Source organism: Cetorhinus maximus, chromosome 22 (genome assembly GCF_964194155.1).
Source record: "Cetorhinus maximus chromosome 22, sCetMax3.hap1.1, whole genome shotgun sequence".
NCBI lineage: Eukaryota > Metazoa > Chordata > Chondrichthyes > Lamniformes > Cetorhinidae > Cetorhinus > Cetorhinus maximus.
In genome coordinates, this window is record NC_135900.1 from 69958879 (window position 1) to 70030764 (window position 71886).

The 71886-nt window shown below is 45.5% G+C and overlaps 1 protein-coding gene across 1 annotated transcript; it reads right to left on the minus strand.

Annotated features, from left to right (window-relative positions):
- Positions 1-26275: 26275 nt before the first annotated feature.
- LOC144696776 (uncharacterized) lies at positions 26276-43321 on the minus strand. Its single transcript, XM_078568495.1, has 2 exons — positions 37873-43321; positions 26276-26866 (listed from the first exon to the last, which is right to left on the minus strand). The coding sequence occupies exon 1, from the start codon at positions 43274-43276 to the stop codon at positions 37910-37912; it is 5367 nt and encodes a 1788-aa protein (XP_078424621.1). The 5' UTR covers positions 43277-43321; the 3' UTR covers positions 26276-26866; positions 37873-37909.
- Positions 43322-71886: the final 28565 nt, after the last annotated feature.

Here is a 71886-nt window from a genome sequence, read left to right on the forward strand (position 1 = left end):
CTGGAGTTTAGATTTATTTTTGGTCTGTACTCGGCTTTGGAGCACCTGGCGTTTAGATTTAATTTTTGTGTGTACTCGTGGTTGGAGTCCCTGGAGTTTATAATTAGTTTTAGTGTGTACTCGGGGTTGGAGCCCCTGGAGTTTAGATTTAGTTTTAGTGTGTACTCGGGGTTCAAGCCCCTGGAGTTTAGATTTAGTTTTAGTGTATACCTGGTGTTGGAGCCCCTGAAGTTAGATTTATTTGTAGTGTATACTCGGGGTTGGAGCCCCTGGAGTTTAGATTTAGTTTTAGTGTACACCTGGTGTTGGAGCCCCTGAAGTTAGATTTAGTTTTAGTGTATACTCGGGCTTGGAGCCCCTGGAGTTTATATTTAGTTTTAGTGTGTACTCGGGGTTGGAGCCCCTGGAGTTTACATTTAGTTTTAGTGTATACTCAGGGTTGGAACCCCCGGAGTTTTAGATTTAGTTTTTGTGTGTACTCGGTGGTGGAGCCCCTGGAGTTTAGATTTAGTTTTAGTCTGTACTCGGGGGTGGAGCCCCTGGAGTTTAGATTTAGTTTCAGTGTGTACTCGGGGTTGGAGCCCCTGGAGTTTAGAATTAGTTTTAGTGTGTACTCGGGGTTGGAGCCCCTGGAGTTTCGATTTTGTATTCGTGTGTACTCGGGGTTGGAGCCCCCGGAGTTTATATTTAGTTGTAGTGTGTACTCGGGGTTGGAGCCCCTGGATGTTTAGGGTTTTTATTTTAGTGTGTACTCGGGGTTGGAGCCCCTGGATGTTTAGGGTTTTTATTTTAGTGTGTACTCGGCGTTGGAGCCCCTGGAGTTTAGAATTGGTTTGAGTGTGTACTCGGGATTGGAGCCCCTGGAGTTTAGATTTAGTTTTAGTGTATACTCGGGGTTGGAGCCCCTGGAGTTTAGATTTAGTTTTATTTTGCGCTCGGGGTTGGAGTCCCTGGAGTTTAGGTTTAGTTTTAGTGTCTACTCGGGGTTGGAGCCCCTGGAGTTTATATTTTGTTTTAGTGTATACTCGGGTTTGGAGCCCCTGGAGTTTAGATTTAGTTTTAGTGTGTACTCGGGGGTGGAGCCCCTGGAGTTCAGAATTAGTTTTAGTGTATACTCGGGGTTGGAGCCCGTGGAGTTTAGATTTAGTTTTAGTGTGTGCTCGGGGTTGGAGCCCCCGGAGTTTAGATTTAGTTTTAGTGTGTACTCGGGGTTGGAGCACCTGGAGTTTAGTTTTAGTTTTAGTGTGTAATCAGGTTTGGAGCCCCTGGTGTTTAGATTTAGTTTTAGTGTGTGCTCGTGGTTGGAGCCCTTGTTTTTAGATTTAGTTTTAGTGTATACTCGCGGTTGAAGCCCCTGGAGTTTAGATTTAGTTTTAGTGTGTACTCGGGGTTGGAGCCCTAGAGTTTAGATTTTCTTTTAGTGTGTATACTGGGTTGGAGCCCCTGGAGCTTGGATTTAGTTTTAGTGTGTACTCGGGGGTTGGAGCCCTGGTTTTTAGATTTAGTTTTAGTGTGTAATCGGGGTTGGAGCCCCTGTAGTTTAGATTTAGTTTTCGTGTGTAATCGGGGTTGGAGCCCCTGGAGTTTAGATTTAGTTTTAGTGTGTACTCGGGGTTGGAGCCCCTGGAGTTTAGATTTAGTTTTATTGTTTACTCGTGTTTGGAGCCCCAGGAGTTTAGATTTAGTTTTATTGTGTACTCGTGTTTGGAGCCCCTGGAGTTTAGATTTAGTTTTATTGTGTACTCGTGTTTGGAGCCCCTGGAGTTTAGATTTAGTTTTCGTGTGTACTCGGGGTTGGAGCCCGTGGAGTTTAGATTTAGTTTTAGTGTGTGCTCGGGGTTGGAGCCCCCGGAGTTTAGATTTAGTTTTAGTGTGTACTCGGGGTTGGAGCACCTGGAGTTTAGTTTTAGTTTTGGTGTGTACTCGGTTTTGAGGACCCTGGAGTTTAGATTTATTTTTGGTGTGTACTCGGCGTTGGAGCACCTGGAGTTTAGATTTAATTTTTGTGTGTACTCGTGGTTGGAGTCCCTGGAGTTTATAATTAGTTTTAGTGTGTTCTCGGGGTTGGAGCCCCTGGAGTTTAGATTTAGTTTTAGTGTGTACTCGGGGTTCAAGCCCCTGGAGTTTAGATTTAGTTTTAGTGTATACCTGGTGTTGGAGCCCCTGAAGTTAGATTTATTTGTAGTGTATACTCGGGGTTGGAGCCCCTGGAGTTTAGATTTAGTTTTAGTGTACACCTGGTGTTGGAGCCCCTGAAGTTAGATTTAGTTTTAGTGTATACTCGGGCTTGGAGCCCCTGGAGTTTATATTTAGTTTTAGTGTGTACTCGGGGTTGGAGCCCCTGGAGTTTACATTTAGTTTTAGTGTATACTCAGGGTTGGAACCCCCGGAGTTTTAGATTTAGTTTTTGTGTGTACTCGGTGGTGGAGCCCCTGGAGTTTAGATTTAGTTTTAGTCTGTACTCGGGGGTGGAGCCCCTGGAGTTTAGATTTAGTTTCAGTGTGTACTCGGGGTTGGAGCCCCTGGAGTTTAGAATTAGTTTTAGTGTGTACTCGGGGTTGGAGCCCCTGGAGTTTAGATTTGGTTTTGGTGTGTACTCGGGGTTGGAGCCCCTGGAGTTTCGATTTTGTATTCGTGTGTACTCGGGGTTGGAGCCCCCGGAGTTTATATTTAGTTGTAGTGTGTACTCGGGGTTGGAGCCCCTGGATGTTTAGGGTTTTTATTTTAGTGTGTACTCGGGGTTGGAGCCCCTGGATGTTTAGGGTTTTTATTTTAGTGTGTACTCGGCGTTGGAGCCCCTGGAGTTTAGAATTGGTTTGAGTGTGTACTCGGGATTGGAGCCCCTGGAGTTTAGATTTAGTTTTAGTGTATACTCGGGGTTGGAGCCCCTGGAGTTTAGATTTAGTTTTATTTTGCGCTCGGGGTTGGAGTCCCTGTAGTTTAGGTTTAGTTTTAGTGTCTACTCGGGGTTGGAGCCCCTGGAGTTTATATTTTGTTTTAGTGTATACTCGGGTTTGGAGCCCCTGGAGTTTAGATTTAGTTTTAGTGAGTACTCGGGGGTGGAGCCCCTGGAGTTCAGAATTAGTTTTAGTGTATACTCGGGGTTGGAGCCCGTGGAGTTTAGATTTAGTTTTAGTGTGTGCTCGGGGTTGGAGCCCCCGGAGTTTAGATTTAGTTTTAGTGTGCACTCGGGGTTGGAGCACCTGGAGTTTAGTTTTAGTTTTGGTGTGTACTCGGTTTTGAGGACCCTGGAGTTTCGATTTATTTTTGGTGTGTACTCGGCGTTGGAGCACCTGGAGTTTAGATTTAATTTTTGTGTGTACTCGTGGTTGGAGTCCCTGGAGTTTATATTTAGTTTTAGTGTGTACTCGGGGTTGGAGCCCCTGGAGTTTAGATTTAGTTTTAGTGTGTACTCGGGGTTCGAGCCCCTGGAGTTTAGATTTAGTTTTAGTGTATACCTGGTGTTGGAGCCCCTGAAGTTAGATTTATTTGTAGTGTATACTCGGGGTTGGAGCCCCTGGAGTTTAGATTTAGTTTTAGTGTACACCTGGTGTTGGAGCCCCTGAAGTTAGATTTAGTTTTAGTGTATACTCGGGCTTGGAGCCCCTGGAGTTTATATTTAGTTTTAGTGTATACTCGGGGGTGGAGCCCCTGGAGTTTAGATTTAGTTTTACAGTATACTCGGGTTTGGAGCCCTGGAGTTTAGATTTAGTTTCAGTGTATACTCGGGGTTGGAGCCGCTGGAGTTAAAATTTAGTTTTAGTGTATACTCTGGGTTGGAGCCCCTGGAGTTTAGATTTAGTTTTAGTGTGTACTCGGGGTTGGAGCCCCTGGATTTTAGATTTAGTTTTAGTGTGTAATCAGGTTTGGAGCCCCTGGTGTTTAGATTTAGTTTTAGTGTATACTCTGGGTTGATGCCCCTGGAGTTTAGATTTAGTTTAAGTGTGTGCTCGTGGTTGGAGCCCTTGTTTTTAGATTTAGTTTTAGTGTATACTCGCGGTTGAAGCCCCTGGAGTTTAGATTTAGTTTTAGTGCGTACTCGAGCTTGGAGCCCTAGAGTTTAGATTTACTTTTAGTGTGTATACTGGGTTGGAGCCCCTGGAGCTTGGATTTAGTTTTAGTGTGTACTCGGGGGTTTGAGCCCTGCTTTTTAGATTTAGTTTTAGTGTGTAATCGGGGTTGGAACTCCTGGAGTTTAGATTTAGTTTTAGTGTGTACTCGGTGTTGGAGCCCCTGGAGTTTAGATTTAGTTTTAGTGTGTACTCGGGGTAGGAGCCGCTCGAGTTTAGATTTAGTTTTCGTGTGTACTCGGTGTTGCAGCCCCCGGAGTTTATATTTAGTTGTAGTGTGTACTCGGGGTTGGAGCCCCTGGATGTTTAGTTTTTATTTTAGTGTGTACTTGGGGTTGGAGTCCCTGTATGTTTAGTTTTTGTTTTAGTGTGTACTCGGGGTTGGAGCCCCTGGATTTTAGATTTATTTTTAGAGTATACTCGGGGTTGGAGCCCCTGGATTTTAGATTTAGTTTTAGTGTGCAATCGCGGTTGGAGCCCCTGGAGTTTAGATTTAGTTTTAATGTGTATGCGGGGTCGGAGCCCCTGGAGTTTAGATTTTGTTTTAGTGTGTACTCGGGGTTGGAGCCTGTGTAGGTTCGACTTAGTTTTAGATTATACTCGGGGTTGGAGCCCCTGGAGTTTAGATTTAGTTTTAGTGTGTACTCGGGATTGGAACGCCCGGAGTTTTAGATTTAGTTTTAGTGTATACTCGGGGGTGGAGCCCCTGGAGTTTAGATTTAGTTTTACAGTATACTCGGGTTTGGAGCCCCTGGAGTTTAGATTTAGTTTTAGTGTATACTCGGGGATGGAGCCGCTGGAGTTATAATTTAGTTTTAGTGTATACTCAGGGTTGGAGCCCCTGGAGTTTAGCTTTTGTTTTAGTGTGTACTCGGGGTTGGAGCCCCTGGATTTTAGATTTAGTTTTAGTGTGTACTCGGGATTGATGCCCCTGGAGTTTAGATTTAGTTTAAGTGTGTGCTCGGGGTTGGAGCCCTTGTTTTTAGATTTAGTTTTAGTGTATACTCGCGGTTGAAGCCCCTGGAGTTTAGATTTAGTTTTAGTGTGTACTCGGGGTTGGAGCCCTAGAGTTTTGATTTACTTTTAGTGTGTATACGGGGTTGGAGCCCCGGGAGCTTGGCTTTAGTTTTAGTGTGTAATCGGGGTTGGAGCTCACGGAGTTTAGATGTAGTTTTAGTGTGTACTCGGTGTTGGAGCCCCTGGAGTTTAGATTTAGTTTTAGTGTGTACTCGGTGTAGGAGCCGCTCGAGTTTAGAAGCAGTTTTAGTGTGTACTCGGCGGTTGGAGCCCTGGAGTTTACATTTGGTTTTGGTGTGTACTTGGGGTTGGAGCCCCTGGAGTTTAGATTTAGTTTTCGTGTGTACTCGGGGTTGGAGCCCCTGGAGTTTTTATTTAGTTGTAGTGTATACTCGGGGTAGGCGATCCTGGAGTTTAGATTTAGTTTTAGTGCATACTCGGGGTTGGAGCCCCTGGAGTTTAGATTTAGTTTTAGAGTATACTCGGGGTTGGAGCCCCTGGAGTTTAGATTTAGTTTTAGTGTGTACTCGCGTTTCGAGCCCCTGGAGTTTAGATTTAGTTTTCGTGTGTACTCGGGGTTGGAGCCCCTGGAGTTTAGATTTAGTTTTAGTTTGCGCTTCGGGTTCGAACCCCTGGAGTTTAGATTTAGTTTTAGTTTGCGCTTCGGGTTCGAACCCCTGGAGTTTAGATTTAGTTTTAGTGCATACTCGGGGTTGGAGCCCCTGGAGTTTAGATTTAGTTTTAGTGTGTATACGGGGTTGGAGCCCCTGGAGTTTAGAATTGGTTTGAGTGTGTACTCGGGGTTGGAGCCCCTGTAGTTTAGATTTAGTTTTAGTGTGTATACGGGGTAGGAGCCCCTTGAGTTTAGAATTGGTTTGAGTGTGTACTCGGGGTTGGAGCCCCTGGAGTTTTGATTTAGTTTTAGTCTGTAGTCGGGGTTGGAGCCCCTCGAGTTTAGATTTAGTTTTAGTTGGTGCTCGGGGTTCGAGCTCCTGGAGTTTTGATTTAGTTTTAGTGTATACTCATGGTTGGAACGCCCGGAGTTTTAGATTTAGTTTTAGTGTGTACTCGGGGTTGGAGCACCTGCAGTTTAGATTTAGTTTTAATGTATACCTGGTGTTGGAGCCCCTGAAGTTAGATTTTGTTTTAGTGTATACTCGGGCTTGGAGCCCCTGGAGTTTAAATTTTGTTTTAGTGTATACTCGGGGGTGGAGCCCCTGGAGTTTAGATTTAGTTTTACAGTATACTCGGGTTTGTAGCCCCTGGAGTTTTAGATTTAGTTTTAGTGTATACTCGGGGGTGGAGCCCCAGGAGTTTAGATTTAGTTTTATTTTGCGCTCGGGGTTCGAGCCCCTGGAGTTTAGATTTAGTTTTACTGTCTACTCGGGGTTGGAGCCTCTGTAGGTTAGACTTAGTTTTAGATTATACTCGGGGTTGGAGCCCCTGGAGTTTAGATTTAGTTTTCATGTGTACTCGGGGTTGGAGCCCCTGGAGTTTAGATTTAGTTTTCGTGTGTACTCGGGGTTGGAGCCCCTGGAGTTTAGATTTAGTTTTCGTGTATACTCAGGGGTTGGAGCACCTGGAGTTTAGATTTAGTTTTAGTGTGTTCTCGGGGTTGGAGCACCTGGAGTTTAGATTTAGTTTTAGTGTATACCTGGTGTTGGAGCCCCTGAAGTTAGAATTAGTTTTAGTGTATACTCGGGCTTGGATCCCCTGGAGTTTAAGTTTAGTTTTAGTGTATACTCAGGGTTGGAACCCCCGTAATTTTAGATTTAGTTTTAGTGTGTACTCGGGGGTGGAGCCCCTGGAGTTTAGATTTACTTTCAGTGTGTACTCGGGGTTGGAGACCCTGGAGTTTAGAATTAGTTTTAGTGTATACTCGGGGTTGGAGCCCCTGGAGTTTAGATTTAGTTTTAGTGTGTACTCGGGGTTGGATCCCCCGGAGTTTAGATTTAGTTTAGTGTATACTCGGGTTTGGAGCCCCGGGAGTTTAGATTTAGTTTTAGAGTATACTCGGGTTTGGAGCCCCTGGAGTTTAGATTTAGTTTTAGTGTATACTCGGGTTTGGAGGCGCTGGAGTTATAATTTAGTTTTAGTGTATACTCAGGGTTGGACCCCCTGGAGTTTTGATTTAGTTTTAGTGTGTACTCGGGGTTGGACTCCCTGGAGTTTAGATTTAGTTTTAGTCTGTACTCCGGGTTGGAGCCCCTGGAGCTTAGATTTGGTTTTAGTGTGTACTCGGGGTTGGATCCCCTGGAGTTTAGATTTAGTTTTAGTGTATACTCGGGGTTGGAGACCATGGAGTTTAGATTTAGTGTGTATTCGGGGATAGGGCCCCTGGAGTTTAGATTTAGTTTTAGTGTGTACTCGGGGTTGGAGCACCTGGAGTTTAGATTTAGTTATGGTGTGTACTCGGCGTTGGAGCACCTGGAGTTTAGATTTAATTTTTGTGTGTACTCGGCGTTGGAGCACCTGGAGTTTAGATTTAATTTTTGTGTGTACTTGTGGTTGGAGCCCCTGGTGTTTATATTTAGTTTTAGTGTGTACTCGGGGTTGGAGCCCCTGGAGTTTAGATTTAGTTTTAGTGTGTACTCGAGGTTGGAGCCCCTGGAGTTTAGATTTAGTTTTAGTGTGTACTCGGGGTTGGAGCCCCTGGAGTTTATATTTAGTTTTAGTGTGTACTCGGGGTTCGAGTCCCTGGAGTTTAGATTTAATTGTAGCGTATACTCGGGGTTGGAGCCCCTGGAGTTTAGATTTAGTTTTAATGTATACCTGGTGTTGGAGCCCCTGAAGTTAGATTTAGTTTTAGTGTATACTCGGGCTTGGAGCCCCTGGAGTTTAAATTATGTTTTAGTGTATACTCGGGGGTGGAGCCCCTGGAGTTTAGATTTAGTTTTACAGTATACTCGGGTTTGGAGCCCCTGGAGTTTAGATTTAGTTTTAGTGTGTACTCGGGGTTGGAGCCCCTGGAGTTTAGCTTTTGTTTTAGTGTGTACTCGGGGTTGGAGCCCCTGGATTTTAGATTTAGTTTTAGTGTGTACTCGGGATTGATGCCCCTGGAGTTTAGATTTAGTTTAAGTGTGTGCTCGGGGTTGGAGCCCTTGTTTTTAGATTTAGTTTTAGTGTATACTCGCGGTTGAAGCCCCTGGAGTTTAGATTTAGTTTTAGTGTGTACTCGGGGTTGGAGCCCTAGAGTTTTGATTTACTTTTAGTGTGTATACGGGGTTGGAGCCCCGGGAGCTTGGCTTTAGTTTTAGTGTGTAATCGGGGTTGGAGCTCACGGAGTTTAGATGTAGTTTTAGTGTGTACTCGGTGTTGGAGCCCCTGGAGTTTAGATTTAGTTTTAGTGTGTACTCGGTGTAGGAGCCGCTCGAGTTTAGAAGCAGTTTTAGTGTGTACTCGGCGGTTGGAGCCCTGGAGTTTACATTTGGTTTTGGTGTGTACTCGGGGTTGGAGCCCCTGGAGTTTAGATTTAGTTTTCGTGTGTACTCGGGGTTGGAGCCCCTGGAGTTTTTATTTAGTTGTAGTGTATACTCGGGGTAGGCGATCCTGGAGTTTAGATTTAGTTTTAGTGCATACTCGGGGTTGGAGCCCCTGGAGTTTAGATTTAGTTTTAGAGTATACTCGGGGTTGGAGCCCCTGGAGTTTAGATTTAGTTTTAGTGTGTACTCGCGTTTCGAGCCCCTGGAGTTTAGATTTAGTTTTCGTGTGTACTCGGGGTTGGAGCCCCTGGAGTTTAGATTTAGTTTTAGTTTGCGCTTCGGGTTCGAACCCCTGGAGTTTAGATTTAGTTTTAGTGCATACTCGGGGTTGGAGCCCCTGGAGTTTAGATTTAGTTTTAGAGTATACTCGGGGTTGGAGCCCCTGGAGTTTAGATTTAGTTTTAGTGTGTACTCGCGTTTCGTGCCCCTGTAGTTTAGATTTAGTTTTAGTGTGTACTCAGGGTTGGAGCCTCTGGAGTTTAGATTTAGTTTTAGTGTGTACTCGGGGTTGGAGCCCCTGGAGTTTAGATTTAGTTTTAGTGTATACTCGGGTTTGGAGCCCCTGGAGTTTAGATTTAGTTTTAGTGTGTACTCGGTTTGGAGCCCCTGGAGTTTAGATGTAGTTTTAGTGTGTTCTCGGTGTTGGTGCCCTTGGAGTTTAGATGTAGTTTTTGTGTGTTCTCGGGGTTGGAGCCCCTGGAGTTTAGATTTAGTTTTAGTGTATACTCGGGGTTGGAGACCATGGAGTTTAGATTTAGTTTTAGTGTATACTCGGGGGTGGAGCCCCTGGAGTTTAGATTTAGGTTTAGTGTGTACTCGTGGTTGGAGCACCTGGAGTTTAGATTTAGTTTTGGTGTGTACCCGGTCTTGGGGACCATGAAGTTTAGATTTAGTTTTGGTGTGTACTCGGGGTTGGAGCACCAGGAGTTTAGATTTAGTTTTGGTGTGTACCCGGTCTTGGGGACCATGAAGTTTAGATTTAGTTTTGGTGTGTACTCGGCGTTGGAGCACCAGGAGTTTAGATTTAATTTTTGTGTCTACACGTGGTTGGAGCCCCTGTAGTTTCGATTTAGTTTTAGTTTGTACTCGGGGTTGAAGCCCCTGGAGTTTAGATTTAGTTTTATTGTGTACTCGGGGTTGGAGCCCCTGGAGTTTAGATGAAGTTTTAGTGAATACCTGGGGTTGGAGCCCCTGGAGTTTAGATTTAGTTTTAGTATACACTCAGGGTTGGAACCCCCGGAGTTTTAGATTTAGTTTTAGTTTATACTCGGGGTTGGAGCCCCTGGATTTTAGATTTAGTTTCAGTGTGTACTCGGGGTTGGAGCCCCTGGAGTTTAAATTTAGTTTTAGTATACACTCAGGGTTGGAACCCCCGGAGTTTTAGATTTAGTTTTAGTGTATACTTGGGGTTGGAGCCCCTGGATTTTAGATTTAGTTTCAGTGTGTACTCGGGGTTGGAGCCCCTGGAGTTTAGATTTAGTTTTAGTGTGTACTCGGGTTTGGAGCCCCTGGATATTAGATTTAGTTATAGTGTATACTCGGGGTTGGAGCCCCTGGAGTTTAGATTTAGTTTTAGTGTGCACTCGGGGTTGGAGCCCCTGGATTTTAGATTTAGTTTTAGTGTGTATACGGGGTTGGAGCCCCTGGAGTTTAGAATTGGTTTGAGTGTGTACTCGGGTTTCGAGCCCCTGGAGTTTAGATTTAGTTTTAGTGTGTACTCGGGGTTGGAGCCCCTGGAGTTTAGATTTAGTTTTAGTGTATACTCGGGGTTGGAGCCCCTGGAGTATAGATTTAGTTTTAGTGTATACTCGGGGTTGGAGCCCCTGGAGTTTAGGTTCAGTTTTAGTGTGTACTCGGGGTTGGAGCCCCTGGAGGTGAGACTTAGTTTTCGAGTATACTCGGGGTTGGAGCCCCTCGAGTTCAAATTTAGTTTTTGCCTGTACTCGGGGTTGGAGCCCCTGGAGCTTTGATTTAGTTTTAGTGTGTATCGGGGTTGGAGCCCCTGTAGTTTAGATTTATTTTTCGTGTGTACTCGGGGTTGGAGCCCCTGGAGTTTAGATATAGTTTTATTGTGTACTCTGGGTTGGAGCCCCTGGAGTTTAGATTTAGTTTTAGTGTGTACTCGGGGTTGGAGCCCCTGGATTTTAGATATAGTTTTATTGTGTACTCTGGGTTTGAGCCCCTGGAGTTTAGATTTAGTTTTAGTGTGTACTCGCGGTTGTAGCCGCTGGAATTTAGATTTAGTTTTAGTGTATCCTCGGGGTTGGAGACCCTGGAGTTTAGATTTAGATTTGGTGTATACATGTGGTTACAGCTCCTGGAATTTAGTTTTAGTTTTGGTGTATACATGGGGTTGGAGCCCCTTGGAGTTTAGTTTTAGTTTTGGTGTATACACAGGGTTGGAGCCCTGGAGTTTAGTTTTAGTGTGTACTCGGGGTTGGAGCCCTGAAGATTAGATTTATTTTTTGCGTGTATTCGGGGTTGGAGCCCCTGGAGTTTAGATTAAGTTTTATTGTATACCCGGGTTTGGAGCCCCTGGGGTTTAGATTTAGTTTTAGTGTGTACTCGGGGTTGGAGCACCTGGAGTTTAGATTTAGGTTTGGTGTATTCTCGGGGTTGGACCCCCTGGACGTAAGATTTAGTTATAGTGTATACTCGGGGTTGGAGCCCTGCAGTTTAGATTTAGTTTTAGTGTGTACTCGGTGTTGGAGCCCCTGGAGTTTAGATTTAGTTGAAGTGTGTACTCGGGGTTGGCGCCCCTGGAGTTTAGATTTAGTTTTAGTGCATACTCGGGGTTGGAGCCCCTGGAGTTTAGATTTAGTTTTAGAGTATACTCGGGGTTGGAGCCCCTGGAGTTTAGATTTAGTTTTAGTGCATACTCGGGGTTGGAGCCCCTGGAGTTTAGATTTAGTTTTAGAGTATACTCGGGGTTGGAGCCCCTGGAGTTTAGATTTAGTTTTAGTGTGTACTCGCGTTTCGTGCCCCTGTAGTTTAGATTTAGTTTTAGTGTGTACTCAGGGTTGGAGCCTCTGGAGTTTAGATTTAGTTTTAGTGTGTACTCGGGTTTGGAGCCCCTGGAGTTTAGATTTAGTTTTAGTGTGTACTCGGTTTGGAGCCCCTGGAGTTTAGATGTAGTTTTAGTGTGTTCTCGGGGTTGGTGCCCTTGGAGTTTAGATGTAGTTTTAGTGTGTTCTCGGGGTTGGAGCCCCTGGAGTTTAGATTTAGTTTTAGTGTATACTCGGGGTTGGAGACCATGGAGTTTAGATTTAGTTTTAGTGTATACTCGGGGGTGGAGCCCCTGGAGTTTAGATTTAGGTTTAGTGTGTACTCGTGGTTGGAGCACCTGGAGTTTAGATTTAGTTTTGGTGTGTACCCGGTCTTGGGGACCATGAAGTTTAGATTTAGTTTTGGTGTGTACTCGGGGTTGGAGCACCAGGAGTTTAGATTTAGTTTTGGTGTGTACCCGGTCTTGGGGACCATGAAGTTTAGATTTAGTTTTGGTGTGTACTCGGCGTTGGAGCACCATGAGTTTAGATTTAATTTTTGTGTCTACACGTGGTTGGAGCCCCTGTAGTTTCGATTTAGTTTTAGTGTGTACTCGGGGTTGAAGCCCCTGGAGTTTAGATTTAGTTTTATTGTGTACTCGGGGTTGGAGCCCCTGGAGTTTAGATTAAGTTTTAGTGAATACCTGGGGTTGGAGCCCCTGGAGTTTAAATTTAGTTTTAGTATACACTCAGGGTTGGAACCCCCGGAGTTTTAGATTTAGTTTTAGTGTATACTCGGGGTTGGAGCCCCTGGATTTTAGATTTAGTTTCAGTGTGTACTCGGGGTTGGAGCCCCTGGAGTTTAGATTTAGTTTTAGTGTGTACTCGGGTTTGGAGCCCCTGGATATTAGATTTAGTTATAGTGTATACTCGGGGTTGGAGCCCCTGGAGTTTAGAGTTAGTTTTAGTGTGCACTCGGGGTTGGAGCCCCTGGATTTTAGATTTAGTTTTAGTGTGTATACGGGGTTGGAGCCCCTGGAGTTTAGAATTGGTTTGAGTGTGTACTCGGGTTTCGAGCCCCTGGCGTTTAGATTTAGTTTTAGTGTGTACTCGGGGTTGGAGCCCCTGGAGTTTAGATTTAGTTTTAGTGTATACTCGGGGTTGGAGCCCCTGGAGTATAGATTTAGTTTTAGTGTATACTCGGGGTTGGAGCCCCTGGAGTTTAGGTTTAGTTTTAGTGTGTACTCGGGGTTGGAGCCCCTGGAGGTGAGACTTAGTTTTCGAGTATACTCGGGGTTGGAGCCCCTCGAGTTCAAATTTAGTTTTTGCCTGTACTCGGGGTTGGAGCCCCTGGAGCTTTGATTTAGTTTTAGTGTGTATCGGGGTTGGAGCCCTGTAGTTTAGATTTATTTTTCGTGTGTACTCGGGGTTGGAGCCCCTGGAGTTTAGATATAGTTTTATTGTGTACTCTGGGTTGGAGCCCCTGGAGTTTAGATTTAGTTTTAGTGTGTACTCGGGGTTGGAGCCCCTGGATTTTAGATATAGTTTTATTGTGTACTCTGGGTTGGAGCCCCTGGAGTTTAGATTTAGTTTTAGTGTGTACTCGCGGTTGTAGCCCCTGGAATTTAGATTTAGTTTTAGTGTATCCTCGGGGTTGGAGACCCTGGAGTTTAGATTTAGATTTGGTGTATACATGTGGTTACAGCTCCTGGAATTTAGTTTTAGTTTTGGTGTATACATGGGGTTGGAGCCCCTTGGAGTTTAGTTTTAGTTTTGGTGTATACACGGGGTTGGAGCCCTGGAGTTTAGTTTTAGTGTGTACTCGGGGTTGGAGCCCTGAAGATTAGATTTATTTTTTGCGTGTATTCGGGGTTGGAACCCCTGGAGTTTAGATTAAGTTTTATTGTATACCCGGGTTTGGAGCCCCTGGAGTTTAGATTTAGTTTTAGTGTGTACTCGGGGTTGGAGCACCTGGAGTTTAGATTTAGGTTTGGTGTATTCTCGGGGTTGGACCCCCTGGACGTAAGATTTAGTTATAGTGTATACTCGGGGTTGGAGCCCTGCAGTTTAGATTTAGTTTTAGTGTGTACTCGGTGTTGGAGCCCCTGGAGTTTAGATTTAGTTGAAGTGTGTACTCGGGGTTGGCGCCCCTGGAGTTTAGATTTAGTTGAAGTGTGTACTCGGGGTTGGAGCCCTGGAGTTCAGATTTAGTTTTAGTATATACTCGGGCTTGGAGCCCTGGAGTTTAGATTTAGTTTTAGTGTATACTCGGGCTTGGAGCCCTGGAGTTTAGATTTAGTTTTAGTGTATACTCGGGGTTCGAGCCCTGGAGTTTAGATTTAGTTTTAGTCTGTGTGCTCGGCGTTGGGGACCCTGGAGTTTAGATTTAGTTTTAGTCTGTGTACTCGGGTTTGGAGCCCCTGGTGTTTAGATTTTGTTTTAGTGTGTACTCTGGGTTTCAGCCCTGGAGTTTAGATTTAGTTTTAGTGTGTGCTCGGGGTTGGAACCCCTGGATTTTAGTTTTAGTTTTGGTGTATACTCGGGGTTGGAGCCCCTGGAGTTTAGATTTAGTTTTAGTGTCTACTCGGGGTTGGAGCCCCTGGAGTTTAGATTTAGTTTTAGTGTATACTCGGGGTTGGAGCCCCTGGAGTTTAGATTTAGTTTTAGTGTATACTCGGGGTTGGAGCCCCCGGAGTTTTGTTTTAGTGTATACACGGGGTTGGAGCCCCTGGAGTTTAGATTTAGTTTTAGTGTATACACGGGGTTGGAGCCCCTGGAGTTGTTACTGAGTGTGTGGGACTGTGTTTGCAGCTCGGGGTCCGCGACCACTTGAGCGTGTGAGTGGACTGATTGGTGAAAGTACCTTAGTGGTAAATTGGGGGTCGAGGACCTGCTAAGGACTGGCCTTTTGTTTTTTTTTAAACTTATTAGATAGAAAATGGGTCAGATGGCCTCAAAGAAACCCCAGGTTCCCTCTTCAAGGGAACCCCAAATGCTTATATGTATGTCCGTTATCGACCTGAAAGTGTCCAATATGTTTCTGAATGGATTAAGTGGACCCAAGGTAAGGGAGAGAGCTTCCCACCAGATGGAACCTTTAATCGGGATAGAATTGAGCGCTTAGCATATGTTTTAAAGGAAGTAGAGAAGTTGGGTAAGAAGAAAGTGGGTTGGCCTGCGTATGTCCAATGGAAGGACGAAACCCAGAGACTGGCTGATGAGTCGAGGAAAAGGAGTCAGGAATTTGAGAAAAAGTGAAAGCAAATTGATCAGAAAGAGAAATCCAGGATCCTGGTTGTGCAGTGAACCGCGCAGCCCCCAGCGCCCCTGTCGTCCGATGATGAGCTCAGCGAACAGGACTGGCCTGTCTACCGGTCCCCTCCTCCTTATGATGATCCTGAACAAGTTCCACCCCCGGCTGTGGCTACCCCTCTGGCTCCACTGCCACACGGGGCGCGCCAGAACCTGATAGTACTACCGGTGTACAAACCCCATCCCGCTCCCAACGGAGACGGAACTCGGACCCTTCACCCTCTGGCGCCGCAACGCAGATACCAATGGGGGCACACCATAGAACCACAGAACCATAGAACACTACAGCACAGAAAACAGGCCATTCGGCCCTTCTAGTCTGTGCCGAAATATTATTCTGCTAGTCCCATTGACCTGTACCTCATCCATAACCCTCCAGACCTCTCCCATCCATGTATCTATCTAATTTATTCTTAAAATACCCTAACCCTGCGGGAGGTCAGATGCAAATTTACCGTCCATGGACACCTGAGTTACGAGCAATTGTCGCATCCACCCCCGACCCTAAAGAGGGGGTTGAGAAGTTTATACAGAAACTTGAGATTCTCCGTAAATGCCATCACCCTAATTGTAATGATATAGATATGGTTCTTGATACTTGTTTGGGTACTCAGCGCTGGCGAACAATTCGGGAAAATTGTGAGTGGCTGCCTTCTGGCCCTGACCCTCTTACTGCGAATCAGGAGACACAACTTTAGCAGCGCATTTGTGCGGCCGTGCGGAAGGCTTTACCTGATGTAGTTGATTGGCACAAAATCCACAGTACAGTGCAAAAACCCGACGAGGATGTTTGTGATTATGCTGAACGATTCCGTAATATCTTTTAAAAATGTTCTGGTGTTAATCCTCAGGATTCTGTTCCGGCTCTTGTAAAAGCTCTTCTACAGGGATTGCAGCCTGATCTTAAGAAAGCCTTTACCCTTACTTGCATTGGGTGGGAAGGTAAGGACAATCTTCAAGAAATTATGAGCACCCTCCAACATTGTGAGCGCCAACTGAAAGGAATAATGGCCCCAATGTTAGACGGTCCAGCAGCACCAGTAGCAGCGCCTCCAGTGACGACGCCTCCGCCCACCGCCCACCGCCGCCTGCAGCTCCACTCGCGGCGCCCACTCTGGTACTGGCCCCTGTATTTTACCCTGCCCCTCAATTGGCTTCTCAGCCGCCCAACTTTTATAATTACCAACCCCAATCTGTTATGTGGCCTCGGAATATGTGGCAGCCTAATTGGCACCAGAGTGCCCAGGGGAATCGACGGCCAGGGAGAGGGAGAGGCCGCCAGGTGGGACCAAAAGGGGGCGGCCGCTTGACTTGTTCTAACTGTGGCCAGGAGGGTCATTGGGCCCGTACCTGCCCTCGGCCACCTGCAGTTCCACCGCAGGCGGCACCTCAGCAGGCGCCGGCCCCAGACCCTCAACCGATCCCTTACTCTGCCCCTCAACCGATCCCTTACTCTGCCCCTCAACCGATCCCTTACTCTGCCCCTCAACCGATCCCTTACTCTGCCCCTCAACCGATCCCCTACTCTGCCCCTCAACCGATCCCTTACTCTGCCCCTCAACCGATCCCCTACTCTGCCCCTCAACCGATCCCTTACTCTGCCCCTCAACCGATCCCCTACTCTGCCCCTCAACCGATCCCTTACTCTGCCCCTCAACCGATCCCCTACTCGGTAGCTAACCCATTTGGGGGTTTAACCCAAGAGGGTTGCCACACCCTTTTACCTCTCATTACCAGCGAGGAACCCACTATCCCTTTGTCTATTAATGGCCGTCTCTTGAATTTTCTCATTGATATTGTAGCGATTTATTCTACCCTTCGGCCTGTCGAGGCTCCTGATGTCACCCCCTCTACGGATTCCATTTCCGTCATTGGGGTCTCGGGACAACCGCTTTCACTGCCAATTTCCGAAGAAGTGCCCTTTGACCTGAACGTAAGGAAAGGATCCCATCGATTCCTCCTCAGGGCCGACGTCCTGGTCAATCTTTTGGGTCGTGATCCCCTTTGCAAACTCGGATGCACTTTAGACTGTTCTAACAATTCTATCACTCTTCAAGTTCCCGAGTCTACTTATTCCACAGTCATCGGCCTTCTACAGGAAGAAACTTCTCGTCATCCCCACGTTTGGTGCTGCAATTTCAGACATTGCGATTTATCTGACAAACTCAAGACTGTGCTACTCCGGCTTCTGACTGACCACCATGTTCCCACCGCGACAGCCATCTACCCACCCCTACAACACTGGCTTTGGGATCTTCACTGCACGGCGCACTACTCTGCCTGCACGGATCACCAGTATGCCCGTGAGGTAACAGGCCATCTGGGTGAGAAAGAGCTATGTTCTTTCTATATCTTCCCTTTGCGTCGGACCTGAAGGAGTTGCTGGCTCCGTGTCCCTATCTCCAGCTGCCCAACCGCTTTTTCATGCCCAGGATGTTGCGCCTCATGTTACCCTCTGTGTCTCCGTTGGATATCAGGCCAGGGACCTTGATCCTATGGTGTACCGCCTTCAGTGCACAGATCCCCAATCATCTGTGGAATTGATGGACGGTTCCCTGAATATCTATGATCAGGCCATTCAATTTTTTCCCTCTATACCCCTTGAGTATCCTGCCTATTTTCAGCACCGTGCTCTAGGTAGTGTAATCATTGATTCCCTCGATGCCTTGATAACTATCCCCGATACCTTGTGGGCAAAGGGTCCTAATGATGTTGGTCAGGTATTATCAGCAGAACCTTTTCGAGTGCGTTTGGATCCATCTAAACCCCTCCCTCGGAAAACTCAATACCCTCTTAATCCTGAGGCGATGGAAGGCACAAAGCCTGTCCTTCCAGAACTTTTAAACTCCGGTGTTGTTGTTCCCACTGCTAGCCCCTGCAACACTCCTAAACTCCCTGTGCGGAAGCCAGGCAAGAATACCTGGCGGTTTGTCCAGGACTTGTGGGCAGTAAACGCTTGTAAGATTCCGGCCTATCCAGTATTGGCCAACCCGGCTACCATACTTACTTGTGTTCCCCCTAACTCCACTTATTATACTGTTGTTGACCTCTGTGGAGCCTTTTTCTCCATACCCATACACCCTGACTCTCAATTTCTCTTCGTCTGCACCTTTTATGGTACTCAGTATACATGGACTCGGTTGCCCCAGGGGTATACGGAGAGCCCGAACATTTTCTCCTGCGCCCTTCAGGCTGATCTCGCCGATGTCTCCTTCCCCGGGGGTTCCACTCTCCTCCAGTGTGTCGATGACTTGCTTCTCTGCTCTCCGTCTGAGCAGACTTATCTCGACGACTCCCTCACTCTTTTGAAAGCCTTAGCCTGTAAGGGCCATAAGGCCTCTCGTGAAAAGTTAGTTTTGCTGATCCCATGTTGAGTATTTGGGCCATGTTCTTGACGGCCCCGCTCGACTCCTATCCAAACGTCTTGTCGACAGCATAATCTCCTTTCCCCTTCCCTGTACTAAAAAGGATCTGACTCATTTTCTCGGCATGACAGAGTATTATAGGCAGTGGATCCCTAATTATGCGGAACTCACTAGGCCCCTGCAGGATCTCGCCCTCCCTTCAGCCCCTGAGAACCTCGCTTGGGAATTGGACTTTCGCGGCCCTCAAGACAACTTTTATTTCTGCCCCCGCCCTGGGCCTTCCAGATTATACTAAACCTTTTCGCCTTTATGTTCACGAGCGTTGCAGCTTTTCACAGGGGGTGCTTACCCAGTCCCATGGGGATGCCCAGCGACCGGTTGCTTATTACAGTACTCACTTAGATCCTGTTGCGCATGGTTATCCCTCCTATATTCGATCCGTTGCGGCAGTCTACCTTGTTGGAGTCGCCGCCCAGTCCCTTACCCTTGGTTACCCTGTTGTTCTGCATGTTCCCCATGCAGTCGCAGCTCCCCTTAACCGTTCGGCTACCCAACACCTTACTGCAGTCCGTGTCACCCGCTACAAAACAGCCCTTTTAGGGGATCCCTCGTTAACTATTGTCCGATGCACCACCCTCAACCTCGCTACCCTGTTACCCACGGAGGAAGACAGCGAGTCTCATGATTGCGCCACTGTTGTCCAGCACTCCACTCTACTTCGCCCAGATCTACAGGATCATCCTCTGTTAAATCCCGACCTCATTCTTTTTGTCGACGGATTCTCGACTCGATCACCAAGCGGTGATTTACTTACCGGCTATGCTATTTGTGACTCTTACTCTGTTATTGAAGCATCAGGTCTCCCACCGTCCTGCTCTGCCCAGGCCACTGAACTATTTGCCCTTATACGAGCTTGCATATTTACTGCCAAACAATCGGCCAATATCTATACTGGCTCTCAATATGCTTTCGGCGACTTTGGACAGCTTTGGAAACTCCGGGGGTTTCTCACGTCAGCAGGAACCCCCGTCCGCCATGGGCAGCTCATCGCTAATCTTTTAACGGCTGTCCAGCTCCCCTCCTCCCTTGCTGTTATTAAATGCTCTGCCCATACACAGGGCAATGATTTTGTTTCTCACGGTAATGATAGGGCTGACCGTGCCGCCCGTGCGACCATGACCGGTCTCACTGGGTCTGTGGTTCCCCTTTGTTATCAGGCTGCAACCCCTTCTCCTATAGCTAGTCTAACCGATCTTGTTCACTTGCAGTCACAGGCATCTACCCGTGAATGACACAGCTGGGCTCAAACATCATGCACACACAACGCTCTGACGGCCTTTGGATTTCTTCTCATATCCGTGCAGTTGCCCCTGCTTCACTCCTGCCCTGGATTGCCCGTATGTTACATTCATTTACCCATGCGGGCAAAGGGGGAATGAACAGGATGGCACAACAGATGTGGTTTGCGCCTGGGTTTTTCGCTATGGCAGCTAAAATAGCTTCACAATGTCTGCTTTGTCAACGACATAACCCAGGCAAGACGCCCACAGTGACTGCTGGTACGGGACCCCAGCCAGGGGGCCCGTTTGTACACCTACAAATGGACTTTATACAAATGCCAAAATGTATGGGATATAATTATGTTTTAGTTATAGTATGTTTGTTCTCGCGATGGGTGGAGGCATATCCCACCCGACGGAATGATGCTATTATTGTTGCGTGAATACATACCCAGATTTGGGATACCAGAGATTTTATCAAGTGATAATGGACCTCTATCGCTAAAGTGGTAAAGGAACTGTTGAAGGCCTTACAATGCAACCATCACCCTTCCTGCCCATACCACCCCCAGTCTACTGGGGCGCTGGATAGACTAAACGGTGTTCTGAAAAATAAACCAGCTAAATTATGTGAAGAAACTGGTTTGAAATGGCCTGAGGCTCTACCCCTGGTGCTCATGACTATGCGCTCTCACCCTAACCGTACCACCTCCCTCTCTCCTTATGAAGTTGTAATGGGGCATCCTATGCGCCTCCCAGTGGCACCACCTTTGTCTGCTAGGGAAATGGACATCTACGCTATGGATGAGGGAATGATTACCTACTGTATAGCACTTACTAATTCTCTCAAAAGCTTGCATATACAGGTAGTAGAAGCTCAGAAAAAGCCCACCATTGAAGACTGTCATCAATACCAGCCCGGGGATCTGGTCCTGGTAAAGACCTTCAGGAGAAAGAACTGTTTGGAACCGCGATGGGAGGGGCCTTTCCAAGTCCTGCTCACCATCCATACGGTCGTGAAGGTTGAAGGACGACCCTTGTGGATCCACGCCTCACACGTCAACTGGACGCTGACCTCGGACGGAGGTGCTTGTGCAGGAACTTTAATTGAGCTGTCAGAATGCTGACTCTGATTTGGATCCTGTCCTGCGTGGTCCTTGCGGGGGCATGGAATACCAATTCTGCGGTTCAACGAATGCAGGCCGTAGCCTCGCAAGTTAATCCGACTAAATGTTGGATTTGTACTAATTTTCCTGTTAACCCCTCCTCCTCCAAGATGCATTTTCTGGCTCTCCCCTCAGATTCCGCACGGTCCTTAGGTAATACAGGGGCCCTCATCCATCGAGTGCCCATTTGGAGGCGGGAACCTACCTTTGTGGTTGTTAAGGGGCTAGCCTGGCTATGCGTCAGAAGAAATTATACCAAGGGTAGTATTCGGGTGGGCGAGCTGCCATTGGGGTCCTGTGCCTACCTTGCTGATTATAATTACTGGGAGGGCCGATTCCGGTTCCACAGTCAGTCAGGCCCTATGACTACCTTTTGGGAGTGCAAGGCCAATGAGGTGGAGTGTCTTTCGCAGGCCCCGAGATCTGAGGATAGGCTCATATACTTTAATGGGGGTGGGTGTAATTGCCAACGATCATACAATCTCACCTTAAACAATTCCACCTCTACCTCGACTTCTACTGGCTACTACACTGAAGAATTTGGGCCTTGCAACTACAAAATTCTGTCTGGTTGCCCCGACTTGTTGGCCCTGCGGGCACTGCAGCTCAGTCAGACCTGCCGCGTCCGCTGGTATGACCAGACGAATTCCTCTTTTGTCTGGGACCGGCTTAGCTTTTGCCAAAATTTCACCTATTGGTACCCTACCCTTGTTCGCAATGGCTCATTCTGGCTTTGTGGAAACAGGGCGTACAAAACCCTCCCTGTCGATTGGGCGGGCACCTGCACCATTGGCTATATTGTCCCTGAGGCCTTCGGAGTCAGGAGCCTTACCATTCACTCTCTCCACAACCATCTAGGGCCTGTGAAGCGTCATAAACGATCAACCTGGAACCCGCTTGTCACCCGCAACACCGGATTCCACAAATTTGTACAGGCCCTCATCCCAGGTCTAGGGGTCTCAGAGCTGGAAAAGGCCATTATTAATATTTCCGCTACAATGGAACTTATTGAGAATAAGACTGTTGACGCCATTCAGAGTCTGCAGTTGGAAGCTAAGTCCCTTTCCAAAGTTGTCCTCCAGAACCGTATGACCCTGGATTTCCTGCTAGGACAAAAGGGCGGAAGTGCGGTGGCCTAGGCAAGAATAAGGACCCCATTTAGTGCTAAAAGGGTTAATGGGGAAGTTGAATTATGTGCCTAGGCCTAAGAGAAAAATACCGCAACCTTGAGAACAATACCATCTTGTCTGACCACAGTTGTAGGATGAGCCCTGAGACACTCCATTTTGTTCTTTCTCAGGCCGAATGTCATAAGGATTGTGATAAGCAACATCTGTTGTGCTGGGAATGAAAATTTGCTGAAATATGGATTGGTCAGTTAACTTATGGAAATAAGCGGACAGGTTTGTGCAAAATTTACTGATTGGCTGTAAAAATGCTTTTAACAGGTCTGCGTGTATTCTATTATGAGATGGTACAATAGCTCTCGTTGTATTGTCTCCCTTGTACACAAGTAATAAGTGGGGTTTCTAAGTACTAAGTGATGCCTTGGTGTGATTAATCTCCGACATGACCTTCAGGGCAACTGGAATGGGGTGTCCACCCACACAGTTAGGGGAGATCTCAGGGCCAATTATCTGACAGATGGAGGTGACTGTCTCCTTTGAGGGTCGGAGCCTCCTTCGGCACTGCACCTCAGGCATATTGAGGTAGCTGCTTCGCCGCCTGTAAACCCTGGCAGCAGGATAGTGGGGTCTTCTGCGGCCCCTTCCGCCTTGGACAACCTCTTGGCCCTGCGCCCCTTGTGCCTGCGCCTGAAGGCTGAATGTGCACTCCTGGCCTCCTCCTCCTTCTAGCCCTCCCTTCCTCCTCAGAGGAGGTGCCTCCAGTGGACAGTTCAGCTCCCATTCCCAGGCTAAGGGAAGGCTTCCTGAAACCTGCAGGCCCGGAAAAGATTCCTCACTGCAGAGTGCTGACCTGAAGGTTAAGAGAAAAAGCAGCGTTCTGAAGTGCTGCAGATCACACAGGCAAGTTTCAAAAACTTTCAAAAGTAAATACTTGAGTGCACACTTGCGACCCCACTGAGCCCTCTTATCCCGCCTGTGGGTGAGGTTTATACAAATGTGTCCTACCCGCCTGCCTGTTGCGCCCGGGCGCCGACCCGAAGATCACACGGGCACCGAAAAATCGGCGTCGATTGGTGAGTCAAGGGCCTTAAGTGGCCGGTTAATTACTGGTGGGAGCACGAACATCATCACGTGCCCACCCAGCCAAATATAGCACGCGACATCAGGACGCTCGCCCAATGTCACCACCCGTCATTTTACACGTGGGGCCCACCCCCGCACGCAGAGAAAATTCTGCCCTTAACTTCACATCTCACTGTAAACACACCTCCGAGAAACTTGAACTGAATTTGGATGACCTGTCATTGACCACACTGCCCCCACCCCAGCAACCCCTCTCCACTTTTATAGTCTTCTCTCTGCCCAAGGTGCAAACTCTTATTGGCAGTGTAAATCCGTGGGGACTGGTCACACCTTAAATGTCTCACTCACTGACCGCTCTTCACTGACAGTGTCCAGCACAAATGTTCCCCTTAAAAATGAGTTGTTGCGCGTACAGGGCCAGTTTTTTCAGTGTGCGGCCACGATAAATTTTTTTTGCACAGCTTTGCCTGTGTGGTCATTGTTTATCACAGACTGTTCAAGACGGCAGCTCACCACCACCTTCAAGGGCAATTAGGGATGGGCAAGAAATCCTGGCCCAGCCTGTGACGCCCACATCCCATAAGTGAAAAAAAGAGTAGGGACTTCCCAATACCTTTCAACCTGTTGCATGGATGTGCATCCACGCAGCTGAGGAGGGACAGCCCCCAGCTCCCCCGGCCGCTGACGGCCCCTGGCTCCCCCGCCCACCGACAGCCCCCAGCTCCCTGCCCACTGAGTATATTCTCACATAGCGCTTACCCTTGCCCGTGTCCGGAGGGTGAGGAGAACATGGGAGGGTTGGTATCAATTCATGTGAGCAATTCACAGTAATGAGGGTTTCTGGGCAACATATTACCAGATATTGGCTTCACACTTAGGTAGAGATAGTGGTCCACCTTTATGGGGTGGTCATTGGACTTGACATGATCAATCAGCCAGCGTTTGATTCTACTCTTACCCATCAAATTACGATCAGGGCATCTCCAGTAATGACTTCTTTTCCCAACCCTGCACATTTACTTCTGGAGCCCCCAGAGCCTCTATCCTTAACCTCGCCTCCTTCTCAGCTACATCATCTGAAGAGTGGGATTAGCTTTCACATGTAAGCTGACAACACCTGGTTTCACCACTCCATCATCTCTTTGCATCCCTGTGTGTCCTCAGCCTGCTTAATAATCACTCTTAAATGAGCCACTATCTTCTCTAGTTAAACATTGGAAGACCAAAGCCATTGTCTTCAGTCCTTATCACATACTCTACATCAATGCCAATGATTCCATCCCCTCCCCAACCACTGTCTCAGGTTGGACCAGGCTACAGCATCCTTTTCAAGATGAGTTTATGCCCAAGATAAGGAGTGTCAGTCTGATCCACTCTCTCAGCCTTCTGTGGTAAGACCTCTCTACCAATTTCACACTTTACTCCTACGAAGAGGAGGGATAGACCATCATGAGTTAGGAAATGGGATGGCACTACCATCTGAACATAAAGCTATCCAGTTACCACTGTATTAATGTGGAGCTGATGGAAAAGACTTTGTGAGGATTGGTTGTTCTGATATGAATGGAGGGAGTTACAAGGCTACTGTGTACAGGATGAGTACAGGCTCTATCAATCAGAGCCTGACAGGTGGTTGTGTAGACATGGTGCCTGTGATGCTCATTGGGCTGCAATAGAGGCTGTCGTTAGCAGAAGTCATGTGCGTGGCCACCATCTTAAAGCTGGACCTTACAGTGTGCGTCTGGGTCTGTTACTGCAGTCAGACACACTCTCACCCGGCCCAATCCAGCAAGAAGCTTCAGCTCGTTTCACATGGTTTCCAGCAGTTAATGAAATGGCGGATAAGTTGAAACCTATTGGTTCATACCCTCTGCTTCGAATTCCTATTGATGGAAGCTTTCCAAAGTAGGTATACAGTGTTTACCCACAAAAACAACTTGTGCTGTTGGACCTTAAACCACACGATTCTCTTGTCAAATGCCACCTGCATGTTAAGGTGCAGCGAGCTACTCACTTCTCCCCTGGCATTCAGCTCATGTCCATATCAGGTCAATATTATGGTGAGGTTTTGGGCTAAGTGATTGTGACAGCACCTGAAATAAGCCTCGGTAAGCAGCATATTGATTATAATATTGCCATCAACACATCATTGAGTAGTTACAGCAGAGGAGGAGGCAGTTTGGCCCATTAAGTCTCTGCTGGTTCTCTACTATCCAGTTAGTCCTGGCCTCTCATCCTTTCCCCATAGCCCTGCAAATGTTTGCCCTTAACGTACTTATCCAATTCCCTTTTGAAAGCCACAGGCGAACCTGCTTCCAAAGCGGTTTCTGACCTAAACCCCCTCTGTGCCTATTTCAGATTGGGAGCATTTCTATAATAATTACTCTCACTCAAGTTTAAGCCAGCCAGATCTCAGAGACACTTGTTTGGGTCTGAAGAACTGATCTATCTCTTCCTTAAAGAAGGGAATCAGCAAAGAATATTGGGCCTTGGCTTCCGATGGAGTGGCGATTAAGTTGGATTGCCACTCCACTCAAAAGCTCTTACCTGAAAATCCAGCCAATTCCATATCGCCCGACCTTCCGACTCAGGCCGGGTGAGGTCTGGGCAGTGCAGCACCTCTCTGAGGCTGAGCCTCGAGGGCAGCTCAGTCAGATGTAAGGAGGCCGCGCCCTATTTTTTTACGGCATTAGCTGCCGTAAACCAGGTAAGCTTGAAGGTCCAGCTAGGTTTAAAGGTCTTTTTGACAAGCTAAGTGTCTTAGTGGATAGGATTTGGTGATGGGGGGCGGGGTGGTGTGGTCTGGTGGGGGTAGTCACGGGTTGGGGGAAGTCCTGTTGGAGGAGCAGGGAAAAGAGTACAGTAGGGGGTGCTGGTGGGGAGTCCCTTTGGGGTTGTGAGTGGAGTCCCATTGAGGGGAGGGGGTTCGGTGTAGGTTTGTACAATAGCTACCCAGAAGCTAGAAGTGGTCTTAATTCTTCCAGCTTTTTTGAGTAACTATTGGTGTAACACAGTCAGAACCATCCGAAAATATTGACTTAAATCACTTTTTGGATGGTTCCCAGTGAAGGGCAATTGTCCAGGGTAAGTTTGCATTTCCCAGGCGATTGCTTTGCAATTCTTACCTGGGAGTTTCCAGGAGTGGGACAGGAGGGGTGGTTCCCCAGCGCATCTCTAGGGTACCCCCAGATACGACACCCTGGAGCTCAGAAGTTACGCCCCAATATCTTCCTCCAGATAGCCACCTTTAATAAGCATCAGCTCGATTATAAATGTCAAAATTATAAGGGTCCAGAGATCTCTCTTCAATAATATATCTCCCCACCTAAAAACGTGTAGAGGGGGTTCTTGGGAGCTGTTTACAGACTACTGCATGAGACGGTATATTTACTAACTTATTTAAAAATTTATTAAAGAACCAAATATGCAATATACTTTAAGTGGCTAAGTATATCGCAACATTAAAGATTATTAAAAAAATGGAAAACAATCTTATTTCTAATATGGAATCCAAAAGTTCAACCTTTACAATGTAACAGCAAAACATCTCAGAATATCCATCGAAATCTAGTGTTACCTGAAGTTCCCGGAGTAGCATGCTGTCTGATCAGCAAGATATCTCCACAATTGAGAATAAAAGTATCTGACTGTGCATTCGGCACCTTTACCAGGAGAAACATTGGTGAGGATTTGGAAGTTTTCCAAGACTACACAATTTGCACACTGCAGGCAAAACTCATTTCTCTTAACATCTCGAATTAGCAACGTCAAGAGTGTTGTGTGAAAGTAAGCAGCATATTGACATTTAGGAGTGTTATGCAATGATTGGAGGAGCAGGGGATGGTAAACATATTCAAATTTTCCAAGGCAGCTCCCTCTTCCAATGGCTTCTGCTGGAGATATTGCAGGCGCGTGCTGCACCATAGAGAATTGGATTGGTTGTTTTACAGACTGCACTTTCTAGCCGTTTCCTCAGTGACCTGTAACCATCAAGAGCAAATAGAATAAGGTCTTCTATGCAACAGTAGGATGCATCCACATTTTGTGAAGCTAGATCCCTCTACATAATCAAGCATGACATGTACTATCCTCCCTTTCTCTGTAACCAGTAGTCCTACAACTCTTAATTAATTAATTTATTTATTATTATTCATTCACGGGATGTGGCCTTTGCTACCTAGGCTGGCATTTATTGCCTAATTGCCCTTAAAAGTGGTGGTGAGCTGCCTTCTTGAACCGCTGCAGTCCATGTGGTGTAGGTACACCCACAGTGCTGTTAGGGAGTTCCAGGATTTTGACCCAGCGACAGTGAGGGAATGGCGATATATTTCCAAGTCAGGAAGTTGAGTGACTTGGAGAGGAGCTTCCAGGTGGTGGTGTTCTCATCTATCTGCTGCCCTTGTCCTTCTGGATGGTAGAGGTTGTGGGTTTGGAATGTGCTGCTGAAGGAGCCTTGGTGGGTTCCTGCAGTGCATCTTATAGATGTTACACACTGCTGCTACTGTGTGTCAGTGGTGGAGGGAGTGAATGTTTGTGGATGGGGTGCCAATCAACAGGCTGCTTTGTCCTGGATGGTGTGGTGCTTCTCAAGTGTTGTTGGAGCTGTACTCATCCAGGCAAGTGGGGAGTATTCCATCACACTCCTGGCTTCTGCCTTGTAGATGGTGGGCAGGCTTTGGGGAGTCAGGGGGTGAGTCACTCACCACAGGATTCCTAGCCTCTGACCTGCTCTTGTAGCCACGGTATTTATATGGCTAGTCCAGTTCAGTTTCTGGTCAATGGCAACACACAGGATGTTGATATTGGGAAAATCTGTGATGATAATTCCATTGAACGTCAAGGGCCGATGGTTGGATTCTCTCTTGTTGGAGATGGTCATCACCTGACACTTGTAGGGCGTGAATGTTACTTGCCACTTGTCAGCCCAAGCCCGGATATTGTCCAGGTCTTACTGCATTTGGACATGGACTGCTTCAGTATCTGAGGAGTCACGAATGGTGCTGAACATTGTGCAATCATCAGCGAACATCCCCATTTCTGACCTTATAATGGAAGAAAGGTCATCGATGAAGCAACTGAAGATGGTTGGGCCGAGGACACTACCCTGAGGAACTCCTGCAGTGATATTCTGGAGCTGAGATGACTGACCTCCAACAACCACAACCATCTTCCTTTGTGCTAGGTATGACTCCAAACAGCAGAGTTTTACCCTTGATTCCCTTTGACTCTAGTTTTGCTCGGGCTCCTTGATGCCACACTCTTGTCAACTGTGGCCTTGTGTCAAGGGCAGTCACTCTCACCTCACCTCGGGAGTTCAGCTCTTTTGTCCATGTTTGAACCAGGGCTGTAATGAGGTCAGGAGCTGAGTGGCCCTGGCACAACCCAAACTGGGCATCAGTGAGCAGGTTATTGCTAAGCAAGTGCCACTTGATAGCACTGTTGATGACCCCTTCCATTACTTTACTGATGATGGAGAGTAGGCTGATGGGGTGGTTATTGGCTAGGTTGGATTTGTCCTGCTCTTTGTATATAGGGCATACCTGGGCAATTTTCCACATAGCTGGGTAGATGCCAGTGTTGCAGCTGTACTGAACAGCTTGGCTAGGGGTGCAGCAAGTTCTAGAGCACAAGTCTTCAGTACTATTGCTGGATTTATTGACAGGGTCCATAGCCTTTGCAGTATCCAGTGCCTTCAGCCATTTCTTGATATCATGTGCAGTTAACTGAATTGGCTAAAGACTGGCATCTGTAATGCTGGGGACCTCCAGAGGAGGCCGAGATGGATCATCCACTTGGCACTTGTGGCTCAAGATTGTAGCAAATGCTTCAGCCTTATCGTTTGTACTGATGTGCTGGGCTCCTCCATCATTGAGGATGGGGATATTTGTGGAGCCTCCTCATGACGGAATATGGGAGGGCTACAGAGCTTAGATCTAATCCGTTGGTTGTGGGATTGCTTAGCTCTGTCAATCACTTGCTGCTTATGCTGTTTGGCACGCAAGTAGCCCTGTACTGTAGCTTCACCAGGTTGATACCTCATTTTTAGGTATGCCTGGTGCTGCTCCTGGCATGCCCTCCTACACTCTTCATTGAACTAGGGTTGATCTCCTGGCTTGATAGTAATGGTAGAGTGGGGGATATACTGGGCCATGAGGCTACAGATTGTGTTTGAGTACAATTCTGCTGCTGCTGATGGCCCACAGCACCTCATGAATGCCCAGTCTTGAGTTGCTGGATCTGTTCGAAATCTAACCCATTTAGCACGTGGTAGTGCCACCCAACACAATGGAGGGTATCCTCAATGTGAAGGTGGGACTTTGTCTCCACAGTGACTGCGGTGGTCACTCCTACTGATGCTGACTGTCATGGACAGATGTATCCGCAGCAGGCAGGCTGGTGCACTCCTCGAACACTGGCCTCTGGCACATTCCTGATTTTAATCACTTCATCAATGGCAGATATGCCTTCATCTGTCTAGTCCCAAGCTCTGGAATTCCCTCCCCAAACACTTCTACCTTTCTATACTCTATATGGTTTTATGTTCTACAGTGCAGAAAAGTATGAAGTGGTACATTTTGGCCGGAAGAATATGGAGGTCACACACTTCTTGGAAAATAGGTGTTTGAATGGGGTATAGCAACAGAGGGATCCCAGGGTACAGATATACAAATCGCAAAGTACTGGTGAAGTTTATTAAGACTAAACAAAGCGCTCAGGTTCATTGCTTTTCTATTCAACCCCTTCAGAAGAGATGTGAAGATTAAATTTGGATAGAACCTTAGTTAAATCATACTTGGAATACTGTATACAGTTCTGCTTTCCATATTATAAAAAGGATATACAGGCAAGAAAGAAGGTGCAAAAAAAGGGCACAGAACAATACTAGATTTACCAGAGCAGAGAGATTATAGCTAGCAGGAAAAATTGAATAAGCTGGGGTTCTTTCCTCTAGAAGTCTTTAAGATTATTAAAGGATCTGATAGGTTAGATGTAGATAAGGTAGGTGGAAGACCAGAACTAACACTCAAATAAAAAAGTGACTAATGAATCTAATAAAGAATTCAGGATAAAATTGTTCATCCAAAAAAATGGTTAGAATCTGGCACTCATTAGCACATAGGGCAGAACTGTTCCCCCCCGCCCCAGAGTGGGCACGCAGAGGCACGTCTCCGATCGGCGCCTCCAACTGGGGGCGGCCCACCATTTTATGTGGGTGGGCCAATTAAGGCCCGCCCAGCATGACGTCCGCACAGAAGCTCTATGTGCTCCCTGTGCGGGCGGGCGGGGGGGAATCCCCAAACCTGAGAGCGCGCTCTTTCGCGCATGCGCACAAAAGAGCGCACTCATCTCTCCGAGGCTAAGTGCTGCCTCAGGGAGATCGGCTCTACTGTAAAAAATATTTTTTTTAAAAATTTCCCTGACATCCCCTCATGTGACACTGTCACACGAGTTGGGACATGTCCATAACTTAAAAACACTTTTATTACATTTTTAAAAACCTACATGAAACCTCATCCCGCCCGAGGATGAGGTTTGATGCTTTTTCTAATGCCCGCCAGGGCTCCCGGCCTGCTCACCAACCTTAAGGTTGGACGGGCAGGTCCATTAATTGCTTCAATGACTGTCAATAGCCTCAATTGGCCATTGACAGGTCGGCGGGCGCACAGCTGGTTTTGCTCAGCCTTAGTCTACCTGAAAATTTAAATAGGGCGCGGTGACCTTGGGAGTTCTGCCCGACGTCATCCCGACGTCATTTTACATGTCGGCAAGCAGGCCCCGCCCCCCCAATGGGAAAATCCTGGCCATAGAGTAGTTGAGGTGAATAGCATAGGCACATTTAAAGGGAAGCTAGTGAGAAAGGAACAGAAGGATATGTTGATGAGGTTAGATAAAGGGTGGGAGGAAGCTAGCATGGCGCCTAAACACTGATATGAACCTGATGGGCCAAATGGCCTTTTCCTATACAGTAACTATTACATAATCCTATGTCTACCTTTTAAGTTACATCTTAAAACCTTCTCTCGTTGACCAATGCCCGATGTTGCTTGACCTGCTGATGTTTCTAGCACTGTTTTTATTTCAGATTTCTGGCACCCAATATACTTTACTTGTCTTTGACCAAGCTTTTGGTTGCCTGTCCTATCTTTCTGGTTCAATGTCAAATGTAGTCTGATTACACTCCTGTTAATGTTTTACTATGTTAAAGGTGCAGGTTGCTAACTGTACTGCTCACTCTAATGCCTTGCTGAAGTCAAAACAAATACTTTAACTGGACATCTTAAAGATGTTATATAAATGCAAGTTGTTGTTCTAAGCCTGAGGCATTGCTGAAGACAAAACAGACACTCAGCTGAAATGCTGGCTACAGCAGGCTCCATTTCACAAGGGGTTGGCGTTAGAATCTACGTAGGCAAGTGTGGTGGTAATATTTTCAATGGCACTGTCCCAGTTTAGTTATTAAAGCCAAAGGCAGTAAATGTCTCAAGGCCATACTCGGACTGCCCAGAGGAAACAAACAAAAACAAAAACAAAATACCTGGAAAAACTCAGCAGGTCTGGCAGCAACTGTGGAGAGGAACACAGTTAACGTTTCGAGTCCTCGTGATCCTTCAACAGAACTAAGTAAAAATAGGAAAGGGGTGAAATATAAGCTGGTTTAAGGGTGGGGGGGTGGGACAGGTGGAGCTGGATAGAGGGCCAGTGATAGGTGGAGATAACCAAAAGATGTCACAGACAAAAGGGCAAAGAGGTGTTGAAGGTGGTGATATTATCTAAAGGAATGTGCTAATTAAGGGTAGAAAGCAGGACAAGCAAGGTACAGATAGCCCTAGTGTGGGTGGGGTAGGGTGAAGGAATCGAAATAGGCTAAAAGGCAGAGATAAAACAATGGATGGAAATACATTTAAAAATAATGGAAATAGGTGGGAAAAGAAAAATCTCTATAAATTATTGGAAAAAACAAAAGGGAGGGGGAAAAAACGGAAAGGGGGTGGGGATGGAAGAGGGAGTTCATGATCTAAAATTGTTGAACTCAATATCCAGTCCAGAAGGCTGTAAAGTGCCTAGTCAGAAGATGAGGTGCTGTTCCTCCAGTTTGCGTTGAGCTTCACTGGAACAATGCAGCAGGCCAAGGACGGACATGTGGGCATGAGAGCAGGGTGGAGTGTTGAAATGGCAAGCAACAGGAGGTCTGGGTCATGCTTGCGGACAGACCGAAGGTGTTCTGTAAAGCGGTCACCCAGTCTGCGTTTGGTCTCTCCAATGTAGAGGAATCCGCATTGGGAGCAACGAATGCAGTAGACTAAGTTGAGGGAAGTGCAAGTGAAATGCTGCTTCACTTGAAAGGAGTGTTTGGGTCCTTGGACGGAGAGAGGGGTGGGGGGGTGGGGGGGGGTTGTGAAGGGAAGATGTGTTTGGTGGTGGCATCATGCTGGAGTTGGCGGAAATGGCAGGGGATAATCCTTTGAATGTGGAGGCTAGTGGGGTGATAAGTGAGGACAAGGGGGACCCTATCATGGTTCTGGGAGGGAGAGGAAAGTGTGAGGGTGGATGCACGGGAGATGGGCCAGACACGCTTGAGGGCCCTGTCAACCACCGTGGGTGGAAAACCTCGGTTAAGGAAGAAGGAAGACGTGTCAGAGGAACTGTTTTTGAAAGTGGCATCATCAGAACAGATGCGACGGAGGCGAAGGAACTGAGAGAATGGGATGGAGTCCTTACAGGAAGCGGGGTGTGAGGAGCTGTTGTCGAGGTAGCTGTGGGAGTTGGTAGACTTGTAATGAATATTGGTGGACAGTCTATCATCAGAAATTGAGACAGGAAGGGAAGGGAAGTGTCAGAGATGGACCATGTGAAAATGATGGAGGGGTGGAGATTGGAAGCAAAATTAATAAATTTTTCCAGATCCTGACGAGAGCATGAAGCAGCACCGAAGTAATCATCGATGTATGGGAGAAAGAGTTGTGGGAGGGGGCCGGAGTGGGACTGGAACAAGGAATGTTCCACATACCCCATAAAGAGACAGGCATAACTGGGGCCCATGCGGGTGCCCATAGCCACACCTTTTATTTGGAGGAAGTGAGAAGAGTTAAAGGAGAAATTGTTCAGTGTGAGAACAAGTTCAGCCAGATGGAGGAGAGTAGTGGTGGATGGGGATTGTTCGGGCCTCTGTTCGAGGAAGAAGCTAAGGGCCCTCAGACCATCCCGGTGGGGGATGGAGATGTAGAGGGATTAGATGTCCATGGTGAAGAGGAGGCGGTTGGGGCCAGGGAACTGGAAATTGTTGATGTGACGTAAGGTGTCAGAGGAATCACGGATGTAGGTGGGAAGGGACTGGACAAGGGGAGAGAGAAGGGAGTCAAGATAGCGAGAAATGAGTTCCGTGGGGCAGGAAAAGGCTGACACGATCGGTCTACCGGGACAGTTCTGTTTGTGGATTTTGGGTAGGAGGTAGAAGCGGGCCGTCCGAGGTTGGGCGACTATCAGGTTGGAAGCTGTGGAAGGAAGATCTCCAGAGGAGATGAGGTCAGTAACAGTCCTGGAAACAATGGCTTGATGTTCAGTGGTGAGGTCATGGTCCAGGGGGAGGTAGGAGGAAGTGTCTGCAAGTTGACGCTCAGCCTCTGCGAGGTAGAGGTCAGTGCGCCAGACAACAACAGCACCACCCTTGTCAGCGGGTTTGATGACAATGTCAGGGTTGGACCTGAGAGAACGGAGTGTAGTAAGTTCAGAGAGAGACAGGTTAGAGTGGGTGAGAGGAGCAGAGAAATTGAGACGACTAATGTCACGTCGACAGTTCTCAATGAAAAGATCAAGAGAAGGTAAGAATCCAGAGGGAGGGGTCCAGGTGGATGGAGAATATTGGAGGTGGGTAAAAGGATCCGTTGAACGGGGAGAGGACTCCTGCCCAAAGAAGAGAGCACGGAGACGAAGGCTGTGGAAGAAGAGTGCAGCATCGTGCCGAGCCCGAAATTCATTGAGATGAGGGCGTAAGGGTATGAAACTAAGTCCTTTGCTGAGCACTGAACATTCAGTGTCAGAGAGGGGAATACACGGCCGGGGCTGGGATTGGAAAATGGGATGGGGACAGAGGGACAGGCAGGGGTGGAGGGTCCTGGATGGGTGTTGGTGTCGATGAGTTGTTGGAGCTTGCGTTCCTTAGCACTTGAGAAAACTGAGACCAGGAATGCCCCAGGTTCAATTCTGGGTACGGATGTTTCCTGATTGACACACAAGACCAGAAAGATTGGCACTCTTATGCTCCAAACCAGCTCTGACAAAACTATTCAGCTGAAAATATTTGCGATCTGTAAAGGCTTACCAGCAAAGTTAAAGCCTATGGAATAAATGGGACAGTGGCAGCAAGGATACGAAGTTGGCTGAAGGACAGGAAACCGAATAGTGAATGAATGTTATTTTGGACCGGAGGAAGGTTTGCAGTGGGGTTCCCCAGGGCTTGGCACTAGGACCACGGCTTTCCAACTTGGAGTTGGGTGTACAGGGCACAATTTCAAAATTTGCAGATGACACAAAACGTGAAAGTATTGTGAACTGAGGAGGATAGGGATAGACTTCAAGAGGACATAGGCTGGTGCAATAGGCGGGCACATGCCAGATGAAATTTAATGCAGAGAAATGCGCAGTGATACATTTTGGAAGAATGAGGGCATTATCAAAAATAAAGGGCACAGCTCTAAAAGGGATGCAGGAAGTGTAGAAATTGTTGACAGTGGCAGGGCAGCTTGAGAAAATGGTTGAAAAAAGCATATGGGACTCTAGCCTTTATGAATAGCAGCACAGGGTACAAAAGCAAAGCAGTTATGTTGAACTTTTATAAAAGTCTGGTTTGGCCTCAACTGGAGTATTGGGTGCAATTCTGGGCACTGCATTTTAGGAAGGATGTGAAGACTTTATAGAGGGTGAAGAAAAGCTTTACAAGAATGTTTCCAGGATGTAGAGCCTTCAGTTATGTGGGTAGATTGGATAATCTGAGGTTCCTTTGAGCAGAGATTGTTGAGAGATTTGACAGAGGTATGCAAAATCATGAGGGGTCCAGACAGAGTGGATAGGGAGAAACTGTTCCCATTGGTGGAAGGGTTGACAACTAAGGGACACAGATTTAAAAAGTGATTGGCAAAAGAATCAAAGGCGACGTGAGGAAAAAGTTTTTTTCAAAAAAAGAATGCAGCGAGTGGTAGGATCAGGAATGCAGAGGCAGATTTTCAACAAGGAATTGGATAAGCAACTTTAAGGGAAAGTTCACAGGGCTATGGGAAAAGGGAGGAGGAGAATATAGCACAAGAACGTAAGGAATAAGAGAGTGAGAACAGGAGTAGGCCACTCGCCCCTATCGGCCAGTCATTGAGATTATGGCTGATCTGATCGTGGCCTCAATTCCACTTTCCTGCTTATCCCTCCAAAACCCCCGACTCCCTTGTAGATCAAATGAATATATTCAACAGCCCAGTCTCCTCTCTGGAGTAGGGAATTTCAAAGATTAGTAACCCTCAGAGCATATTCCTCCTCATCTTCACCTTAAGTGGGAGATCCCTTATTCTTAAACTGTGCCCCCTGGTTCTAGATTCCCCCTCATGGGGAAACATCCTCTCAGCATCTATTCTTTCAAGCCCCCTCAGAAACTTATATGTTTCAATAAGATCACCTCTCATTCTCCTAAACTCCAACGAGTATAGGTCCAACCTATTCAACCTTCTCAGGACAAATCCTCATCCCAGAAATCAGCCTAGTGAACCTGCTCTGAACTGCTTCCAATGCAAGTATATCCTTCCTTAGATAAGGAGACCCAAACTACACAGTTCTCCTGGTGCAATCTCAATGTCCTGTATATTTGTAGCAAGACTTCCCTCCACCCCCATTGCAATAAAAGCCAATATTCCATTTAGCTTTCTAATTACTTGCTGTGCATGCATGCTAACTTTGTTTTTTTTATGTATGAGGATATCCTGCTTTTCTATTCTTCCTGCCAAAGTGGACAACCTTTCATTTTCACATCTGCCAAATTTTTGCCCACACCCTTGACCTATCTACATCCCTTTGCAGGCTCTTTGTATCCTCCTCACAACTTTTTTAAAAATTCATTCATGGGATGTGGGATATTACCCATCCCTCATTGCCCTTGTTTAGAGCACATGGGGGAGGGTGGGGGGGTCTGGAGTCACATGTAGGCCAGACTAGCAGAATTCCTTCCCTAAAGGATGGGTTTTTACAACAATCAACAATGGTTTCATGGCCATCATTATTCTAGATTTTTATTTAATTCAAATTCCGCAGGATTCGAACCCAGGTCCCCAGAGCATTACTCTGGGTCCAGCGACAATGCTATTACACCATCACCTCCCCCAAGTGCTTGCTTTCCTAACTACCTTCATATCATCAGCAATACACTGGGTCCCATCATTCAAGTCATTAATATGGATTGTAAATCATTCAGGCCACAGCACTGATCCCTGTAGCACTCCATTAGTTACAGTTTGCCAATCCAAAAATGACCTATTTATCCCGACTCCCTGTTAGTTGGCCAATCCTAAGTGGGACTAGCTAAGTTGGTCTTGCAGAGTCAGCATGGCTTTGATGGGCCGAATGGCACCCTTCAGTGTGCTAACATTTTATGATTATACTTTTACTAATCTGGTCATCACTGTCTGACACTGTCTTAAATGCAGCAGTACAATTTTACCACTAGATGGAGCTTCCAGAGCTCAAAGGCTGTGGTGCTCAAACTGGGGTCAATGAAGGCCTTCCTTGGATCTGCAATGAAGAGCCAACCATGAGTGAGTGAGGTACGTGAGTGACTGTCCAGGGTGCTGCGGTCAAGAATAAGTGAGTGAGCCATGGCCGGATGTGTGCTCTGTTCCCCTCCTTGTGCATGCTCTCTCTATCCATTTAGTGTTCTCTCCATGCTCCTGCTCTCCTCCTGATGTGTTCTCTGTGCTTTTCCGAGCTCTGCTTTTTCACTGTGCCCCTGCACTCTGTGCTGTTCTTTCCCACATCTCCCACCTTTCCATTGCTCCCTTAGTGCTTTCCCTGTGCTCTCCTCTCTCCAGGCTCCTGCTACCCTTTGGGTTTCTATCTTCCTGGGTTCCTGTCCTCTCTAGGCTGTTGCTTGCTCTGGGCTCCTTCCAAGGATAGACAGACTGCAATGAAATGCAGTCCTTCTCATCTCACTGATACCTGTAGCTAAATGTCGATTGGCTTAAAAGCATGAAAGAACTGTTAATATTTACAATATCAAACTGCAACAATATGTGGTATAGTTTAGATGGGAAGTCCATGATCACTACCCATCTTGTAAAGGTGTGCTTCAACCAAATAAGATGGAGAATCACTTCTCTTCAAGGTCCCAGTCCAATCTTCTATCTACAGCAATTCCAGTGTCCGAGGGAAAGTTGCTTTATCCTGATTTGCCACGGGCAAAGCCACAGAAGATCCACTTCTAACCTTCAAATTCTGCTGTGATTAAAAAGAGGTCTCTTTCTCAGTATTGGGATTTGTGCGGCAACCTTCGGGTAAAAAAAATCTACTTGAAAATGCCTTTTCCTTTGCATACCTTCATAATAAAACTGCTAAAACTGCACAGTTAAACAATGCAGCTGGCTTATATATTTACGCCGATCTCTGTTTAATGAGGTCTGAGGTAATTTTAAACCATGTTTGCTAAAGTCAATGAAAGAAGAGTCGTCGAGTGATCCACTTCACTTTCTACTTCTAGTTAATTCCTGTTTTTACAATTTGCAGGTCTGGTTTGAGAGTCTCAACATTCATCCCTTTTGACACTCTCCACTGTCTACGATGCCCTTGATCAAAGTGCTGAAGATCAGGCCCACAAACTACCAATCTCTTGATGCAAAGACACCATCTAAAGTTAACCAACACTCCCACTGTCTACGGCAAGAGTCGGTGATGCGGAAATGGCTGATGGTTTGCTAAGGAACACCCTGCAATGTTTACGGTTTGGATTTTCACATACCTTTTTGCCTAGCCAGTATAACGACAGAGGCCTGTTATCAGTGTGGCAGACTGTTTCCAACTCTGCCGAGAGAGAGAGATGTAAAGTTCAATGCGTCTGAACAACATTCTGTGGCTGTGGTTTCCATTTGTTCTTGTGCAACATCCAGGTGACTATGGTCCCAGTTCCTAGAGAGTTTCCAGTGGGCTCCTGGGTTTCCTACTTCAGAAGTTTCAGCCACTTTAGATTCCGGACTGAGGATTAAAGTCTTTGGTATTATATTAGACAACTCCAAAAGAACATTTTTGAGTTCCTGGTGCTCCAGCACTTTAATTTTGATTTCACTACTGACATCCATGTTAGGCTCACATTCGTTCCAACTTTCTTGACCACTGGAAGGTTGTGTTAAGGCTTCAGGATATCGTTGGTCTTGACTTAGGAGTTCACGCTCATCATTGCTGTTAATGGATTTGTTCCCCCTGCTATTCATTCTCATAACTGTACCAGCTATCTCTGCTTTGCCAGCTTCAAACTGCTCGTCCCCATATACTTGGGTTATTTGGCTACTGCTATTTTGGAGGCAAGGTTTTGGTTCGTAGGTGTCCAGCAACACGTTACTTAAAGCAGTATCAGCCCAATTATCCATTCTGCCTTCATCAGTCAGCAAGTGGGACCTTGAGGTACTCTCCAGCAGCTCAGGTTTATAATCTTCAAACACAATGACCTCTGTTCCACTGCCCCCGTTACACAATTCTTTTGGATGAGATTTTTCTCCATAAAGTTGCCTCCTGTCGACAGTTGCAGTGAACCCAAAATGGAGACAATGCATTGCGTTCAACTTGTGCATGTTACTATTCAATTCTGCTGCACTTGCTACAGTGCACAGTCCAAGTCCGCTGTGTAGCCATTCTATGCATTGGTCAAAAGCTAATCCTTTTTCCATCTCATGATTCGGATGGTGAGATTCTGTAGCTTCTCCAAAAGGAGACCAGAAACGCAAAATGGACTCGGTAGTCATTTCCAACTCGCTGGCACTACGGAATTTGTTTTGGCTGAAAAAGTTCAGAGCCATCATCTCTTTGGAACTCAAGCAGAGAGCCGATGCTTCCCTTTGTACCCTTGTGTTATTAGCTTCAGGTGGGATTTTAATACATTGTCCATTTCCAGGCAGTAACTTGGAGATATTGGTAGAATCTAATGCATTTGTTTCACCTGCATGATCAACACTCGCGTGATTTTTATGCGAACCTACCTCTGGATGGGAAACACTCTCAGGATGATCGGCCACAGCACTGAAAATACTTGTATCAGTCCGCTGAGTGGAAGAATCACTCGTGAAAGGCACAACACTCTGGCTGTGAGGCAAGTCAGTGAGGTGTCTCTGTGTATTCCCTTCCGAATTTGAAACAGCTCCCATTACAGCAATGAATGGTCCATTCACCTCATTTGGGTGTCGTTCCACTTGTTTGGTGGAGAAACTTCTCACTTTTTCAGAGGATCGCAGAAGCTGCTGACCAGCGGATACCAAAGAATTTGAAATGAAGTTCGTGCTATTTATGAATTTCCAGTGTTCTGATAGTGAGAATACAAAGGTGATCCTGATTCGTGACAGCAAATCCTTGTCAGTATGATTAGAGGCCGCCACTGCTGTGCAGCCCTCAAGTGTTTCATTTTGTACCAGCGATGCCTGTCCGACAGTCAAACTAGCAGCGTTTACTTCCCCATTGCTACTCTGAGGGAAAGAACGAATTCCCAAAGCTGCCCTTGCACATTTTAGTCTTCTAACTCTCGAGAACAGAACATCCCGCATCGCACGCAGAGAGTCGCAGGTGTTAGCGCTGCTGGATGCGCCAGTGGCTGATGAATTTTCAATTCCTGCTAAGCTATTGACATTAGCTGCCTGGGTCATGTCCATTGGCTTTTCAAAGCTTTCTTCACTGCTCAGCATTAGACTTTCTCGGCTGCCATGGGTCATCGAAAGAGGAATTCCCATGGTCTCAAAAGTCCTGTTCTTAATGTCTTCTTGTAGAACTGTGTTCAGCTGTTTCCTTAATGCTGTGTGTGAATCATAAAGTCCATCAGCTACAGGCTGCTTATACCCAACTAAACTTAGATTGGACACATTGATACCTGAGCAAACAGTTACTTCTGGCTCTTCAGTAGGGGATGACGTACTTGAATAATTCCTCAATTGGTATCGGTTTTCATTTCCACTCATTCCCACAGAACATGGATTGGCGGCCGTATTGATTAACCTTGTTGATTGTGCCAATTGCACACAGGATGAGCTGCTGAGTGAAGAAAACAGACTGTTCTGTTGATGACCACCGTATGCAGAAGAAGGAGGCAGAGTTTTCTGCACAATCAGCGAAGGCTCAACCAACAGAGCTGAAGCTGTATGGGAAACAGAAGAGACAAGCCGACTTAATTTTGATGGGATGATGGGACCAATCGAAGGATCGTTCTCTTTGCAACTTGCAATCCTGTTCAACTTTTCATCTTCTAATTGAATACTATTGGTCACAGTGTGTTGTCGTGCTATTTGGGGACAAGCTAGGTTATCGGGTAATTTTTCTTCTAGCTGCTGACTGCCTCCTACGCTCACTGGAACTGAACCACCGACTGAGGAGACTACCACATTTGGCAGTTCAGTTTCCTGCGAGGGAAAGTTGTCCTCTGCACCACTCCGTGCTGTAGTGACCACTGGATTTTGACCGCTTTGCACGTGACAATTAGGTTGACAAACAGAGATCCAATGGTTTACTCCATCAGGTTTCAGTTTACTAACAGCAGAGGTTGTTTTGCCATCCTCTAAAGGAGTAACTGCTGTGCTGACCTTCCCAATATCTCCAGGACTAAAAGCAACATCTGACCAGTCTCTGGTTACCATGGATCCTGTAGAATGAGGATTGAGCGAAGCAGCCACTTGCTGCTCTCCACTTGATATTACCATATTAAATGATGGTAGAGTTAAGTTCTGCTTCACATCTGTACAGGATGGGTCAACTGGCAAACCGACAGTTCTGCTTTGTTCTGGACTGGTTACACCAGAAGAAGACAAGGAAGTTAGATTTGCTGCATTTTCTCCTTCATTGTCTTCTGGAACAATACCTAAAGAACGCAAAATAAATTCTAAGGTATCCGATTCCTTTGCTAAAAGGTCCTCAGAGTTTGGTATTGAGTTTAGCTCCTCAACAACCTTTTCTGTGGATACATTATTTATTTCGCTATCATTTGTGGGGTAAACGTCAGAGGGTAGAGATTTATTTTCTATATGGATTCCTGCAGAAACCCCACTGCTGGTTTTGCAATGCAATCTTGCCTGACCTTGGTTATGAACTGAAGGATCAACTAGGTTTGATGGAGCACCAGACAGATTAGAAGCTGCAGCAGGGAAGGCAATGTATTGTTCTGGAAAACCCTGAGAAAGTGGAACTGGAACAGCACTCTCTTGATCATTTGATTCTGCATTTGACAAGTGAGCACCCACATTAGCAGCAGCCTTTTGCATTCGACTTATGTCTTCGGATCTTAATATTTGAGTTAAGTTCCTCTGGAAGCCTCCTGAAGTTGCACAGCATTTACTGATGAGGCAGCCCTCTGTGAATTGCTCCACTGGTACACTTTGGGAAGGGGATAAATCGTCCATGTTGTTTGGTGGTCGCAGGTTCCCGGATCCCTCATTCGAACAACTTGATGGCTTCAGCACTTCAGCTAATTTTGTGGTGAGCGATCTGGTGGCTCTTGTAAAAGCTGCACAGTTGACTTGATCCATCGAGTCTGCAGGCAGAGGATGTATCAGTGACCCTTCAGTCATACCTTCTGATTGTGTTAAGGGCACTGCATCTTTCACATTGCCGAAAATCTCAAACGAAGGAGAAGTTTCTGCATTCTGGTTCTCTTGAGCTCTAGAATGAGATGGATTGGAAGAGTTTGACACATTTGATTCAATAAGTGGCAAATATTCATTACGCACAAATTCTGCAACTTGTTGCCCTATTGTGGTGTTCTGTGAACTTGACAAAAAACCAGCATTCGGACACCAAACATCCTGGCAGCCAATCATCTGGGAAGCATGGTTGTCATGAGTCGATTGTGTGGCACTGATAGATGTGTTGTTCATTTGGCCCAGTTCAGATGGAACCGGTTGAACACGGGTGGAACAGCCTTCTAGCTTCTGACGTTTTGAATCATCATTCATTTTATTCCCATACGAAGTTCGCAACATATCATATAACGCCTTGATTTCTTTTAGACTTTGTTCATCATGTTGAGAAGTACTTGTCTTTGGGTCAGGAGAATTGGTTTGATTAGTGTCTGGTGAATTTATGGCATCCAGTGACTGCACTGAATGATTATATCCCCCATTTTGTTGGCTTGATCCCAGATAATTGGGATTAACAGGCACAGAGGCTAAAGTGCTCAGGCTGGTTGAGCTGGAATTAAAACAGTTAAAGGAATAATCTTGTATGTTGCACTCAGCACCTAAAGCCCTGCAGTGGGCGTGGGAATAAGAAGTCCCGACACCAAGGTGACAAACGGAAGTTTTCTCTTTATGAGCTTGGAGAGATGGGCTGGTTTGTTCAGTCAATGAATGGCAGTGTTGGTGATTTACCACATGGGGTTCTAAAGCTTGTTGCGTACCTGGTCTTGGAAAAACAGAATTGTCGCCCATATTTCTGCGTTGTGTACAGCGATCGCTCACTGATGTGGTGTTGCTCAGATTCTTAAAGTTCGAATAATTGGTTGGGTTTGAGTTCAGAGACATATGGTTAACACAAGAAATCTGTGATCCGTGTCCTTTCCATTCAGCCCCTTTATCCTTCTGTAGCCTCGGGAGTACAGGAGGGGGACAGGAATCGAGAATTTCTACATATCCATTCACCAAATCGGCTGATCTTTCTGGTATTATACTGGCATCCTGAGACAATGCATTGTGTGCTGTAAATTGATAAGATGGCATGATCGTAGGGTTTTGCTGTGGTACATTCACTTCACCTGACAGCAAGTTCACCTGTGCTGCCTTTCTTTTCCTTCTCTCCGTAACCTCAAATGCAAAAATTAACGCTTTCAACTCTCCGCTTGTAAGCTCTGCGAGGAACCTCAGTACTTCTGAACTCTTTCTCTTCCGTGAAGGCTGAGAATTATTTGGAATGTACATATTGGAAATGCTTTGTTTTCTATAGGTGGATTCACAATCTAGTCGCTGATTTTGAGAAGTTGTGCTACTAAAGCTTTGAGCTTCTGTTGGCAGAACAGCAGCAGACATTGAACAGTCCTCACCGGGGATCAGAGTACAAAGTGCATCTCCACTTGCCACTGTTCCATCCATGTAGTCAAGTGTTTCTTCATGGCAAAGGTTCATAAAGTGGTTTCCAGTTGGTGCCCGTGGAGCGGAGATGCTGTCCCTTTGCACCGCCTGCATTCCCTCTCCCTGTTGGCCAGTCTCAAACACGTGATGGTCAACGGACTCTTTGTAAAGTCTAGTATTCATGTTTTGAGATGGATCCAAATTGCGATAGCCTACATTGGAAGACTGCTGGTTAACAGTGTGGCTAAAAGATCCATGAACCTGTTGATAATTGGTCTGGGCACAGTTATTCCAATAATGTGCAGGGGGTCTAGCAGCAAAAGCCGTCCTACCGTCAGGCCACGTGGGACATTGCTCTGAAGTGGGCCACATCTTGTGGTTTAGCAGAGGTGATCCGACCCAAGCAGCAAGAGAGCTCGGAGCTCCAGTCTGCACCCCAGTAGAAGTGGGGCTTTGATATGATGGGAAATTCCTAACGGCTGGATGGGCCTTTTGGTGCCACCACGTTGAACTGCTGTGAGAAGGCACAATTTCAGGGGGAGTCCTAATGGACAATGGGTCTTTTGACACTGATCTATTTTGAAAACAAGTAGGTTGGCTTTCAGTTGTCAGAGAGCTCAAATAGGCAGGGTGGAATCTAATTTTAGCTTGGGAACCTCCAGTTAGTGTAGACAATAGATAGGAACGATAAGTGGTGTCACTGCAAGACGATAATTCACCCGAAGGATAGGCAAGTTGATTGGCAATTTCATGTGAGTAGCTTGGTGCTGATTCATTTGCAAAACGGTTAGATTCACAACTGACCTTCCAGGACTGGTGATTTGATGAAGGTGACCCATCATAAGCATAGTCAGGTCTCCAAAGAGTCTGCTGGGGCAGTGGGTATGATGCCATCAGCCCATGTTGATTGCCAAAAGCCTGGTGAGCAGAATTATTTGGAACACGGCGTTGCATCTTACGCTGTTTTTAAATTGGGTTCACCTGATCAGCTCCGTTCTTTTTGCTCTATTATAAATGATTCCTGTGAACAAGAAGTCAGAACTTTAAATTAGGAAAAATAACATTATCTGTGTATTAAAAACAGATCCTGTCCACAATAGGCACTGTTGTCACAGTTTTTAGTCACACTTTTATGTCAACTTTTCCTATTGTAATTTGTATGTCAACACTATCCATTCATCTTTGTTATAAACTGTCACATTATTTTTCTTGGAGAAAAAGGCCCCGAAACCAACTATTTTGTCCCTCATGCCAACCCAGTGCAGCAATAATTCTTCTCTGTGCCGTTTGTGATTAGTTTTCACTTAGTCCTCCTAGTACAGGCTCTACCGCAAGATTTTCACACAAGACCCAGTGATAATTTTCAATTCAGTGGAATTGTATCCCAGCAAGCAGCCAGAGAGAGGAGAGGAAAGAGAGAGAGAGAGAGAGAGAGAGGAAAAGTTGCTATTCAGGTGTTACAAAGTACAACTGGCACCTTACATGGAAGCTGCAGTCTTGTGCCATCAGGAAGATTAGTGAATTATGTTTTTCTGACAAATGTTTCATTGCTTGAGGTTTCTGCATGATCTTGGGATTTATTAGCAGCCACGGTAGACTTAGAACAAACCGCAGCATGGCAAGGGAAATTTCACTACAGGATGTTGACACCCAAGCCCATGGTACTGCTTGCCCCAATCACTGACCCTATACAGTTACTGATGAGCAAGGAATTTGTACAACCAAAACTCCTCCTCTGTACAGGGTTTGGTGATAATGGATGCAAAACAGGAAAGCCAGGTCTTGGGGCTTAATCACATCTATGATTGCACCTTCGGATTGACAGCCCAGCCTAACAGCATGGCAAAATTTCAAAAATAGCAAATTGCTCAGTCGTGTGCAACATAGGGATACCTTTTTTATTCTCACTGAAGTAAGCAGCAATAAGATACCATGAAATGCTGCTTCCAATGATGCTGTGGAGTTTTGAAGATTAAACAATCTGGAAGGATGCAAATTTCAACAGTGTCATCCAATGATTGGCGAGCTTAATTGGCATACCCTTTGATCTTCAGGTATTTATAAACAGATAGCTTAAAAACAATACTTCAGAAGTTTGCAGAAAGAAATCGTCTTCGAGGTGGAAGTTTGACAAATAGAAAAAGTTTCAAAATATATTCAATGCGATCCAATAACAAGCTAGTGCTGCATATTCTTGAAGTTATTTGAAAATAGCAGAATTTAGGTCTGTGTAAGGTATTTGCCCAATCTCTGCTGATGAAGCAGGGCAAAAGATTTATAGATCCCCAAAGAGATCGAACTGACATCCTATAGAGCTGGCGTGTCAAAGTCACTTTCCAAGATGGACCTGTTGATACTTACCTCCATTTAGATATTATTTCCTACATTTCAATAGTGACTACACTTTTGAAGTACTTCATTGCTGTAATGTGCCTTGGGACATCCTGATTCATGGAAGATGCTGTGTATATACACGTGCTAGTGAGATCAGGAATAGGAGAATTGACCAGATGAACGCGTGGCTGGAGAGATGGTGTAGGGAGGGAGGGATTTAGATTCCTGAGGCATTGGGATAGATTCTGGGGAAGGCGGGACCTGTACAAGTTGGATGGGTTGCACCCCAGCAGGACCAGGAACAATATCCTCGCAGGGGTATTCGCTAGTACTGTGGGGGAGGGTTTAAACTAGATTGGCTGGGGGATGGGAACCTGAGCGGGCAGACATAAGAGAGGGAAACAAACATAGGAATGGAAGACAGAAAAGTAGAAAGCAAAAAAGTGGAAGGCAGAGGAACAAGGGCTAGCAGCAAATAGGACCATAGTACAAAAAGTATAAAAATGTTAAAAAGGTACTGTATCTGAATGCATGGAGCATTCACAATTAAGGTGGATGAATTAGCAGCACAAATCGATGTTAAACGTGTAGGATATGACTGCGATTATGGGGACATAGCTGCAGGGTGACCAAGGCTGGGAACTGAATATCCAACGGTATTTGAATGGACAAGACAAAAAAAGTGTCGTGGCATCACTAGTTAAGGATGAAATCAGTGCGATAGTGAGAGGGGATATTGGCTCAGTAAATCTAGATGTAAAGTGAGTCTGGGTGGAGCTAAGAAGCAACCATAGTGGGAGTTGTCTATGGGCCTTCAAACAGTAGTGATAAGGTAGCATTAAACAGGAAATTAGAGATGCATGTAACAAGGGTGCTACAGTGATCATGGACGACTTTAATTTACATATAAGACTGGGCAAACTAAATTAGCAATAATGCTGTGGCGGATAATTCCTGGAGTGTGCACGAGATGGATTTTTAGACCAGTATGTCAAGGAACCAACTAGGGAACAGGCTATCCTGGATTTGGTATTGTGCAATGAGAAGGGTTTAATTGATAATCTTGCTATGCGGGGTCCTTTAGGGAACAGTGACCATAACATGTTAGAATTCTTCATTAGGATAGAAATTGAAATAGTCTGATCTGAAACTAGGATTCTAAATCTTAAAGGAAACTACAAAGTTATGAGGCGTGAGTTGGCTGACATCGATTGGGGAACTTCATTAAAAGGCATGACGGTGGATAGACAATGGTTCGTATTTAAAGGAACAAATGGGTGCATTGCAACAGTTATCCATTCCTTTCTGGCACAAAAACACAACAGGAAAAGCAGCCTAAACATGGCTAACAAAAGAAATTAAGGATAGTATTAGATCCAACGGAGTCATATAAAGGTTGCTAGAAAAAGTAGCAAGCCTGAGGATTGGGAGCAGTTTAGAATTCAGCAAAGGAAGACCAAGAGATTAAGAGGGGAAAGAGAGTAGGAGAGTAAACTTGCAAAGAACATATAGAAGCTTTTACAGTCCGCTTTTAAATATGTAAAAAGAAAAAGATTAGAGAAGACAAATGTAGGTCCCTTAAGGTCTGAAACGGGAGAATTTATAATAGAGAACAAGGAGATGGCAGAGCAATTAAACAACTACTTTAGTTCTGATTTCACAGAGGAAACACAAATAACTTCCCAGAAATACTAGGGAACCAAGGGTCTAGTGAGAAGGAATTGAAGGAAATTAGTATCACTGAAACAATAGTGCTGGAGAAATTAGTGGGACTGAAAGCTGATAAATCCCCAGGGCCTGATAATCTACATCCCAGGGTACTAAAGGAGGTGGCCATAGAAATAGTGGATGTGTTGGTTGTCAACTTCCAAAATTCTGTAGATTCTGGAACAGGCTCAGCAGATTGAAGGGTGGCAAATGTAACCTCACCTATTTAAAAAAAAAGGAAAGAGGAGGGAGAAAACAGCGAATTACAGACTGGTTAGCCTAACATCAGCAGTAGGGAAAATGCTAGAGTCTATTATAAAGGATGTGATAACAGGACACTTATAAAATATCAATGGGATTAGACAAAGTGAACATGGATTTATGAAGGGAAATCAAGTTTGACAAACTTACTGGAGTTTTTTTGAGGGCGCAACTAGCAGAATAGATAAGGGAGAGCCAGTGGATGCAGAGCATTTGGATTTTCAGAAAACTTTTGATGAAGTGCCATATAAGAGATTAGTGTGTAAAACTAAAGCATATGGGACTGGGGGTAATATATTGGCATGGATTGATAATTGGTTAGCGGACAAGAAACAGAGTAGGAATAAATGGGTCTTTTTCGGAGTGGCAGGTGGTGACTAATGGGGTACTGCAGGGATCAGTGCTTGGACCCCAGCTACTCACAATATATATCAATGATTTGGATGAGGGAACCAAATGTAATACTTCCACATTCCCACATCAGCAAACTTGAACGATGAGGATTAAGAGACTTCAAAGCGATTTAGACAAGTTGAGTGAATGGGCAAATACATGGCAGATGCAGTAAAACATGGATAAGTGTGAAGTTATCCACTTTGGTAGGAAAAACAGAATGGCAGAGTATTATTTAAATGGTGATTGGGAAATGTTGATGTACAAAGGGACCTGGGTGTTCTTGTACACCAATCACTGAAAGCAAGCATGCAGGTGCATCAAGCAGTTAGGAAGACAAATGGTATGTTGGCCTTCATTGCAAGAGGACTTGAGTACAGGAGCAAGGATGTTTTATTGCAGCTGTACAGGGCCATGGTTGAGGTCACAGCTGGAGTAGTGTGTGCAATTTTGGTCTCCTTACTCATGAAAGGATATACTTGCCATAGAGGGAGTGCAGCGAAGGTTCACCAGACTGATTCCTTGGATGACAGGATTGCCGCAGGAAGAGAGATGGGTCAACTAGGCCCATATTCACTGGAGTTTAGAAGAATGAGAGGAGATCTCATTGAAGCATAAAAATTCTGACAGGGATGGACAGACTGGATGCAGGGATGATATTTCCTCTGGCTGGGGTGGGGTGGTCTAGAACAAGTGGTCACAGTCTGAGGATACCGGGTAGATCATTCAGGACTAAGATGAAGGTGGTGAACCTGTGGAATTCTCTACCCCAGAAGGCTGTGGAGGCCAAGTCACTGAATATATTTAAAGGAGAAAATAGATAGATTTATAGACTCTAAAGGCATCAAGGGGTGTGGGGAGAGAGCAGCAGTATGGCTTTGGGATAGGGGTTCAGCCATGATCACATTGAAAAGGGGAGCAGGCTCAAAGGGCCAGATGACCTATTCCTGCTATTATTTTCTATGTTTCTAAATGCAACTTCTATTTACTGTTGCACAACAACCAGTGGCTGCATGCCACATGTGAATGAGGACCTTTAACACCCCTGCTACAGAAGACAGAATCGTCTCTGCATGGCTGAGAAAAGAACACGGCTTTAGCATAAAACCATCCCATATCTAAATAGGCCTAAGCATGAATATTTCAATTGCTGTTACAGAGCTACTAAAAGCAAAACTGTCTAACTTCACAGCAAGTTAAACTGCTGTAGGTTGTGACACCGTACCCATGGATAACCCCTTCAGTTGACAGGTCTGATGTGTTGAAAGTAGCTACCTATACAGTTCTCCCTCTTTCACGCTTAGGTCTTTATAGGGACCGTTAACATTTAATGAGAAATCCGAGCACCTCGTCTAACCAATAGAACTATGCCACAAGATTTCAGAAACAAAAATCAAATCAAATACTTAATATGGTTTATAACTACATATGTTATTCAGGTTTATTTCTTACTGCCCCCAAGAATTCGCATACTTTATGGGGAGAATTTTCCCCATGTCGGGAGGGCTGAGTGGGCGTGGGCGGGCGTACACCTGATCGCCACCCGCGATCGGGTCTGCGCCGCCATTTTACGCGGGTGGGCCAATTAAGGCTCGCCCAGTGTATTTCTTGACTCCTGAGGATAGCGGGTGTGGGCAGGCAGCAGTGGGAGTGCACTGACTGCCGGGTCCAATGGCAATCCAGCAGCCTGTTTAAATGAGGGCCTGGCAGCTCTCCCCACAAACAACTCGAGTGCAGTTACAGCATTGAATCATTCACAGCAGGTATCCCTCGCTGGGTGGGCCAACAGAGATTGCACATTCCTAGCTCACACTGAGAGGGTTGAGCTAAGATGGGTTCTGCACCCACAGCATGTGAGACACTGGCACCCAGAGTATAAAATGGGGGTAAAACTCAAGGATCTGCATCTAGGCAGAGTGCTAGAACTGGGAAGCATGTCAAAGTCAGGGTGCTAACAGGCTGGGAAGGGCAGGTGGTGGGGCACCAATCCATCTGCTGGCCTTTGCGTTCCACGTGCTTGTGCCTCCTTGTTTAGCAAGGTTACGCCTTGTGGTGGCACATGTGAAGGAGGCAGCATTTGGGCAATGGAGAGGGTGGTGGGGGGGGTCAGCCCTGGCTTCTTTGGGTGAATGTGCAGCAGCTGCAGGGTGACATAGAACTAGAGCCCTGCAATGTCCCACTCTGGCTGGGTGTGTAGGGATGTGATGGGAATCCAGGTACAGGCTGGACTAATCAATGCTCTTCTCTCCTTTTCAGGGGAAGACTGTGCACAATTCCGCAGAGTGGATGTGGACTGGCGGAGGCCAGGCCCAGTTGACCATCTTGACTCCATTCGAACAGCAGGCCATGGATCTGGGGAGGCGCCATGCCCCCAGGTCCACTGGTGGGCGTGAGGGTCGGGTGCCACGGGGAGGTATGTTTGCCAAGCACTGAGATCACCATGTGTGTCCCAGAAACCATGGCACTGCTGAATGCTCAGTGATTGAAGTTAGCAACATTTGGTTGACCATTGATTATGGAAGGATGAGAGCATAATGATCCGGGGGAATCGACATGCAAATTGACATTGTCTGCACTTTAATTGAGTTTTTCCAGGTAATTCTGTTTTTGTAACTAACCAAATGTCTTTGTTGTTCCTTTCAGCATCACCGGAGCAGGGCAGGGGGGAGGAGGCAGAGGGCCCACCTCTCACACCGGAGGGCCCAGAGCAAATCCACTCACCAACGTCACACTATCTCTGCCAGGCAGGCACCAGCGCAGATACTAGCACCTTGGTGGGGATTAGATCTTTGGCTAGTGTCCCGGGGCACAGCGGTGAGGGCATTTCACACTCGCTTGAGGTGCAGGCAGAGACAGAATGCCCAGGGTGCCGGCAGTCGGAGGACTGCTGGGGACCAGCTACATGCTCGGTCGGTGGTTGATGATGTGCCTCTGGAGTCGTCCGTGAGGCAGCGAACGCTGGAAGTGCAGCAGGGTGTGCGGGAGGATCTGATGGAGATACGTGAGGCTATGTGTGACATGGTGCCCGTGCTGGAGGAGTCCATGCGGAGCATCACCGATGCAATGAGCCTCATGTCCGAGCACCATGCGTCCTCCATGGAGAGAGCGGCGACTCTTGTGGAGAGGCTCCTCCAGGAGAACAATCAGGGCTTCCTGGGGATGTGCTCTGACCAGCAAACCCTCACAGCGGCATTGACCTCAGCTGGTCATTACCCATGTGGGAGATGGTTTGGGCACCAAGTATCCCAGCTCGGTGCCCATCCATCTACAGTGAGCAGGGAGGTCCGAAGCGACCTCTCGTTAGTGCAGCAGCTGCCTGTCATCTCTGTGGGCACCTCTCAGGGCACTCAGATGAGGGTGGCAGCTCCTCCGCCCCTCTCCCAGTGACTGTGGCATCCGATGAGGCTGCAGTGACTGGGGAGAAGCCAGCTGTGGAACTGGCTGCTCCTTCCTAGGCAGGGCCAAAGGCTCCATGGGCCAGAGATCATCGAGGCCAACAGGACAGCAGAGTGAGCAGGCTGTCTCAGACGCCAGTGCCAGCGAGGGGGTAGCACCAAGACATAGTACCCGTAAGCGTAAATTTAAGGCACCTTAGGCACACCACGGGTTTCTCACTGGTGCTTTTATGTTGCCTCACTATTAGTTTATTAACACCTTGTGTTATGTGCAACACGTTTTATTTTGGTTTCTGAACTTCATTTTGTTATATCATTAAATTTTGATATGTGAGCATGGCTCAGGGTGATTCCTTACTCCTGCAGGTGGACGGGAACCCATGATGTTATGAGTGAGTTGTTTGACATTAACTAAGGTCCTTGTCAATAAAGCTCAATGTTCCTATCCAGGCAGATTTTGCCCTCAGGTGCAAGCCCTGCAGCCCTGGCGTGTGTTGAAGGTCCAGCTGTGGTGTGCTAGCTGAAGGTTCGTTGGATTAAAGCCTCCCGGGTGTCCCTGCCTCCCTGGAGTATGCCCGGGTCAGCGTCTACCCCCTCAGCATTTCCCTGTGCGTGCTCATCCTTGGACTCACTGCTGGACTCATCGTGTGCAGCCGCAGCCACTGCATCAACATCTTCATCATCCACTGTGTCCCCCCTTTCCAGCGCAAGATTGTGCAGAGCGCAGCATGTAACCACTATCACCGACACACGATCTGGGGGGTATTGGAGTGCGCCCCCTGGAGCGATCCAGACATCGGAAGCACATCTTGAAAAGACCAATGGTTCTCTCCACCACAGCCCTTGTGGAGATGTGGCTCCTATTGTAGCACTGCTCAGCTTCTGTTCTTGGATGGCGGAGAGGCATCATGAGCCACCTTCTGAGGGGATAGCCCTTATCACCCAGCAGCCACCCATCCAGCCGGGCTGGAGCACTGAAGAGCCCCGGCACCTGGGAGTGTCTGAGGATGTAGGCGTTGTGGGAGCTGCCTGGGTACCTTGCACAGACTTGTGTACAGTCTATAGCACCCTGGACACGGGGGAAGCCAGCAATGGCCGTGAAGCCTCTGGCTCGCTGTGTCCGACTTGCCTGGTCCCAACGGTAGTGGATGAAGGTAAATGCCTGTCTGAACAGAGCGTCTGTGACCTGCTTGACACAAGTGTGGACAGCTGATTGGGAGACACCGCAAAGATCACCCACTGGGCCCTGGAAAGAGCCAGAGGCATAGAAGTTGAGGGCAGCTGTGACCTTCACTGGCATGGGGTGTCCACCCACACAGTTAGGGGAGATCTCAGGCCCAATCATCTGACAGATATAGTGGACTGTCTCCCTTGAGAGACAGAGCCTCCATCTGCACCTCCGTCATATTGAGGCAGCTGCTTCGCCGCCTGTAAACCCTGGCAGCAGGATAGTGGCGTCCTCTACGGCCCCTTCCGCCTTGGACTTCCTGTTGTGCCTTTGCCTCGCCTCCCAAAGGTGGCTTCCTTAGAGGCTGAATGTGGACTTCTGGCCTCCTCCCCCCTCAGAGGAGGTGCCTCCAGTGGAGAGCACAACTCCCATTCCCAGGGTAAGGGAAGGCTTCCTTAAACCTGCAGGCCCCAAAAATGATCTTTACTGTAGAGTCCTGACCTGAAGGCTTTTACTCCCCTCAAGCAGCTGGTATGAGGTTTGAAGTATTCCTGCTCACACAGGCAAGTATCAGTAATTTTCACAATTAAACATCTGACAGATCACATTCGCGACCCCACTCACCCCTCTTATCCTGCCCGTGGATGAGGCTTATAAAAATGTCTCCTAACCGCCTGCCCGTTGTGCCCGTGCAACATCCTGAAGATCTCATGGACTGCCTCAAAGGCCTTAACTACATGATTAATTAATGCGGGCGCGCATCTGAGAACATCAGGCGGCCACCCACCGAAATATCACGATGGTGCGTGGTGACGTCGGGAAGCTCGCCCAACGTCACCGTGCGTCATTTTACACAGTGTGCGGGGCCCACTCCAACAAGAAAATTCTGGCCTATGATTTCTTAGGGTTATTTACTTCTGGTCAGGACCACTGACACGTATGCCACAGTCCTCTGGAAAATTCTCCTCAGCTCCAGCTATTCTGATAAGTAAAATTTTCATTTACCATCTCTGGACTGTGGACGCCTCAGTTCCTTGTTGTCATTACTTTTCCAATACTTCCAAGATAATCTGTGTGTTGCTTTCTTTATCACAAGACTCTGTGGGGACCACTGTAGATTCTTCCACTATTTCCAAGCTAGGCAATCTTCAAGCTTCTGTTCCCTCACATCAAACTGAAACTAAGCCTTGCCCACATTCTACATGGTGAAAAATGAATTTAACTTTTTACTTTGCTTACAGTGCAGGTCTGTCATTTGCTTTGGCTAATTCCTCTGAGTGAGCTGCAAACAGCACACACCAGTTCCCAGCTGCACTTAAGTGTTCTCCCAGCAACACCCAGGTAAAATGAAACTGGAAAGACTTTCTAACCTCTACCCATCTCCATAATGACAGTCTGCTCTGGGTTGTCCTCAAACTGATCTTTTGTTTAATTTTCCCTCATTTACAATTGCTTCTTTGATCTGGTGAAGTAACTGGGTTTTACAACCTTTCAGGGTTTACTGAATGCTTTTAAAACTAATTTAGCTCCAACTCCCAAAACAAAACATTTCTGTGGACCATTCTTTGGAGGATTACAGACTTCACCTCTCCAACACCCCAGTATGTAAGCAAGCTCACTGTTTTATAGCTCTCTTTTCTACTGTGACTTTAACAAACCTGGGTCAGGTGAAGTAACTGGGTTTTACAACCTTTCAGGGTTTACTGAATGCTTTTAAAACTAATTTAGCTCCAACTCCCAAAACAAAACATTTCTGTGGACCATTCTTTGGAGGATTACAGACTTCACCTCTCCAACACCCCAGTATGTAAGCAAGCTCACTGTTTTATAGCTCTCTTTTCTACTGTGACTTTAACAAACCTGGGACAGCTTTTGAACTGCCATTTCTCGAGTTGGCTTGGCAATCTCTAAATCCCAGCATTTTAATTACCTTTCCTTTACAACTTTAGTCTACAGTGTACTAAAAATTGCCTCTAAAATATTAACATGAACCAGGCATTCGCAACAATAAGTATACCTATAGGCTAAGTGACTCCAGAATTACATACACACATTCACTCAATCACCAAAATTTTATACCCTTATTGTGGATCCAAAATATCAAACCCACTAAACCAATCACTGGCTGACAACCAAAACCTAATATCCAATTATAAAATGGTGTCAATCATCCAATGTCTTAATTTGCTTAGATTCCAATCCTACAGCCCGTTTAACTTAACTCCACCATCATCATATTTCCCCTTTACTTCCAACTAGTTACATCCATGACCATTTAAATTTCTGAACCAGAATGAGTCCCTTTCCTCCAGTCCTAAAAGAAACCTTCTAATCACCCAGATAGGGAATCCCTAAGCTTCCTGGGGATCTTTACCGTTATATCACCTTACCCAAGTAACATTCGTACGCTTGCACCTTAGTTGTAACCCAAATCCCTGTTCCACCTCCACGTGCCTCTTTATTTTGTTCTTACTATAAATTTCACACACACCATCATCCCAGGAGTGCTGCAAGGATCAGTGCTGTGGCCTCAACTATTTACAATTTTTATTAATGACTTGGATGAAGTAATATATCTAAATTTGCTGATGATACAAAGCTTGGTGGGAATGCATGGTATACATAAAGAGGCTGCAAAGAAATGTAGACAGGCTTTTTATTTTTATTCATTCACGGGATGTGGGCTTCGCAGCTGGGCCAGCATTTATTGCCAATCCCTAGTTGCCCTTGAGAAGGTGGTGGTGAGCTGCCTTCTTGAACCGCTGCAGTCCATGTGGTGTAGGTACACCCAGAGTGCTGTGAGGCAGGGAGTTCCAGGATTTTGACCCATCAACAGTGAAGGAATGGCGATATATTTCCAAGTTAAGATGGTGAGTGACTTAGATGGAACCGCCTGGAAGTTCCCCTCCATCTGCTGTCCTTGTCCTTCTGGATGGTAGTGGTTGTGGGGTTGGAAGGTGCTGTCGAAGGAGGCTTGTTGAATTCCTGCATTGCATCTTGTAGATGGTACACACTGCTGCTACTGTGCGTCGGTGGTGGAGAGTGTGAATGTTTGTGGATGGGGCGCCAATCAAGTGGGCTGCTTTGTCCTGGACGGTGTCAAGCTTTGAGTGTTGTGGGAGCTGCACACATCCAGGCAAGTGGGGAATATTCCATCACACTCCTGACTTGTATCTTGTAGATGGTGGACAGGCTTTGGGGAGTCAGGAGGTGAGTTATTCGTCGCAGGATTCCTAGCCTCTGACCTGCTCTTGTAGCCACAGTATTTATATGGCTAGTCCAGTTTAGTTTCTGGTCAATGGTAACCCCCAGGATGTTGGTAATGGGAGATTCAGTGATGGTAATGCTGTTGAACATCAAGGGGCGATGGTTGGATTCTCTCTTGTTGGAGATGGTTATTCATGCAATGTTACTTGCCACTTGTCAGGTCTTGCTGCATTTGGATATGGACTGCTTCAGTATCTGAGGAGCCACGAATGGTGCTGAACATTGTGTAATCATCAGCGAACATCCCCACTTCAAACCTTATGATGGAAGGAAGGTCATTGATGAAGCAGCTGAAGATGGTTGGGCCGAGGACACTACCCTGAGGAACTCCTGCAGTGATGTCCTGGAACGGAGATGACTGACCTCCAACAACCACAACCATCTTCCTTTGTTCTAGGTATGAATCCAACCAGTGGAGATTTCCCCCTGATTCCAGTTTTGCTAAGGCTCCTTGTTGCCACACTCTGTCAAATGCGGCCTTGATGTCAAGGGCAGTCACTCTCACCTCACCTCGGGAGTTCAGCTCTTTTGTCCATGTTTGAACCAAGGCTGCAATGAGGGCAGGAGCTAAGTGGCCCTGGCTGAACCCAAACTGGGTGTCAGTGAGGTTATTGCTAAGCAAGTACCGCTTGATAGCACTGTTGATGATCCTTTCTTAAGTGAAGTGAATTAGCTAAGCTAAGCGAATAGGCAACATGGTGGCAAATGGAGTATATGTGCAGAAGTGAGAAATAATTCACTGTCTTGTAAGAACAGAAAAGCAGAATATTTTTCTAAAAGGGTGCGAAACTTCTAAATGCTTATTTTCAGAGGGACTTGGTTGTGCTCGTACAAGTAGTACAGAAAATTAGCAAACAGGTACAACAAGCAATTAGGAAGGCAAATGGCCTTTATTGCAAGGGGATTGGAGTACAGGAGTAAAGAAATCTTGAGGTGGTAAAGCGAATGTTCACTGGATTGGTTCCTGGGATGAGAGGGTTGTCCTACGATGGGAGAGGCTAAACAAATTGGGCCTATACTTTGAGTTTAAAAGAATGAAAGTGATCTAATTGAAACATACAAGATTCAGGAGGTACTTGGAGGGTGGGCACAGAGGTTATTTCCCCTGCCTGCAGAATCTAGAACATGGGGACACACTCCGAGGATTAGGAGGCGATTATTTAGAATGGAGATGAGGAGAAACCTCTTCACTCAGAGGGCTGTGAATCTTTGGAGCTCTCTAGCCCAGAGAGTTGTGGGTGCTCCGTCGTTGGATATATTTAAGGCCAAGATCGATAGATTTTTGATCTCTCAGGGAAATCAAGGGATATAGGGAGTGGATGGGAAAGTGGAGTTCCAGCAGACGATCAGCCACGATTGTACCGAACGATGGAGCTGGCTCTAGATGTCACCTGGTCTATTCCCGTTCGTATTTTTAATGTTCCTCCTCCTCTGACCAGCTAATGAAAGGGCAGGCACTCTGAATTTTAATTGTTTAATCTGACCCTTTTCATTCTAACATTCCCCTCAACAAGTGTGTTTTGTTGCTACACTGTCTCCCAACCTAGATTTTAACAACTCTTATGTGAGACTAAGTGTCCTGGAGTTATGACTAGGTCTGAGAAACTGTTCTGTCATTGCCTGCAGGCCCTGCTGCAGTTTTGCAATTTCCTGTTTCTAACTGCTGGGTAGTGGTTAATTTCCAATGCATGTGCTGGACCCCCAAAGCCAACTCTAGGGCTGAGTTTGCACCATGGCATACGTGATCTGTCAATTATGTGTTTGCCTCTCTTCCTCCTGCTGTTTCTGCAATTTAGAACACCATTCTCTTCACGGAGGCTAACCATCATTTCAATTATAGCCTAGTTAGCTTATCTAACACTACTGTTTCTTTCATCACATTTCTGAGCAGTTCCCCTTTGAGTCTTCAATGTTTCCATCCACAAAAGGGCCCTCCATCCTTCTTACTTATCACTGTTCTCTACCCACATCCCCCAGGAGAGAACCTCATTATCAGCAGCAGTCATCTTCTGATGACTTCTCACAAGAAAAAAAAATATAGAAAATATAAGGTGAACATTGCTGGCAAGGCCAGCACTTAATGCTCATCCCTAATTGCCCTCAGGGAAGTTGAACCACTGCAGTCCATGTGGTGTAAGTACACCCACAGCGCTGTAGGTAGGGCGTCCCAGGATTCTGACCTAGTGACATTGAAGGAACAGTGATATAATTCCAGTCAGGATGGTGTGGTGTTCCCATGCATCTGCTGCCCTTGTCCTTCTAGATAGTAGTGGTTGCAGTGCTGTTGAAGGAGCCCTGATGAGTTGCTGCACTGCATCCCTGCTGATGGTACACACTACTGCCATTGTGCATTGGTGGGGAGGGAGTGAATGCTTAAGGTGGTAGATGGGGTGCAATCAAGCTGCCTGGACAGTGTTGAGCCTCGTGTGTTATTGGAGCTGCACTCATCCAGTCAAGTGCGGAGTATTCCAGCACATTCCTGACTTGTGCCTTGTAGATGGCAGACAGGCTTTGGGAAGTCAGGAGGTGAGTTACTCGCCACAGAGTTCTCAGCCTGCTCTTGTAGCCATGGTATTTACAGTTAATCCAGTTCAGTTTCTGGTCAATAGTAACCCCCAGCATGTTGATAGTAGGGGTTCTATCCACTAGTCCCTCCTCATCTATCCCGCTAATTACAACCTCAAAAATTCTAACAAATTTGTTAAACACAATTTGCCTTCCATAAATCTGTGTTGACTCTGTCCAATCATGTCCTGATTTTCTAAGTGCCCCTTTACCACATTCCTAATAATACATTCTAGCATTTTGCCTAGTAGTAATAATAAAAATAAAAAAATAAAATAAAAATAAAAATAATAAATGCTGGAAAAAGAGACATGTTGAAGCTTTTTATCTTGCACTCATCAGGACACTTCGCAAGATTACCAATATAAAAGGGGAAAACAATTTATACTGTATGTGAAGAGAGTGCTGATTGGTTGGCAAGTGGACTCTGATTGGCAGAGGCATTGCCATGGAGAATGCACCAGCGATAGTGACTGCCAGTTATCTTAAAGCAAAGCATTGTTTGAAATTTAAACCAGGCAGCTTGACCCTGATTGGTCAAGGCATTGCCCTGAGGAATGAGTCAGCGAATGGCTGTCACTTATTTTGTTTAGCTGAAACAGGCGCAGTGTGTGTACATGTTCTTTCTGTTTGCTAAGAACAGCGCCCGGTGTATTAATATATGTAACTTCTGGTACAATCTAGTAACACAATAATATCAGGCTTTCTGGTTTAAAGCTCCCTGTATTTTCCTTCTCTCCTTTCTTGAATAGTGGTGATAAACTTGCTACCTTTCAATCCTTGGGTTCCATTCTAAAATCTAGCAAATTCTGGAAGATCAAAGCCAATGCACCCATTATCTACATAGTGTTGCGAGTATCTAGTTCATGGTTCTTATGTTTTAAGTATGGCTTAAGTTTTGGGAATTAAAGTTTTAACTGTGGAAGATGGGGGCATCTGGTTGAGAGGCTGATGAGAACCCTGAGGTAGATGCAATTAAAACAAGCTTGGGGTTTATTATACTTAAAAGATTGGGGCTACGTTGACTTACAAGGCTAAGATCAAAAAAGCAGATGGACTTACTTAGCTAAAGAACTGGAGATAGGATGTCTTCAATCCCCGCAGTAAGGGCAGTCCTAAGAGATGTTTTTGTTTTGGGAGTTAGAGCTAAATTAGTTTAAAAGCAGTGAACCCTGAAACATTGTAAAAATCTATTTTTCTTCAGATCGAAGAAGGAATTTTAACTTAGGAATACTTAACATAATGATCTGTTTGCAGACATCCCAGAGCATGCCATGTTGTCATGGAGACAAATTCACCCTCCACACTATTACTGCAAAGAGATCACACTACCCGAGTACCTTGATATCCTGGGCTGTCTTGTTGGAGCAGAGATTGAGGAGTTATAACAGCTTTCTGATGAGCATGAACGTATGGCATAAGCTGGCCCAAGGTAATGATATCTCAGAAGGTGCTGATGCAATGTGGAAAGTTCACTCAGCCATGCTTATGATGGTCTAGAATGTTAATTTAGTCATTTGTGGTTATAGTAATGAAGAAATAACATTTTCAGAGGGCAATATAACCATGACCACCACCACCAAGATTAGAAAACTTTCAACAGGCATAAGTGCATTTTTGTTGCTTTCTTGTTACTATTCTGATGTCACTTGTATGTATCTTTGACGTGCTATGATTTACAGGTGGTATGCTAATTCTACCTTTGATTTCTGTATAAGAAACATGAGTGAGATACTGTATATTGCACTTGTACTGAATGGTGAAGAATGATTTCTCAACAAAGCCTACCCTGTATTGTTACAACTGCACGTGTGAAATCTAACATTAATAAGATGAATTAGAAAAAGCAAGCAGTACAACACATACTATTACTGAAAATATGTTTGTCTAGTCTATAAGAAGATTAAAGTCCCCCATGATTAGTGTATTAGCCTTGTTACAGGCACCTCTAATTTCCCGATTTATACTCTGCCCTACAACTGCTGTTGGGAGGCCTATAAAATACTTCCACTGGAGTTTTCTGCCCCATATTGATTCTTAGCTCCACCCAAATTGATTCTATATCTTAATTTTCTGAGCCAAGATCCTTTCTCTCTACTGTCGTTATCCCATCCTTTATTATCAAGGCTACCCCCTCCTTTTCCATTTTGCTTGTCGCTTCTGAAGGTCAAGCATCCTGGAATATTTAATTCCCAACCTTGGTCACTTTGTAACCACATCTCTGTAGTGGTTACTAGATCAAATCCATTTATTTCTGTGCTATTCATTCATCTACTTTGTTGTAAATGCTTCATGCATTCAGATATAGTTCCTTTAGCTTTAACTTTTTTCTATTTTACCTTGATGTCAACAACTCCGAACCAAAGTTCCTTGGGATGCAGACAGACTGTAGATGTGGTTTTCCGGAATCACAATGCTGTAGTTCTGGCACACCACCTACCCTGCCATCCCTATCTAATTATTTATTAAATTCATTAACATTTATCTATTTAATCACCCCAGCTAATACTTTCAGTTCTTGAAAAAAAAACTCATTACTCGATATAGCTCAAGTTACAGGTAGATTAAATTCAGTATTTACCTGTTATTTACTCCTGCTACCCCTCCATGTGCTCTAACATGACTGTGATTTTTCTCACAGTTTGCTCTACCGATAGGGTAGAGAGAGCTAAGAACTGGTTAGAGTGTCTAGCAATAGGGGACCTTAAAGACAAATCTTGCAGGAGTTAAGTTAGGAAATACTTCTACATGCAATGGGTGATAGAAGTTTAGCAATTGATGCTGGATCAATTGTTAATTTTAAACCTGAGATTACTAAGGGTAATGGTGGGTATATGGAGTTAGGTCACAGATCAGCCATGATCTCATTGAATGACACAGTGGATCAGCATCAAGGGGCTAACTGCTCTTTTGTTCCTATCTCAAAGGTGCTATATATAAATATGAGGTATTTGCTTCTGTGGAATGCACCGAACACTTGTGTTAATCTTTGCCTGGTCACAATGGGGAAAACACCCTTCTTGGTCCAAACAATAAGATCCAGTTGCTGGTGTCAGTGAAACCCCTGCCTCAAGTGCTGTAAGGTATTAGTGACACTGGTGAGAGTCTCACAAAGCTGAAACTTACCAAACACAACCTGGCAGCAGGCCCAGATTTCTACGATGGCTCAACAGATACAAATATCTTGCTACAATGGAGAAAAAGTAACGATATAGTTGCCACTGGCCCAAATCTTCGGCTCGGTGAGTGGGCCCCGCCCCCGCTCACCGAGGCATAAAATGACGCGCGGTGATGTCAGGCGGGTGTCCCAATGTCACCGTGCTTCATTTAGATTTTCAGTTCAGCGGGCGCGCAGCCAACCCGGCTGCACGCCCAAACTGTCAAAGGCCTATTAAGGCCATTTAAATATCAATTAAAACTAATAAACTGAGCTGCTTGTCCAACCTTAAGGTTGGCGGGGGGCAGGCAAAGAGCCCAGGCGGCCTTCGCATTTTTCATGGAACCTCATCCACGTGCGGGATGAGGTTTCATGAAGGGTTTATAAATTAAATAAATCTTTTCATTAATGTTCATTGACATGTCTCAGCTCATGCGACATTGCCACATGAGGGGACATGTCTTAAAATGTTTTCTTTTCTTTATTAAAATTTTGGGAACTTAAACTAATCTCCCCGAGGCATCTCTGTGGCTCAGGGAGATTTCTGCACTCTTTCACACACATGCAAGAATGAGTGCAGACCCCGACTCAGGTGACCACCCTCCCCATGCCGCACAGGGAGGTCTCAGTGCTTCCGTGTGCGTGCCACGCTGGGCGGAGCTTAATTGGCCTGCCCACATAAAATGGCGACATGGACCCAATCGGGTCCTCGCCCCCTCCCCAACAGGGGGAGAATTCTCCCCACTCATTTCCACTGACCTAGGTCTTGCAGCATTGGAAATCACTATATATCTGATTTTTTTTTTTAAACAAACAGGCATCATTGGGTTTACCAAGTGTTTTTGTTTTTGCCTTTGGACATTGTCAGCCAAGAATAAAGCACTTTGTAAACACAGCACTACATCCTGTTTATAATACTGGGCATCGTCATACAAAATTCACTGCGACCATAAAGACACTTGCCATGGGCAGTCATGCCATTACTACTTTACAAATGTCTCAGCTGGTGTTATCCTCCAATTTACAGAATTTACACGATAATGTTAACGGTTCACTGATCGAACAAGCTTCAACCAGCTCCTAGCATTACAGCCTACCCAGCCCTAACATTGCAGTATACAACTGGGGCTAATTTATATTTAATCGACACTGAAGTATCATCTGACAGGAGAGAAGAATTTCTCTGAATCCCACTAAATTAGGTGTAAATAAACCATTTCTTTCCACATTCTTGAAAATCTCTCCCAGTTTGCTATATCTTCACTCTTCCCTTTGATAGCAGTGTGAAATAATGGAAGGAATCACAGGATGATGAACGGGCTGCAATACAAGTGCTCCTTCCATGACCGTAACCGTCTTTAAGGAGCCGATAGTAGGTGAGTCCTCTAGGTGGGAGAGTTTTATAGGCTTCCACAAGCTATTTGATGAGGGGTAGGCCAGACATTAACACCCGCCCTGCATCTCAACCCAGAAATCAGGGCAAACCAAGCAATAGGCTTTACTTCTCGAGAAAGAAAAATCACCTAAAGGGTTAAATTATAAAAGGGAAGCAAGAACAGAAAAAGAAGAAGAACAAGCCTTGACACGTGAAATGACCTGAGATCAAAGGTTAGGCAAAGCGTAGATAAAAAGGATATAGGACACAATCAACACAAACAGATGTTGTCTCATGGAAAGAATAGTACATTGTTACAAGAGATAAAGGATGATCAAGAAACTGTATGGGTAAGCAAAATCAAATACTTAACCTAGGTATAATTATAAAGAGAATAAAGAAGGGCAAGTTAATAAGATTACTGTGTAAATATGCTGGAGTCATGTAATTGTACGGTATAAATACTGCTTGTTGAACACTGTAATGTCGAACAGATCTAGATGATCTCTCCCAATGGCCATTGTACGGTTTAGCACTTGAATAAAAGTACTCTTTCTCAAATTAACCTGTGGTTGTTGGTATTTTTCCTTGACATTCTAGAGGAGTAGTTGAAATGCAGAAGTTGTGCTAAACCTGAGAGTACTGAGAACAGTTCTGGTCATATTATACAAAAAGGATACAGAGGCACTGGAGAGGGTGCACAGAAGATTTACAAGGATGATACCAGAAATGTGTGGGTATACATATCAGGAAGGAATTTGAGGCTGGGTCTCTTTTCTCATTGAAGGCCGAGGGATGACCTAAAAGAAGTTTTTTTAAATGATGAAAGATTTTTGATGTGGATGCAGACAGAATGTTTCCTCTTGTGGGGAAGAGGATAACTACAAGCCATCAAAAGATAGTCACCGAGAAAACCAGTAGGGAATTCAGAAGAAAAAAACTTTTTTTTTAAAAAACGCAGAATGGTGAGAATGCGCAACTCGCTCTCACAGGGATTGGTTGAAGTAAATAGTATAGATGTATTTAAGGGGAAGCTAGACAGGCATGAGGGAGAAGGGAATTTCAAATTAGCAATTGATCTAGTGTCAATTGCCATTTGTAGAAGAGTTCCAAATTTTCATCACCCTTTGCATGTAGAAGTGTTTCCTAATTTCACTCCTGAAAGGGTCCAACTTTAAGAACATGCCTCCTACTCCTGGACTCCCAAACAGCGGAAATAGTTTCTCTCTATCCTATCAATTCCACTCAATATCTTCAAAATTTCAATCAAATCATCCCTTAACCTTAATTCTAGGGGATACAATTAGTTTGGTGCAATTTCTCCATGTAACGCGAATTTGTCTAGAATTCCCTGGTTCCCCTCTCTCACCTTTTTGAACTACAAGTACAAGTAGACTACATTGGTTATTGGTCTATGACATCTTTTGGCAATCTCCACCTATCACTGGCCCTCTATCCAGCTCTACCTGTCCCACCCCTCCTTAAACCAGCTTATATTTCACCTCTCTTCTATTTTTCCTTAGTTCTGTTGAAGAGTCATACGGACTCGAAACATTAACTGTGTTCCTCTCCGCAGATGCTGCCAGACCTGCTGAGTTTTTCCAGGTATTTTTATTTGAGTGTTACATTGGTTATTGTATTGTTGATGGTTATGGAGGAGACTCAGTGTTACTATTAGTTATTGGTCCATTTTCAGTGAAGTAATATTTGTTACTGGTGGAAGTTTCCTCCTACCTTCGGTTTCTCCTTTACTGCCCTCTATAAAAGAGGACGGATATGTTTTTACATTTGTTTTAAATAGAAAGCAAAGACACAATAGCTCCTATCTTTGATCACAATGACATTCCTGAATAAATTAGCTCTGAAGTTCAAAGATAAGAAGCAAAAGGTTTTAGAGATAACATTGGAATATAGAGATCACAATAAAATTCAGTGAGAATTAGATGATGGGCTAGTCAATAATCTCCGTTTACTAAACCAGTAAAAACAAAGGCTATAAAACTCAGTTAGGAAGTTTACCTTCAAGGGGAGGTACCAGGAGCAGTCTGGACAGGGAGGGAAGCACTCAAATACCCAAGCAGCTCTTTACATTTGAGTTTTCTAGACACAAGACTGGGGTACAAGCTCTGTATGAAGCCTTAAGATCAATCTTTTGAAACAATAAACTAGATAATGGTCAGAATTATTACCATCTCTTATGTCTACAAATCTGTAATTAAAAGGTTTAAGGATTGTTTAACACTCCTTTCCCCTTCTCCCTGCCATTGTTTTATCCTCCACACAGCCTCACCTCCTCACACTTCCAACAAATACTCCTGCATTTTTTTTTATATATGTGCGAACTTCACCATTATTCCCTGATAAGATATAACAGCAATCCTCGATCCAGTCTTCACCAATATCTGATGACCATTTACTGCAGGGGGTCACTCAATACTGGTCAAGAGCAGGAACCCTGCCTGATGTTCCCTCTTTCTATTCTAGGATAACTGATTATTATTCAGCACTCAAGAAGTTCAACAACATCCAGGACAATGCAGCCACTATAAAAACAAAAATACCTGGAAAAACTCAGGAGGTCTGGCAGCATCTGCGGAGAGGAGCACAGTTAACGTTTCAAGTCCAAATGACCCAATGCAGCCACTGTTTCATTGGCATTTCATCCAAACACCTTAAACATTCACCCTCCAACACTGGCACCTTCACACTAATTATGCTCTATCTGCCACTTTGGTTCAGCGGCTGCAGTGTGCACCATCTACAAGGTGCTCTGCAGTCTTGGTCTGGGAGTGGCGTATTCAGGCATCTTGGCCTGGTACTGTCGGAGATTAATCACATTGAGGAATCATTTTGTACGTAGAAACCCCATTTATTACTTGTGCACAAGGGAGACAGCACAACGAGAGCTACTGTACAGTCTCGTAGCAGAATACACGCAGACTTGTTAAAAAGCATTTTTACAGCCAATCAGTAAATTTTGCACAAACCTATCCATTTATTTGCATAAGTTAACTGACCAATCCATGTTCCAGTAAATTTCCATTTTCCTCACAACAGATGTGTGGTTACACAGTTGCTTATCACAACCCTGATTACATTCAGCCTGAGAAAGAACAAAATGGAATGTCTCAGGGCTCATCCTACAACTGTGGTCAGACAAGATTGTATTCTTCTCAAGGTTGTATTATTTTTCTCTTAGGCCTAGGTGTACAATCAACTTCTCATTAACCCTTCCAGCACCAAATGGGCTCCCTGCAGTTGCCTAGGCCACCACACTTCCCCCCCACTTTATCCTAAAAGGACAATCCACCGCCCTTAGCCAAGTTCTATGTATCCTAGCCACTGGGCTTCATCCTGAGTGGAATCCTGACTCCTGAGGAGAGGAAGGGAATAGATAACTGGCTTGCCACCAGATCTCTGAAGGTTCTGTAGTCGGCAGACAGAGCGGATGCAACAGAGGACGAGTTGGATAACAACATACAGTACAATGAGTAGGGCAAGACCTATGACAAGGTATTTGAGGAGGGTTTTGAAAAGGCCCTCAAACCACCCGCCGATGTTAGGGAGCCACCCCCACCAGTCAAACGATTTTTCCTGGGCAACTGCATGGAGGAGGCGCACTTGGTCCTGAACGAAATGTACATCAGTCTCAATCCTCTGGTCCTTGTTAACGTAGAAACAACATGTTTCGTTAATAGCTGCACAGACTCCCCCCCCCCCACCCCCCCCCACCCCCACCCCCCCCCCCGCGCTGTTAGCAGGAAATCCAGGGTCATACGGTTCTGGAGGACAACCTTGGAAAGGGACTTAGCCTCCAACTGCAGACTCTGAATGGCGTCAACAGTCTTATTCTCAATAAGTTCCATTGTAGCGGAGATATCAATAATGGCCTTTTCCAGCTCTGAGACCATTGTGCTCTGACGGCCTCTGGGTTTCTCCTGATATCCGTGCAGTTGCCCCTGCTTCACTCCTGCCCTGGATTGCCCGTATGTTACATTCATTTACCCATGCGGGCAAAGGGGGAATGAACAGGATGGCACAACAGATGTGGTTTGCGCCTGGGTTTTTCGCTATGGCAGCTAAAATAGCTTCACAATGTCTGCTTTGTCAACGACATAACCCAGGCAAGACGCCCACAGTGACTGCTGGTACGGGACCCCAGCCAGGGGGCCCGTTTGTACACCTACAAATGGACTTTATACAAATGCCAAAATGTATGGGATATAATTATGTTTTAGTTATAGTATGTTTGTTCTCGCGATGGGTGGAGGCGTTTCCCACCCGACGGAATGATGCTATTATTGTTGTTGTTGCGTGAATATATACCCAGGTTTGGGATACCAGAGATTTTATCAAGTGATAATGGGCCTCATTTTATCACTAAAGTGGTAGAGGAACTGTTGAAGGCCTTACAATGCAACCATCACCCTTCCTGCCCATACCACCCCCAGTCTACTGGGGCAGTGGAAAGACTAAACGGTGTTCTGAAAAATAAACCAGCTAAGTTATGTGAAGAAACTGGTTTGAAATGGCCTGAGGCTCTACCCCTGGTGCTCATGACTATGCGCTCTCACCCTAACCCTACCACCTCTCTCTCCTTATGAAGTTGTAATGGGACATCCTATGCACCTCCCAGTGGCACCACCTTTGTCTGCTAGGGAAATGGACATCCACGCTATGGATGAGGGAATGATTACCTACTGTATAGCACTTACTAATTCTCTCAAAAGCTTGCATACGCAGGTATTAGAAGCTCAGAAAAAGCCCACCATTGAAGACTGTCATCAATACCAGCCTGGGGATCTAGTCCTGGTAAAGACCTTCAGGAGAAAGAATTGTTTGGAACCGCGATGGGAGGGGCCTTTCCAAGTCCTGCTCACCACCCATACGGTCGTGAAGGTTGAAGGACGACCCTTGTGGATCCACGCCTCACACGTCAAGTGGACGCTGACCTCGGACGGAAGTGCCTGTGCAGGAACTTTAACTGAGCTGTCAGAATGCTGACTCTGATTTGGATCCTGTCCTGCGTTGTCCTTGCAAGGGCATGGAATACCAATTCTGCGGTTCAACGAATGCAAGTTAATCCGACTAAATGTTGGATTTGTACTCATTAACCCTTCTAGCACCAAATGGACTCCCTGCCGTTGCCTAGGCCACCACAGTACAACTGAATTCCATGTTAAATTTGAAAGTCATACTCTTGTCCCTAAGAAGAATTTTAAACTTCAAACAAAGCCAGTTACTTAGGTAACAAAGGGAGAACTGGCTAAGGTTGATAGGTAGATTAAAAGATATGACTGTAAATAAACAGAGGGTAACATTTAAAGAAACAATTCAGAATGTTCAACTAAAATACATTTTGAAAAGTGAAATTCAGTAAGATTGATCCATCCATGGCTTACTAAGGATGTTAAGGTTAGTATTAGATTTTCCAAAATACCCTAGCCTCTGGAACAGCCCCATCAGATTGCAAGTTGACAAATGTCATTCAAGAAAAGGAAGGATAGAGAAAACAGGAAACCGCATGCTAGGAGTCTAACATTAGTCATCAGGAAAGTGCTGGAATCTGTTATTAATAACAACGCACTTAGAAAATCATAGTATGATCAAAGTCAACATGGTTTTATGAAAACGAAATTGTGTTTGACAAATTCATTAGAGATTTTTGAGGATTCAATTGGTCGGTTATATAAAGGGGATCCAGTAGATATAGCGTATTTGGATTTCCAAAAGGCATTTGATAAGGTACACAAGATAAGGGCTCATGGAGTTAGGAATATTTGATATATAGACGGGAAGCAAAGAGTAGGGACATTTTCAAGATGGCAGGCTGTAACTAGTGGAGTGCCACAAGGATCAGTGCTGGTGTCTCAGCTATTTACAGCCTGTATTAATGACTTAGATGAAGGGACAGAGTGTAATGTATCCAAGTTTACCAACGATACAAAGCTAGGTGGGAATGTATTCTGTGAGGGGGACACAGTAAGGCTGCAAAGAGATAGAGGCAGGGAACAAGATGGCAGATGGAGTATAACATGGGGCTGTTCACTTTTGGTCATGAGAATAGAGAATTTTCTATTTTTTTTAAAAAAAAGTGTTAAAATTGTAAATGTTGATGTCTGGGGGACTTGGGTATACTCATGCAGGTACACAAAGTTAGCACGCAGGTACAACAAGCAATTAGGAAGGCAAATGGCATCATGACCTTTATTGCAAAGGGGGTTGGAGTACAAGAATAAAGGAGTCTTGCTACAATTGTACAGGGCTTTGGTAAGACCACTCCTGGAATACTGTGTGGTGTTTTGGTCTCCATGTTTAAGGAAGGATATACTTGCATTAGAGGCTGTCCAGCAAAAGTTCATAAGTTTGGTCCCTGGGATGAGGGGGTTGTCTTATGGAGGAGCGGCTGAGTAAATTGCATTAAATCTGTGGAATATTCAAGATTATCTTGATGACTTATCACAACTTTGCAAACTCTCAAAAAGCAGACGAGTTATCACGGTGTAGTAGTTATAGTTTTGTTAGATGTTGGACTGTAGCTTTAAGAATAGTCCTGCGATGTAAGATCACATGATGTGCGTAAACCAGTGTGTTAGCAGCGCAGGCTACCTCCACAGGCAGTAGAGTTGTGGAGCTGAATGCACATGTGCAGTTGCTACTGGCTCTCTTGTAAATAAACCAAATGTTTTCACTAAGAAAGTTGTCTGAAGATCAACTCTACGACAAATAGGTGACAAGGTTACACTACAGCACCTGATGAGATGTTCCTGAGGAAAGTTTAACACAAAAGGTGTTTCTCACATGTCGGTGCAGACTGGATGGGCCTAAGGGCCTCTTCTGCACTGAGAGATTCTGTGATTATGAAGGAGCTTGACAGGATAGACACCGAGAGGTTGTTTCCCCTGGCTGAGGAACCTTGAACTTGGAAGCAGAGTCTAAGGATAAGGGGCCAATCATTTAGAAATGAGTGGAAGAGACATTTCTCCCTTCATGGAGGCTCTCAGTCTCTGGAATTCTCTACCCCAGAGGGTTGTGGATGCTCCATCATTCTGAAGGTATCCATGTGAGAGATTACGTAGTTTGCTTAGCCTTGCTGACCTTGCAGAAACAACTTCAGACTAACAGAATAATTGGGATATTTGAGTAACCAGATGCAACTGTAAAGGGTAAAAGTGGTGATATAACAGGAGATAGTTTTGCTGAAAACGTCAAGTATAAAGTTATACAGTTAGATGGATTAGGACATTGCTATTTTTGATACTGATGTATCGAGTGTCCTTGGATACTCCACAAGTCAGCTGTAAAGTGAATCAAGCAGCAGTTTATTGATCAGTGCAAGTATGCATACAGGGGAGAGTGCCCTCAAGATTGCTTCAAGAGGCATCTTAGTGTTACAAAGTTTCTGTCTCATACATTTAAAATGTCACAAGAATGGTGTAACATTAATTATCATTACACCATGGATCATGTGCCCTTGTTTATACTTTCAGTTTCAAACATGGTTATGTAAAAATAAACCACACCTGGTCTTTGTTCCTCAATTATTCTCCTCCCCCTCACATGAAGAACATCCTTTCCGTTACTTTACCCTGGCTTTTTCAACTTTCCATGGCTTTTTCAACTTTCCATGTCCCTCTTTTTATTAAGGTCACAGTCCATGCACAATACTCACTCTAAATCTACACCCTGTGCACCCTTCCAAATACATCCAGACACTGCCATTAACCTCTGAACTCCCACAGTTCCTGGAGCCTCTATTAGAACCATAGAAAAGTTACAGTATAGAAGGAGGCCATTCGGCCCATCTTGTCCATGCCATCCCAAGGACACTCAGGTGCCCTTTCTAATCCCACCTTCCTGCACCCGGCCCATAGCCCTGCAGCTTACAGCACTTTAAAAAGTACCTGGATCTGCATCTAAAGAGTTTAAAGTTTCTGCCTCTACCACCAACTTGGGCAGCGAATTCCAGACACTCACTACCCTCTGCGTAAAAAGAGTTCTTCTTCATGTCCCCCCTACACCTTCTGCCACCTGCTATTTGTACCATCATTTGTGCTTAATAACATGTTCTTTCATTTGAGACTAGTCTCTTAAATGGCTTTTGAAAATTTACATCCACCATGCTTACTGCATTTTCCTCTCTGCTAATCATTTCCTAAAATAAGCAGAGCCTTTACGTTTACTGCAGAGAATGGCACTGTGGGGCTCACTGAGTCTGCTGATTCTATGCTAGGGGAATCCAAAACTAACTTTTCTGTATTGACTTCTGCTTTGAATGTTATTTCATTAAACTAGTTATGTGTTACCTGCTGTTTACAAATCTTTGTCAACTGTCAACAAAATAACCATTCAATTTAAATGTTCATTTAATGAGACTGGAGGATTAGAGGAAGGTAGGACAGAAGGCTGTGAGAACTGATTTGTTGGAGCACAGGAATTCTTAAAAGCCTTTAGAACCACAAAACCTGTTGAAGGATGGCACTTGTGGCTGTTGAAAACAAATCAGGCTGTATTTTCTCTCTGTTTATTGCACATGAATTACAGATTATTTGTCTCCAAATAAGTGATATATATATATATATATATTAAAAAAAACTAAAGTTCAACTTTTATTTAAAGGAACTTTCTGGAGATATTGAAGGACTCCCAGACCAAGAACCTGACTCGTGGAGTATCCAAAGACACTCTATACATCAGTTCAACATACTCAATTCTGTAATGAGGAGACTTTTGATCTCAAGGGATATGGGCAGCAGACAGGACAGTGGAGTTGAAGCAGAAGACCAGCTATGACCATACTGAATGGTGGAGCAGGCTTGATGGGCCATACTCCTGCTCCAATTTAGGTTCTTGGTCTGGGAATCCTTCAATAGAGACTCCAGGAGCTGTGGGAGTTCAGAGGCTAATGGCAGTAGCTGAATATATTTGGAAGGGCACACAGGGTGTAGATTTAGAGTGAGTATTGTGAAGGGCTGTGATTGTCTGGGGTGCTTGCAGAGGGCTTTCTGAGTATTGCTGGGACAGCATCGAAACAATGGAATACACTCAAGTGCAACAAAATGCTTTAATTAGTTAACAGCTGGTTTCTAGCTGAGTGTCAGG

Coding starts and splice junctions, on each gene's coding strand:
- LOC144696776 (XM_078568495.1), bottom strand. CDS start 43,276: ATGCAGGCGGTGCAAAGGGACAGCATCTCCGCTCCACGGGCACCAACT.